Source organism: Lycium barbarum, chromosome 9 (genome assembly GCF_019175385.1).
Source record: "Lycium barbarum isolate Lr01 chromosome 9, ASM1917538v2, whole genome shotgun sequence".
Classification (NCBI taxonomy): Eukaryota; Viridiplantae; Streptophyta; class Magnoliopsida; order Solanales; family Solanaceae; genus Lycium; species Lycium barbarum.
In genome coordinates this window covers 108545938-108618026 of record NC_083345.1, presented here as the reverse complement: position 1 = coordinate 108618026, position 72089 = coordinate 108545938, and the positions used below count along the sequence as shown (strand labels likewise).

Here is a 72089-nt window from a genome sequence, read left to right as displayed (position 1 = left end):
ATATATTTGTGTTACACGTGCAGGAAAAACAGGAAGACTCCGTAAGGAAACTTGCTAGTTGGACGAAAAGAAATAAATGAGTATATTCAAATAACTCATTTATGGGGAGACATTAAATAACACAAAATGGTAGCAAACGATCAACAAAGGAATAAGCATACAAGATGGAAAGAATATCAATAAACTGCAGAAGAAATATTTCAAATCCCATCAAGGATTCTTGCGAGAAGTAATTAACGGAAGAATTCTCAGCATTTACTGAGAGTAATCTCTTTGGGACCAGCGAAGATTTGAGCGCACAAGTAAAGAAGATTTGAAGACTCCTCAAAAGAAAACATGTACCAAGGATTATCAATCTGTGAAACACTAGAAGGAAACGATGTTTTGAAGACTGCCATAAAATCTACAATTGAAGAACTCCCAACGGCATCTTGGAGCTCTAACTTTATTCTTGGAAATAGAATCAATCAATTCCTTTTTTCAAGGATTAATTCTTGTGGGTTGTCATCTCCATGAGCCAAACAACTAGTTTTGAAGACTATACGAAGAGGCTTTGCGAAAAAGGCAAATATATTATCGTCTCAACCTTACCAAGTTCTTTGACTATTTTTAACAAGTATTGTATTTCAATAGTCGTCTACTGTGTATTCAAAAAAGAGAGAAAAATATTGTTGGTGAGGCATTGCATCAAAAGTGTAGATGTAGGGAGATGCACTTCATCACAACTGTACAAGAACAAAATCACCAAGAGCTTGTTATCAACCTGTATTCAAAAATATACTTAAACAAAAAGTAAAACAATTTTTCAGAAATGAAAAAAACAGTAGAACAGTATCTAGAAAAATCTGTAGGAATTAAATCGAGCCCACTAAATGCACAGTGTGTCCTTAAGGAAATTATTCCCCTCAATGTACCCGAGGTTGTGGAATATATCCTCCCAGGATAGAACGATTTACTCACCGTTGTAGCGGTACAACAAACTTCGCTGACGGCGAACCACTTGACGACAATATATCACACGAGAATATTTATTTCAGTGCAAGAAAGAAGAGAGAAGATCAAAATTTTCGTAAGGAAAAAACTGAGGACTGGCCAGATTTATATAACCATCGATCAGGTTTAGTGAAAAGGTGCAACTCAAAAGTTGCAAACTTTCAGAAATGGAGGATTAATTAATTCCGCGAAAAATTAAACATTTTAATAATTCTGCGAAAATTAAAAGGAAAAACGGTCAGATTTTGGAAACTTATTAATGATTATAATTAAACATTAAATAAATTTGGTCCAAAAAGATTATCAATCAATCAGATCATTTGACCGAACCCGAAGTCGAGCTGAGCGACGACGACGGTGCGAGGGGAGGTCCTTTTCTCAACTCTTTATGAGCTAGAATATGTGCTTCTCTATATAAGCACAAGAACTTTCCTTTCTACTACCAATGTGGTAGAAATGCTTCATCCAAAAAGCAATAAAGGAAGAATTCAAAATTTTCATTTTCCCTCCATATTTTCTTCCCTCCATTTCCCATTCATCTACACTTAAAACCCAACAATCCCGCACATGAATGGAGAATGTCTATAAGATAAGGAATGCACGGACAAGTGTGTGATATACAAGTAAATATTAATTGCATCTGGATAAGTAGGTTTCCCTTTGAACTTTCCGTAGTGAACTTATATCGGCTATACTCGATTAATCGGTAGATGTGATATCCTTGAATCGTCGAACTTTGTTGTATACCTAGACAACATAAGTCACACAATTAACCCCCCAGCCGTATATGGTTCTCACGGTTGTGTTCGTTTCAGCCATAAACATTGTCTGGTTTCATGAGTGCATAGAGAATGGGCCTTTACTCTCATTCTCCTTGAAGCGGCTTACACTTCACACTCACATAGGTGATTTCTAAACGAGTAATCCTATAGATACACTATTTGGTCATATCTTTCCAAACTTAGAAACCATTAAAAAATTTTAATGCTTTATTAACTTATTAAAAAGCCTTAACGTTTTATCCTTATTTTCGAACATTGTCTTCATCACGAGAATGAGTTGAGTTATTTGACAATGTTGAACCGTCATTCATAACTTTTTTTGATATCTTTGAACTTAGCTCTTGGGATCTTCAGTCTACTAGGTAGAGTCACCGCCATGATGACTTGTCCTAGGCCTTAACCCCATTCCCTTCGATGATATTTCAACTGCCATTCTAGATAGGCCTTTTGTAAGTGGATCAGACACGTTATCTCTCGACTCTACATAGTCAATAGTGATAACACCACTAGAGAGTAGTTGCCTAACGGTATTGTGTCTCTGTCATATGTGACGAGATTTTCCGTTATACATAATGCTCCCTGTCCTACCTATTGCCGCTTGGCTATCACAATGTATACATATTGGTGCCAAAGGTTTGGGCCAAAATGGAATATCTTCCAAAAATTTCCGGAGCCATTCAGCTTCTTCACTGGCCTTGTCTAAAGCTATAAATTCAGATTCCATTGTAGAACGGGCGATGCATGTCTGTTTGGATGATTTCCAAGACACTGCTCCTCCATCAATGGTGAAAATATATACACTTGTGGATTTAACTTCAGATGATCCGGTGATCCAATTTGCATCACTATATCTCTCAATTACAGCGGGATATTTATTATAGTGCAAGGCATAGTTTTGGGTGTGTTTTAAATATCCCAGAAATCATTTCATTGCCATCTAATGAGTTTGATTGGGATTGCTTATAAACCAACTCAACTTACTAATAGCACATGCAATATCTGGTCATGTACAATTCATGATATACATCAAACTCCCAAAACTCGTGCATAGTCCAATTGCGAATCACTTTCACCTTCATTCTTTTGAAGTGCAAAGCTTGCATCAATTGGAGTCTTTGCAACATTGAAATTCAAATACTTGAACTTGTCAAGTACCTTTTTAATATAATGAGACTGTGATAATGCTAGACCTTGTGGAGTTTTATAAATCCTAATTCCTAAGATCAAATCAGCAACTCCTAAGTCTTTCATGTCAAATTTGCTAGCAAGCATACGCTTAGTCGCATTTACGTCGGCAATATCTATACTCATTATCAACATGTCATCGACATATAAACAAACAATGACTTCATGATTTGGAGTGTTTTTAATGTAAACAGATTTGTCGCACTCATTGATCTTAAATCCATTTGCCACATTGTTTGGTCAAACTTTGCATGCCATTGTTTGGGTGCTTGTTTTAGTCCGTAAAGCGACTTAACAAGTTTGCACACTTTTCTCTCTTTACCAGGAACTAAAAAAAACCTTCAGGTTGTTCCATGTAAATTTTTTCCTCCAAGTCTCCATTTAAGAACGCTGTCTTAACATCCATTTGATGGATTTGAAGACCATATACTGCCGCTAGTGCTATTAACACCCGAATGGATGTTATCCTTGTCACCGGTGAGTATCTGTCAAAATGATCAAGACCTTCTTTTTGTCTATAGCCTTTAACAATAAGTCTTGCCTTATATTTGTCAATAGTGCCAACAACTTTCATTTTCCTTTTAAATATCCATTTCGAAACTAAGGGGTTTTTTCCGGGGAGGAAGATCAACCAATTCCCATGTATGATTGTTCAAGATTGATTCAATCTCACTATTGACTGCTCTTTCCAAAATGGTGAATTTGAAGAAGTCATGGCTTCTTTAAATGTTTGAGGCTCATTTTCTAGCAAAAACGTCATAAAATCCAATCCAAAGGAAGTAGATGTCCTTTGGCATTTGCTATGCCTTGGATCTTCTTTACTTGGTGTATTTTCCTTTCGTTCTTCCTGTGGTCATTTAGATCTTTCGCTGGATGACTCACATTCCTGTTTATACAGGTAAATGTTTTCAAAGAATTCAGCATTATCTAATTCAATTATCGTATGAACAAAAAATTGACATGCTTTGTTGTTGGTAGCATATCCAATGAAAATACCATCCAAGTTTTTGGTCCTATTTTGACCCTTTTGGGTATAGGAACTTGAACTTTAGCTAAGCACCCCCACACTTTGAAATATTTCAAGTTAGGTTTTCTTCCTTTCCATTTTTCATATGGAATAGATTGTGTTTTGTTGTGGGGCACTCTATTGAGTATTCGGTTAGCTGTAAGGATAGCTTCCCCCCACAAGTTCTACGGCAAACCGGAACTTATTACTAAAGCATTCATCATTTCCTTTAATGTTCGGTTTTCCTTTCCGCAATTCTATTGGATTGTGGTGAGTAAGGGGCAGTAGTTTGATGGATAATTCATATTCTAAGCATATCTCTGCAAAAGGATATTTACACTCTCTACCCCTATCACTTCTTATCATTTTTATCTTTTTATTCAATTGATTTTCAACTTCACTTTTGTATTGCTTAAATGTTTCAATTGCTTCGTCCTTACTATTAAGCAAATAAACATAGCAATATCGAGTGCAATCATCAATAAAAGTTATGAAATGTTTTTTTCCCACCGCGAGATGGTATTGACTTCATATCACAAATGTCTGTATGAATTAAGTCTAAAGGATTGAAATTCCTCTAAATAGACTTATAAGGATGTTTAACAAACTTAGATTCAACATATATTTGACATTTTAATTTATTACACTCGAATTTAGGCAATACTTCTAAATTAATCAATTTCCGCAAGGTTTTGTGGTTGACATGTCCTAAACGAACATGCCAAAAAATTATTTGAATCCAATAAATAAGACGAAGCTGGAACTTTATTAATACTGTCAACAACCATTACATTGAGTTTGAAAAGGACCTCTGTGAGGTAGACCTTTCCAACATACATATCATTTTTGCTTACAACAACCTTGTCCAAAACAAAAACTCATTTAAAACCATTCATAACTAATAGTGAAGTTGAAACTAAATTCTTCCTAATTGTAGGAACATGTAGAACATTGTTAAGCGTCAACACCTTGCCGGAAGTCATCTTTAGGAATATCTTCCCATATCCTTCAACTTTGACTGTTGCAGTATTTCCCATGGAAAGCTCTTCTTCGGGTCCCACTGGAGTATATGTAGCAAATGCTTCTTTGACAGCACAAACATATCGAGTGGTGCCAGAGTCAATCCACCACTCTTTTGGGTTTCCAACTATATTGCATTTCGTGAGCATTGCACATAGATCATCAATGTCATCATATTTTCCCACCATGTTTGCCTGATCTTTTTTCTTATTCTTCTTAGGGGCCTAACAATCTGGAGCCTTATGTCCAGCTTTCCCACAATTATAACAGTGCCTTTAAACTTTTCTTGTTCTGTTCCTTCCTCTGTCTCGAAGGCTTCTTCCTTTTCTTGTTATTTAGAGAAGCTTCCTCAATGATGTTCGCTCCCATATTCGTTGAATTTCCACGTGACTTCCTTTTGGCCGCTTTATTATCCTTCTCGATCTTCAAGCGAATGACCAAATCTTCCAGCGACATTTCCTTGCGCTTGTGTTTGACATAGTTTTTGAAGTTTCTCCACCAAGAAGCAACTTCTCAATTATAGCAGCCACTTGAAATGCCTCATTGTGAATGACCAGATCTTCCAGTGACATTTCCTTGCGCTTGTGTTTGAGATAGTTTTTGAAGTCTCTCTACCAAGAAGGCAACTTCTCAATTATAGCAGCCACTTGAAATGCCTCATTAACTACCATACCTTCAGTAATAAGGTCATGGATAAGGACTTGGAGTTCTTGAACTTGGGTTCCAACAGTCTTACTCTCCACCATTTTATAGTCTAGAAACTTGGCAACCACAAATTTTTTCAAGCATGCATCTTCGATTTTATACTTCTTTTCAAGTGCAATCCACAATTTCTTTAAACTCTTAGCAGAACTGTAGACGTTGTACAAATTGTTCTCTAAAGCACTGAGGATGTAACCTTTGCACAAGAAATCCGATGCTTCCAAGCCTCAACAACCATGAAACACTAATTTTTAGGAATTCCTTCTTCAGGAACAGGAGGGTCTTCGTTTGTGAACTTCTGCATACCAAGGGTGGTCAACCAGAAGAACATTCTTTGCTACCAAACTTTGAAGTTAATTCCAGAATATTTTCCTAATTTTTCTGCCAATGCCATGGCATGTGCAGTAGTTGAACGGCTTGACGAAGCAACATTCGTCGACACTACAGTTGCTGCCGCGACAGTCGCCGCTGCATCAGTCTCCATTGGAGTAGAGGCATTGACATCCTATTCTATTGCCAATTTTTCCTTATCTCTGTCAATAATTGACAAACAATTTAATTAATGGCAAACAAAATAGAACAGTAAACAGTGAAGATATATATGTTCAAACTAAATGATGAAGTTTTTATGTTCTTCAAATCGTTTCACAGTTACGAACTTTAATAATCCAACGCAGATTTTATGTTCTTCAAGTTGGACTAGAAAAATTCCAACGGAGGAGAAAACCAGAAGGTTTTAGTCTCCAGAAACAGAATACAGATTAATATTATATATATATATATATATAATTTCCTTAAGATTGTTATCAACTTGTATTCAAAATATACTTAAACAGAAAGTAAAACAATTTTTCAGAAAAAAAAAAAAAGTAGAACAGTATTTGGAAAAATCTGTAGGAATTAAATCGAGTCCACTGAATGCACAGTTTGTCCTTAAGGAAATTATTGCCCTCAATGTACCCGAGGTTGTGGAATATATCCTTCCCGAATAGAACGATTTACTCACCATTGTTGCGATACAACAAACTCCGATGATGGCGAACAACTCGACGACAATATATCACACGAGAATATTTATTTCAGTGCAAGAAAGAATAGAGAAGATAAGAATTTTTGTAAGAAAAAAATTGAGGACTGGCCAGATTATATAGCCATTGACCAGGTTTAGTGAAAAGTTGCAACTCAAAAGTTGCAACCTTTCAAAAATGGAGGATTAATTAATTCCGCGAAAATTAAAAGGAAAAACAGTCAGATTTTGGAAACTTATTAATGATTATAAATTTGGTCCAAAAGGATTATCAATCAATCAAATCACTTGACCGAAGCCGAAGCCGAGCCGAGCGGCGATGGCGGCGCTAGGGGAGGTCCTCTTCTTAACACTTTATGAGCTAGAAGATGAGCTTCCCTATATCAGCACAAGAACTTTCCTTTCCACTACCAATGTGGTAGAATGCTTCATCCAAAAAGCAATAAAGGAACAATTCAAAATTTTCATTTTCCCTCCATATTTTCTTCCCTCCATTTCCCATTCATCCACACTTAAAACCCAACAGAGCTTATAGAGAACACCCTTACAAACCAAGGAGACGGGACTAAGATCCACTTTGGATCTCAACCAGTATAAGAACATCTGGTGTCACTTTACTTTCAGCATTCACTTTCTGTATTACTTAAGTTTTCTCTATTGCTCATATTAATAGTCGACTACTCTTGCTCTTTCACAATTCTCCAGTAACAATCAAACAACACCGGTACCGCATATCGTTGACATCCAATTTATTATGATCAAGCTAAGCACATTGAAGCATACTGTCACTTTGTACATGAACACTTACTTAGGTGACATCCTCACATCCTACATTCCTACACACAGGACCGACTCAAGGCCAAAGCCACTAAGGCAATGGCTTTGGGCCTCCAAATTTTTAGGGCCTCATTTTTTATTAAACTTTATGGCTAATTTATTTTAAAAATTATTATGATTTATAGTACTTTTATATAGTTTTTAAATATGTACATTATTTTTCAATAAACTTAAAGATTGTATTTCCAAATTCACGATAAAATTATGAAAGTTTGACTCTCAAAATTCAAATTGTGTCACATAAACCGAGACAAAGGGAGAACACAATTTTTATTTTTTATTTTTTTAAAAAGAGAGAAGATATTTTTTTAATCATGTGATTGATTAAGTATATTGTCAATTGAATTTTAGAATAGATTGATTTGAAAAAATTGTTAACAACTTTGCATTGTTCTTGACGATTAAAAAACAATAATTAATAACGTCACCTTTAAAAAGGCTAAAAAAGTAGACTATAATTAAAAATATAGGGATAAGGCGTTGTTATCCCCCCGAACTTTGGTCAAAGTTGCTACGATACACCTTACCTTTTCAGGGGTCATTTTACCCCCCCCCCCCTCCCCTCCCGAACTTCTTTAAAACAGAATAATTACCACCCTAAGTGGTGACGTGGAAAAGAGAGTATATTTCACTCTCTTTGGGAGAGTGAGAAGCATAAAATCTAACACGAGTCATTTTTTAATTGGGTACTTCACATTTAATTACGCCTAATTAATTATCATTAAAGCTTAAAGTTTTTCCTAAATTGATCTTTTTTTTCTATATATGAAAAAAATCTAGTTTTCCAGATTTAGTTTTAAAAAAACGGGTTTTCCACATTTTAAAAATAATAATTAGTTTTTCAATTTTTTCACATTTTTACAAGAAACAACACTTTTTCTAGATTTTTTTGAAAAATAATCCAAATTTTATTTGAAAAATGAAAGTGTTCTAAAAAAAATCAAATTTTCAGAAGTTTTTTTAAAGAAAATTCAGTTTTTCAAACTTTTTAAAAAATTGTCACGTAAGTGAAAATAATTAAAAAAAAAATAGAAAACAAATAAATAGACATTTGGCAAGGAGGGTGTATTTCACTCTCCCATAAGAGAGTAGGTATCTAGTTTTAGGGTGGTAACTATTCCATTTTTGAAAAGTTCAGGGGAGTAATAGAAACCTGAAAAGGTAAGGTGTGTCGTAGCAACTGCGACCAAAGTTCAGGGGGGTAATAGTGCCTTATCCCAAAAATATATTATCATGATCGTTTTGTGTTTTTTTAAAAAAATAAAAAATTAGGGCCTATTTTTAAAATTTGGCTTTAGGCCCCAATCTTAATGAAACGGCCCTGCCTGCACCACTCCAATTAGCAGACATTTTAACAATTTTTTTTTTTGAAATGGCAGGTCTTTCCACAAACTGTTGATAAGCTGGGCATGTGTAATCGACATTCTCCACTTGAGGGGAGTTGTTACATCTCAAAAAGTTTGGGTCATTCGCATCGTAAGTAAACTAACGCAAGCTCGGAGAGGTCATGGAACCCTTATAAGGTTAAGAAATACTTTTAATAAGTGCTAAGCAAGTGTCTAAAGGTTTTGGGATAAAGTGAAATGAAGGAATTAAGTTTGTCAAAATTTTGGGAAAACTTGGCAGAATTCCGGACATAATTTTTTGTCCAACTTTAGGGAGGTGTATCTCCTAGAATATGAGGAGTTATGGAATGCATAACCAATGTAAATTGAAGTTCATTGAGTCTAGTTTCCAATGCAACAAACCGTTCGTCAATATCACATCGGAGTAGAAAGTTATGGGCGTTTTAAGATGGGCTGGCAAAGGCTCTTCGCGAACGCGAAGGACAAATTTGGGGTCAATGGAACCGACTTTAAAGGGATATAAATATCCCCATCAACCCCATTTCATCATTATTAAACACTTCCAAGAGCTCTAGAAACCTCCAAACACATCCCCTAAGCACTTATAGCCCTATTGATCAAGAATTCAACAAGACTACGCTAAACTAGTTCGTGAAAAGCGATTGTTCTTGCTTCTATGTGATGTTGTGGTGAGTTTGGTCTTGAGGAAAGTTGTGTGAGTTGAAGTTCTTCAAGTATAAGGTATGTTCTTCATCATGTCTCTTATGTTGAGCTGATTTGAAGGTTTAACAAGTCTTAAAATTGAAAATAGTAATGGAGAAAAGGTCATAAAAGGTTGTGTTGTAGTTGTTGAGTCCATGGACTGTTTTGAGCATGTTGTGGCTATGTTGTTGAGCCAATTTCCATGTATATGGATAATATCTCATGTTGTTGATGTTGACGAGATTATGCTCCTTAATTTCGAAGAAAGGAAGTGTATATTGTTATTGTATATTGGTATACTTTGGGTTGTTTGATGTATATTCTTTGTATGGGTAGTGAAAGGAGTATTTAAAGACTTTTGTAAACCTACTATTGTTATTGTGGGTTGTTGTATATGTTGAGGTGATTGGAGAGTAAGGGGAAATGCTGCCCAAATTTCGTTAGCTTACTTAATAGCTTGGTTTGACCTCATAAGCATTTCACTGAATTAACCTTAATGCAAATTATCTTGAATATAGATTTGAAAATTCGGGAGGATAAGCGCTAAGTAGTTAAGGAGATGGCAAGGTATGCTAAGGCTGTCCCTTTCTTTCTTAAGGCATGATTCCATTGTTTTGAGCTTACACAAAGGATGTCCATAATGATTCCTATCTTAGAAATATTAGAAGCATATGTTCTTGATGTTCTTATGCTATTGTTGATTCTTATCTCCTGATTATTATGGTTATTAATCTTATTATTGATATTAATCTCATCTTATGATTACTGTTCCTCCAAGGTTAGATATGTTCACGATGATAGTTCCATAATGATAATCGGAGGTTACAGACCTTACGTTACTCCGATAGAGTTATAATGTTTATTTGGACTCTCATGCATGCTTTATATATATGTATGTATTTTCTCACACCGAGCTGCGCTATAGTCGGCTCGATACGACACCTATTGTGCACACCACTGTAGTGGGCAAGTTATGATGATACCCCGGACGCGGGATGCCCTGGATGCGGGATGATATGATATATGGATTGGGCTGCACGTTCCGCAACACTAACATTTATAGATCGGGCTGCACATTTGGCAGCACTAACACTTATATTATATATGTATGAAAATGTTTTTTTTTTCCAAAAAGCTAAGCATGCATGACATCCGCCTTGAGAGGCATTCAGAGGTACAGATTGATCTTTTTTATCTTATGTTATCTCCATATTTTCGTTATGTTGTTATCCATGCCTTACATACTCAGTACATTATTCGTACTAACATCCTTTTGTTTGGGGACGCTGCATTCATGCCCGCAGGTAGACGGTTCAGAATCATAGGCTGTCTTCTCAGCGGATGTACTGAGGCACTCCACTTGTTCTAGAGTTGCAGTCCAGTTAGTATGATCCTTTGTGTACAGATGGGTACGGCGGATCCTGTCCCGTCCTTATTATGTTATGTACTCCAGTAGAGGCTCGCAGACAGATATGCACAGTTAGATGTCCTATGGTCATTTCGATTTATATCTCTGTTGTATCATTACTAGGGATAGGCTTGCCACCATATGTACTTGGGATTAGCTTGATGACATTTATGTATATCTTTTGGGGTGGTGTCCCTTACTGCTGACGATATTTATGAGTTAGTAAGATGGCCCACTCAGGCATGATTATATGATGAGATGCATGTATATTTTGTGGTGCTCGGTATGCTAGTTCCGAGCGCCCGTCATGGCCCTTTGGTTGGGTCGTGACAGGACTAATATAAGAAGAAAAAAATTGGTAGGACTCTAGAAGTTGTGTACTAAAAAAAATCGACCCACGTTTTTTAAAGTTACCTGTAGTGGTAATTTATTCATAGACAACTTCTAATTCTTATCTTAATAATCGGGTCGGGTCAGTTGAGAGGCTGATCGAGAATTTTTATTACATGGGTGCATCACTGGTGGGAATTGATCCTTATTCCTCAGGATAAATAACTTAACATTTAATCAGGTGCACCATTTAACTTTTTTGGAACATATATAGGTGCCATCAGGTAATATTGGATCAATTGTAAAAAATATGTATAAAAAATATCTAATTTGAAGGATAGATCATGGTCCACAAGCACCATAATGTAAGTCTATGGGTCAATCCATATAGACAACCCACAACCCTTACCCAGATATCCAACAACTGCAACATATTGTCACTTTGTACATGCGCACCTATTCTGGTGATATACTCACATCCTACATGCCTACATAAGTACACAACTCCAATTGGCGGATATATTCACAAAATCTTGGGAAAGCAGGTCTTTCACGAAATGGTAGCAAAACTTTAATGTGTAATTCACATTCTTCATCTTGAGGGGGGAGTATTACAAGAAGAAGAAAAATTGGAATTGGATTCTACCTAGTAGTATTTGATATTTTTGCATGTAATCTTATCTAATTTAGTTAAGATTAATGTTGTGTCCAAATGAATACGCAAGTGTACGTGGTCGTACAAGTAATATAGTGATTATATAAAATCGGATGTCGAACCCACATAGACTTATGACCAATACTTTCACGAAAATAAACTATTACTACTAATTATGCAAGTAAAGAATAAAATGGTTTTTTTGTAAACTAAATGCTATAATGTAAATAACTACTAATGTAACCACAATTTATGCTAACAACGTATTTGAGTAATGCTTTTATCAAGATTTTAGAAGTATTCCAGGGTCGTGGTTTGTTCGCCAATCCTATTGAGTCGTTCAAGTATCACACCTTAGCAACTTTGTTTAAAATTGTCAATTAACCGGATTATTAATCTCGTAGTATTCTCCCGAACCACTACTCGCCGATTCAAGATAACTCGCCTCCTATATTTCTAAGGTATTGACCTATCAAGAATGCAATAAGAGCACGACATGGAATTGACTGCGGTAACTAAGTATATTCCTATCCTAGTCACAAATTCTAGCCCAACTATAGGGATATTCAGATCACAATCTCGTTACTTCTTCTCCAAATTAACAACGTCTTTCCCAAGCACGTGTATCAATTAGTAAATAGAACTCAACTGTTGCGCAAACAATCAAGCAATTAAGCACCAAAGTAAAGAAGCGCAATTGCATACGAACAAGCTACTAAGATTGAAATACTTGTCAAGCGTCAATATTCATGGCTAAGCCACAACCCTAGAATTACGGTGTTAAGTTACACATGATTCGAGAATGGGAGCAAGAATTCATGATTAACATAGGGTTTCAATGTAAAGAAAAATAATAGAAGAGGAACAAAACCTAGAAAGAGTTTCACAAGTCTCAAAATTCGTCCAAGCCGCCTTTCTAGTGTTAAAAACGACTATTTATACGCTAGGGTAACTATAAGATAAGTTAGCCCAATCTCGATCCAAGTAGGACAACTGACGCCGCTTGTGCGCTGGCTATGCGTCGCATGGACAACACATGATCTCCTCTGTGTGTTGCTTGTGCGGCGTATGGCCAATGCATGGCCTGTCTCAGATTTAGAGATGGGGTTTTTGTGCGCTGGCTGTGCGACGCATGACCAGCGCATAAGATCCTTCAGTGGTCGGATTCTGCCTTCAAGTGCTGGAACTCCTTCCCAACATTCAATCAACATGCAAAGCCTCGGAATCAATCAAAAACTGCTCGGAATACCCGCCATTGGTCTTTGTTGTACCTATTCATACAAGCATACCAACATAAGCTCATATATAACAATTTGCATTCAAAAATGCGATTAAAGTGCTAAGAAGTGAAGTGCAAATGACACTAAATCTAGTTATTTGTGTCAAATATCAACACCCCCCACTTAGACTTTGATCGCCCTCGAGCAACCACTTTTCATACATTCCCTAGTACTTTACTTAGCCATGCTATTCAAACAGGTCTACATCAGGATTCGGTGGATATGAAAGTTTCGTAATTGCATTAAAACATACACATTGTGCCATTTCTCTCAAAAGTCATGCCAGCTGCTTCAAAACAACATTTTCTTACGCTTCCAAATATTAGCAACCAAACCTCTCAAGAAACGATATGTTCAAAAACATGCATATGACTCCAGACACCGCTCAAAACACAAAGAGTCTGCTACTTGACTGAGTGGGTGTACTTCACCCATCTTCTATCAATTATGTGGCCTCACCCAAAAGAGAGTTGTCCACATTTCACACAAAGTTGACGACATATTTCAATGGACACAAGTTGCACACAAGATCGCTCACTCTCACAAATAATATCCACTGCTCAAACATGACGAACCATAAGCTTGCCCGTTGTGTAACCGTTCCACAATTTAGAGCGAGATGAGTTTAGGATCACTTAGGACTTGTATGGTTGTAACGTAAGCTAAGGGACGGGTAGGATATATTTTGGAAATAGTGACTAATCTCCCTAAGCACTTTCAATACCTCACAACATAGTTTATTTAGCACCCTCCTTCATCAACCATGAATTTCAACCACGCGCTACCCATTCTATCCAGTCAATCAATCATTTATTTTCTCAACTTTAAGCGTCATCCCATTTTTGACTAGCTAGTGGGACACAATATTAAGAAAACAAATTACTAACTGGATAGTTTCTATTTTCTGTTTTCGATTCTTTTTTTTTTTTTTTTTTTTTGCACTCATACTTCCCACTACTAGCATTCAAAACACTCTAGCGCACCAAGTAGCCTTCCTTTCAACTTCATTCAATGAACCCTCCCTTAGTTTTGCATCCCAACTCCAATTCCACAATTCGCTATTAAAAGTGCCTAAGGAGTAAACAAGGATAAAAAATTGATCAATAAGAACAACGGGAGTAGGATAATTGGCTGTTGTCAAAAGAAAGTCTAAACGCTCAACGGGGTTGACTAGGGATATATATATATATATATATATATATATATATACACACACACACACACACACAAAAGGTAGGCAAGTGACGTTTCGAAATTTGGCTAACAAAGAAATGCCTAGACCACTTCCTAAACTTCTCACTCAATTTCACTTCACGAACACACCGGGCAAGTTCTAGTCATCACTGTCAAGCATGGATCATACAAGAGTTTCCTCACATTAAATACAATACATAATCAATACAAAACACATTCATACAACTCTCCAACCAAGAAACTATCACAAATCATGCCAAGTGGGTCATACATGAGTCAATGCAATTCACTACAAAAGTGTTTCAAGAGAGGTTTCTTCTTTTCATGCATGCTTTTTAAAAAGTCATCAAGAACAGCTCATAGTTTCACATTCCACCTCACCTGAGCACCTAGCATTCAAGTGGCCTAACAGGTTTGACTCCTACGACTCTATTTACCAAAACTAAAAAAAATCTAACCTGGTTCAAAGGTCCTCCCTTAGGAAAGAACCGAGGCCATAAGAAAACATAAGAGGATGGATGGTGTGTGCCACTAATGAGGGACTCAAGAAGCTACAGAGAAAATCTAAAATGACCAAACTAATTTTTTTTTTGACTCTAAGACTGACAAAAAAAAAACTACTAAAAAGAAACCTATGGCACTTAATCACCATCCTCAACCTCAAAAATTGTTAATACAAGGGACGTATTTCCCACCCCGCACTTAAATCATGCTTTTCCCTCGAAGCATATAGATGAACAAATTTAAAAATAAAGCAAGACAAGAAATGCTCCCTGAGGCCCACTAGGGCCTAGTCATCCTCCTCATCATCCTCAGCCTCGCCATCAGACGGCTCGGTCTCTTCTTCCTTATCATCCTCAGCATCCTGTGTGTGGGATTCTTCTTCACTCCCTTCCTCCATCTCGGCTGCTAGGATATTTGCGGAGCACAAGTCCTCATCAACTGGCAGCTTGCCCTCCTCCCCAACGAGAACTCATGAGTAAGTGGTGTGAGGGCACTGTGCAAACACACTAGAGAGGTCTAACTACAATTGCTCACTCGTGATCATCACAATCTTGTAGATTTATGCCAACACAGTAGACTGAGCCGATCTTTCTTAGGCTGGAGTCAAATTGAGTTTAGTGCACTGTTCGGGGGAATTGACATTAGAGATGTCGATCATATTATCTGGGCACTCAAGCACCCTATCATGCGAACTCTCCAAGTGAGGTGCCAACTTCCTTAAGTAGGCAGTAAGGGTATTCCCAAAGCTCAGCCTGAGGGACTTGCCTTCTCTAATGTGCTGCATCTCCCTTAGCATCCAATAGCCAATGTTGATAGGTTGCCCCGTCAAGAAGAAGTATACAATGGCTACTCTCTCCTTCAGTACAGTAGTGAAATGATCAAGTGGCATGATACAGTAGTTAAGCAGCCTGAGCTACACTCGAGCCTCCTTCAGAAAATCACCCATCAGCATTGTCTTGTGCAACCTGGGGTCCTCTCTATATCTGGCTCGCTTGGCCTTGGAATCATGCCCACATAAAGTCTCCCGAATGGCCTTGTAGTCATGCCTTTTGATAAATTCAAGCAGTGGTCCAATGGGATAATCAGGGACCCCTAAATGTGCACACAAGGTGGAGGCTGTTAGCGGTACATACTCACCCCTTACGTTTACCGATGGCTGCATCTCATTGCCCTCTGTTTTGGCCAACTCTAGATTGGCATACACCTCCAACACCATGTCAATGTTCACGGGCCCCGGATTCTCAAAGACACCATGCCAACCCATTTCCATTATTTGATTGTAGATCCCTCGAAATTTTTTCGTCAAGGCCACTTTGTTAACGGGCCTTTCATGAATGTACCCATCCTTCAACGGGAACTCTTTGTACTATTTTTCCGCACACCCAATCATTATAAGATAGGGACGAGGCCTCAGAGGAGAAGCCCGAGGAATGGGGACTACCAGTTGCTTGCTACTGCGGACTGTTGCCCCTTTCTTGGTGGCAATGGCCTTGCCCCATCTGGATCTCTTTAATCCTTGCGAGGGACCCGCCTCATCAACTTTCCCTTTTCCTTTGGTCACTATTGTACTTGTAGAGATTCACAACGCAACCATCCAACTTCGTTAGCAAATTTAACCCAAGTGGGGTCGTTTCTATTGCACACTAACACTTCACTTTATCTCCCGCAATTTAAGCCTAAGCGGGGTATTAAACAACCCCATACTTACTTCAGACTATGGTACAAAAATTGAAACAAAGAAGTTACCTAACTTAAACAAAAAAAAAAACGAAAATTAAAGGAAAAATAAAAGAAAAACAAAACTACACTACAAAACAAGGGAAATCATGTTGTTTTCGACTTATGGGCGTTAATGGTGATGCCTCAAGGTTTCAACTGCTGTTTCAAGTTCAATTGCTACTAACGACTTCACAAAAATCACAAGAAACTTGTTTTAGTAATTTTTCAAACACCTTGTGGGAATAGACATATCCATTTGAGTTTTGCAACAATGGAGGGTGGAAGAACCCTCCCTTTTGTTTAGGATTCATTATTTTCTCATCAAACAACAATATCAAACACAGCAATACCAAATCCCCATCCCAATTCGCCTGATCCCATAACCCTAGTTCATCATTCTCAACATCAACAAAAAAGGGGAAAAGGGAGTGGGATTTCATGGAAAAACTATGAAGATTGATTACCTCTATTGAGATGTGAGATAATGCACGTGAATTTCGTGAGGATGGAGAAGATTTTGGGAGGGTTTTTAGGGGTTAGGGAGGTTAGGGACGAGTTTAGAGAGAGAGAGAGAGAGAGAGAGAGAGAGAGTTTGTGAGAAGTGGGAGGAATTGGGGGGTCGGTCTATGTTTTAAGTCTTTAAAAGAATTCGAACTGGGTAGACCTGTGTGCTGGTCATGCGTCGCATGATTAGCGCACAATACCCCCAACTCTGAAGTTTGTACTTAGAAAAAAAAAACCTTTGATTTCCATCATGCGCTGATCATGCGTCGCATGTCCAGAGCACAAAGAACCCCTTCCTGAACTTTTTACTCAGCCAAATTTTTGGCTCTGAGTGCAGATCATGCGCTGATCATGCTACGCACGACCAGCGCACAAAACACCCCTTTTTGAATCTTTTACTTAGCCAAATATTTGGCCTGCTTACCTGTTGTGCGATAATTATGCGACGCACAGATAAAGCACATTAACAAACCTGCACTCGATTCTTACTGTTTTGCATTCGTTTCGAGTTCCTGTTCCTTCCTTAGCTTTGCAACATGAACAAACATGACATATATGCTACAGAAGTTTGGTTGTCTCCCAACCAGCACCTTAGCTAAGGTAGTGGCACGACACTTTTTGTACTTTTCTTTTATTTCGAATTGTTACATTACAAACTCGGGTTGCCTCCCAAGAAGCGCTTGAGTTAACGTCGCGGCACGACGCAGATCCTTCCCTATTCATTATCAAGGAGCACTTGCTCCTTCTCCTTGTCAAAAACACCACCCCAATATCGCTTTAGACGCTGCCCATTTACGAAGAACTTGCGCACCCCATCCATAGTTTGTATTTCCACAACAGCATGGGGTGTGATTCTCGTCACTACAAATAGTTCAGACCATCGGGATTTGAGCTTTCCCGAAAACAACCGCAGCCTAGAGTTAAAGAGTAGTACCTGCTGCCCTGGCGTGAATTCACAGTGGTGAATATGCCTGTCGTTCCATCTCTTAGTCTTCTCCTTGTACAACTTTGCATTCTTATACGCTCGCAGTCTGAATTCATCAAGCTCGTGAAATTAGAGCAACCTCTTCTCTCCCGCTAGATTCATATCAATATTGAGCTTTTTGATTGCCCAATATGCTTTATGCTCTAATTCAACTGGAAAATGGCACGCTTTCCCATAAACTAACCTATAAGGAGACGCTCCGATAGGGGTTTTATAAGCTGTGCGATACACCCACAAGGCATCATCCAACTTCATCGTCCAGTCCTTCCTCTGAGCATTCACAGTTTTCTCCAAGATCTACTTCACTTCTCTATTCGAGACCTCTACCTGTCTGTATGCTTGTGGGTGGTAAGTTGTAGAAACTTTATGCTTACCCCATATTTTTCCAGAAGGTTCTTCAACAAACTGTTACAGAAGTGAGCACCCCCATCACTAATCATCGCCTGTGGGGTTCCAAACCTTGCGAATATGTTCTTTCGCGCAAAATTCACCACCACCTTCGTATCATTAGTTGGAAGAGGGAATACCTCTACCCATTTTGAAACATCATCGACAGCAAGCACAATGTACTTGTTACCGAGGGATGGTGGGAAGGGAACCATAAAATCAATGCCCCAAACGTCAAATATCTTTACCTCCAATATGTTTGTCAAAGGCATCTCGTGCCTCTTAGAGATGTTTCCCGTTCGTTGACATCTGTCGCAACTTCTAGCAAATGCATGAGCATTTTTTAAAAGAGTGGGCCAATGGAAGCCAGATTGTAACATCTTAGCCATAGTACAGTCACTTTGAAAGTGCCCCCCGTATGAGGAAGAATGACAGCTCTCCAGCACTTGACTCACCTCGGTCTGTGGAATACATCTCCGCACTAACTGATCAGTCCCTTGCTTAAATAAATACGGCTCATCCCATATATAAAATCGAGAGTCATGATACAACTTCTTTCTCTGTTGTGAGGTGGCTTCTGGAGGGTACACCCCACTTACTATCAAGTTCACAATATCAGCATACCATGGGACTTCGGCAGCAGGAATAGTAAGTAGCTGCTCATCAGGAAACGACTCTCGAATTTGGACATCCTCCACAAAATGATTATGGTTGTCCAATCCAGACAAGTGGTCTGCGATTTGGTTCTCAGCTCCCTTACGATCTTTAATCTCAATATCAAATTCTTACAAAAGGAGAATCCACCGAATCAACCTGGGTTTAGCATCCTTCTTGCTGAACAAGTAGCGAATGGTTGTATGGTCTTTATAGACAATAACATATGTCCCAACAAGATAGGACCGAAACTTATCAGACGCATAAACCACAGCTAGCAGCTCCTTCTCTGTTACAGTGTAATTCATTTCGGCAGCGTCTAACATCTTGCTAGCAAAGTAGATAGAATGAAAAACTTTATCTCGTCTCTGTCCCAACACAGCCCCCACAGCATTGTCGCTTTCATCACACATCAATTCGAATGGCAAGTTCCAGTCGGGTGCAATGATTATTGATGCAGTTACTAATCTCTTCTTTAGACCTTCAAAGGCCTTGATACACGCATCATCAAATAGGAACTTCACCTCATTTTTAAGTAACCTGCACATCGGACTCGAGATCTTCTAAAAATCCTTTATGAAGCGTCTGTAGAATCCTGCATGCCCAAGAAAACTGCGCACACCCTTAACTGACACGGGGGGTGGCAGCTTCTCAATGACTTCCACTTTAGCACGATCAACTTCCAGCCTTCCTTTTGAAACCTTGTGCCCAAGGACGATGCCTTCTCGGACCATAAAGCGACATTTTTCCCAATTTAAGACCAGGTTAATCTCTTCACATCTTGCAAGTACTCGGTCTAGATTCTTCAAGAACACCTCAAAAGAGTTCCCGAATACCGAAAAATCATCTGTGAACACTTCTACGAAGTCCTCAACCATCTCTGAAAAGATAGCCATCATACACCTTTGGAAAGTCGCGGGTGCATTACACAACCCAAATGGCATGCGTTTGAAAGCATATGTACCATATGAGCATGTAAACGTGGTCTTCTCCTAATCCTCCGGAGCAATAACTAGCTGATTGCAGTCAGAATAACCATCTAGAAATAATAAAACTCTTGCCCGGCTAACCTGTCTAGCATTTGATCAATGAAGGGAATGGGATAGTGATCCTTTCTGGTTGCCTCGTTCAACTTGCGATAATCCATGCAAGTTCTCCATCCAGTGATTGATCTAATAGGAATGAGCTCTTTTTTGTCATTTGTCACAACCGTCATCCCTCCTTTCTTCGGGACACACTGCACCGGGCTCACCAACTTGATATCTGAAATAGGAAAAATAATGTCGGAATCTAACCACTTGATTACCTCTTTCTTGACAACCTCCTTTACCACAGGATTCAGTCTCCGTTGATGCTGTGCGCTGGGCTTATAATCATCCTCCATGAGTATCTTGTGCATGCATAACGCGGGGCTAATTCCCTGAATATCAGATATCTGCTACCCCAATGCCCTTTTGTAAGACTTCAATACTTCCAGACAAATACTAACCTCTTCGGCGGTCAACTCTGCTGCTAATATCATTGGCAAGGTATCACCCTCGCCTAAGAATGCATATTTAAGATGTGCGGACAATGGCTTCAATTCCAAATTTGGAGGCTCTTCAATTGACAACTTCGGAGTTATTCTCACATTTCTATCTAAAGGCTCAAACTCGCCTGCACAAATATAAATACTCGCCATATCCAGAATCTGCACCATCTCAAATGTCGCCGAGTCACCAAAAATATCATCACCCATTAAGTCTCTCTCCAATGGATCATGAGAAGTGATGAGTGGTCGTCCTGTATCATCATTCAGAATAGTAACGATGGACAACTCATAGATTGCAGGCATCTTTAGAGCGTGGTATACATTGAAGACTTCAACTTTATCATGTACTCTCATGGTGAGCTGACCAACAGCTACATCAATAAGTGCTCTCCCTGTGGCCAAGAATGGACGCCCCAAAATAAATGGGACTTCCGGGTCTGGATCGAAGTCCAAAATCATGAAGTTAGCAGGAATTATCAACGACCCCACTTGCACCAATACATCTTCAATAATGCCTTCTAGTCTTGCTAACGATCTGTCTGCCAGTTGAAGAACTATAGTGGTTGGACTGGGTACTCCCAAACCTAGCTTCCTGAAGATAGATGAAGGCATCAAATTTATACTTGCACCGAGATCACATAGTGCTCGAGCAACAACCAGCTTCCCAATAGAAATCTCAATCGTGAAACTTCCGGGATCCTTCAATTTAGTGGGTAACCTATTTTAAATCCGAGAAGTGCACTCCTTAGTAAGTGCAACAGTGGTATACTCTGTGAATCGGCTCTTGTTTGCAACAATATCATTGATGTGCTTAGCATACTTTGGGATACCCTGCAGTATATCAACCAACGGGACATTCACGTGTACCTGCTTAAGCAAATCAAGAAACTTCTTGTAAGTAGCCTCTTCTTTCTATCTTGCCAAACGTTGAGGGAATGGAGGTGGTGGCTTTACAACCACGGGTTGTGGCTGCTTTGCCACTGGTGTCTTTGCAACCACGGGCTGTGGCTGCTTTGCCACTGGTGTCTTGACTACCCTCTCTTCTTTAATCATTTCCTCAGTAATATTTTCTTTTTCAGCTTCTACTCGACTGGTTTTTTTCGGAGCCACTTCCTCTAGTTCTCTCCCATTTCGAAGAGTCACAGCATTACAAGGCTTGGGATTCACATCCGTATCACTTGGAAGTCCACCAGGTGGTCTAGTATTTTGTGCACTAACTATCTATTCCATCTATCTTTTTAAATTTCACACAGCCAAATCGCAATTCTGATTATCTGCTATCAACTTCTGCTGGTCTATCATCATCTTCTGCATATCACCCATCATTTTTTTCATCATGTCTTCCATACTGTTCGTGGGTGATTGAGGAGCAGGTGCTGGCTGATAGTTCTGCTTTTTATTACCTGGGTTGTCACTCCACCTGAAATCAGGTGATTTCTCCAATTTGGGTTATAGGAATTCCCGTATTGATTTTTGTTTCCTTGTCCATTGCCTGCATTACCCATAAAGTATATGGATGCGGGATTTGTAGGGCATTCATCACCGTTGTGACCTTCTCCATAAACGTCACAAAAAACGATGGCTTGTTGCACTACATGCATATGTGGTGGAGCTTGCGCAACAGCTAACTTCTTGATTTCAGTGTGCATGGCATCAATCTGTGCTGATAGTGTTGTAAAATTATCCACTTCAAAAACACCCAGTGCCTCTCTAACTGAACTGCTAGCTGCATCATCCTGCCAGTCTGGAGTGCTCTGAGTAAACCTATTCAATAGTGTGAATAGTTCTTCATAGCTTAGATCAAGAGCCTACCCTCCTGCACCAGTGTCTAATGATGACTTATGTTGGGCGTCCAGACTCTCAATGAATGTGTGTGCCAGAACTTTATTCGTCTGATGGTGGTGAAGGCAATCTCTGAGAAGACCTTTGAACCTCTCCCACGCTTGATACAAATTTTCCCCACTTTTCTGCCTGAATGACATGATCTCTCTTTGGAGTCGAGCTGTCTTTGCTGGTGGAAAGAACCTTGTCAAGAATTTCGTCGCCAAATCATCCCATGAAGTGATAAAATTTGCGGGCTCTGCTAATAACCAGTTACTTGCATTCCCCAATAGAGAAAAGGGGAACATTGTCAGCTGCACATATTCTTTGGTGACCCTCCCAATAGAGAAAGTATCCACAATCTGCAGAAAAGTATGGATGTGACGCTGAGGATCCTCATGGGACATTCCCGTGAATTGCCCACTAGAGTGAAGTAGCTGAATCATGGGATGTTTCAGCTCAAAGTGCCCTTCGATGGTGGGCTTGACAATGCTCGAAGTTACATCTGCCACACGAGGCACTGCAACCTCTCTCACTTTCGCTGGTGGATTATTAGCCATGACCACAGGTAACTCTGCTAAAGCCTGCGGGTTCTGCAATAAATTCAAATCTCTCCTGCTAAAGCCTGCGGGTTCTGCCAAATGCATACGCAAGTGTACGTGGTCGTACAAGTAATATAGTGATTATATAAAATCGGATGTCGAACCCACAGAGACTTATGACCAATACTTTCACGAAAATAAACTATTACTACTAATTATGCAAGTAAAGAATAAAATGGTTGTTTTGTAAACTAAATGCTATAATGTAGATAACTAATAATGTAACCACAATTTATGTTAACAACGTATTTGAGTACTGCTTTTATCAAGATTTTAGAAGTATTCCAGGGTCGTGGTTTGTTCGCCAATCCTATTGAGTCGTTCAAGTATCACACCTTAGCAACTTTGTTCAAAATTGTCAATTAACCAGATTATTAATCTCGTAGTATTCTCCCGAACCACTACTCGCCGATTCAAGATAACTCGCCTCCTATATTCCTATGGTATTGACCTATCAAGAATGCAATAAGAGCACGACATGAAATTGACTGCGGTAACTAAGTATATTCCTATCCTGGTCACAAATCCTAGCCCAACTATAGGGATATTCATATCACAATCTCGTTACTTCTTCTCCAAATTAACGTCTTTCCCAAGCACGTGTATCAATTAGTAAATAGAACTCAACTGTTGCGCAGATAATCAAGCAATTAAGCACAAAAGTAAAGAAGCAATTGCATACGAACAAGCTACTAAGATTGAAATACTTGTCAAACGTCAATATTCATGGCTAAGCCACAACCCCAGAATTACGGTGTTAAGTTACACATGATTCGAGAATGGGAGCAAGAATTCATGATTAACATAGGGTTTCAATGTAAAGAAAAATAATAGAAGAGCAATAAAACCTAGAAAGAGTTTCACAAGTCTCAAAATTCGTCCAAGCCGCCTTTCTAGTGTTAAAAACGACTATTTATACGCTAGGGTAACTACAAGATAAGTTGGCCCAATCCCGATCCAAGTAGGACAACTGACGCCGCTTGTGCGATGGCTATGCATCGCATGGCCAACGCATGATCTCCTCTGTGTGTTGCTTGTGCGGCGCATGACCAATGCATGACCTGTCTGAGATTCAGAGATGGGGCTTTTGTGCGCTGGCTGTGCGACGCATGGCCAGCGCATGAGACCCTTCAATGGTCGGATTCTGCCTTCAAGTGCTGGAACTCCTTCCCAACATTCAATCAACGTGCAAAGCCTCGAAATCAATCAAAAACTGCTCGGAATACTCTCCATTGGTCCTTGTTGTACCTATTTATACAAGCATACCAACATAAGCTCATATACAAAAATTTACATTCAAAACTGTGATTAAAGTGTTAAGAAGTGAAGTGCAAATGACATTAAATCTAGATATTTGTGCCAGATATCAATTATCTTAAAGGTGATTTGTATAGCTTATCTTATACTTCAAACTTCTCCCTGATGTATTTGAGCGGTACATAGTAATACCACCTGTACTTTGCAATAAGTTTCATTTTCGAGAAACAATTCTCAAATTTTTCCAGTTTCGTTAAATTATCCAACTTCACGAACTCTTAATTTTTCAAGAATTATATTGGATTGAATAGCGAATTAATACCTTAATAGTTGTTACATCAGTAGGGTTAGTAATTTTTAGGCTTTGAAGTGTGAAGAATATTATCTTTAAGGTATTAATTGCCCCCACTATGAATAATTGTTATTCGGATTGACAATAAATGATACACGATACTAAAGAACCTTCAAAATCTTCAAGCAACAATTCATGAAGATTTTCCTGTAGTACTTCTCTTAAGAATTAAAAAGAATTTGTTGAAAAAATTGTCCAAAAAAGTTAAAAGGAGGAGACATAGATTATTCGAAAATCTATGAACAAACACATATTTAAAATGCCAAAGAGGGTGAAGTTATGATTGAATAGCACGTATTCACACAAATAACGTTGCCTGTATTTTTTAATGGAACCTTTTTCTGACAAATTATGTTGGTTAAAAAATACGTATTCGCTGACCAAATATCACAAATAAAATTCGAAATAAAAGAAATAAGCAAATGCGTCATGAAATTCAAATAAAAGATATAGATAAATTAACCGCTAAAATTGCAATATATTATTTTTAACAACTTTTAACTTTCTTAAAAAACTAACTTTTATCAGCTGGCCTAATATCTACTGGTATTCTATCAATTCCACCTATGCAATATTTTCCTTCTCTACAATGGTAATAATATTTCTTAAAAAATTAAGCCCAAAATCTTTTCTCATAGAGAAATTTTACAATAAAAACAGAGAAATCAATTTTGAGAGAAATTCAATTAGCTAGCAGGTGCCCAGTGCCCATATTATTCCTATTAAGTAGAGTATAATGTTCCTCGAGATAATCGTCAGAAACACAACTGTAGTATCATTTTTTCTGCGAGTTTCACATCCAAACTATCAATTGTTCCCTTTTTCCTACTATTACCTCTATGTATCCAAGTACATTTAGGTGATAGTTTAGGTAGGAATGGAACAATTGATAGTTGACCTAATCAGCTTTGAAATGTGTTTTGATATATAAATAGTGATAGTTTATACACGAAAAGGGACAACTAATAGTTGGGGATTGTTTGGTACGCGGTATAAGGGGTTGAATGGATTTGGTCTTATACATACGCGAGCAAGGTAATCAAAAAAGAAAGAAAATGAGTTCGTCTTTATATTATCACTTAATTAAGAGCCATGTGAGATGAAAATCTCATGCACGATTTTGAATGAGAGAAAGAAGTGAGAAATCCTTTTTTCAACTCTAACTCTTCTACTCCCAGTCGTTGCTTTTCTTTCTGTTACTTCCAAAGTAGGTACTTCAACATCAGCCATAAAATAAAGACCAAATTTAATTTCTGAATATTTCACCTTATCCCTTTTAACTTAAAATTATTTTATTCCACCTCCCAAATGAGATAAATTCCAGAATTATAATTCCTCGATAATTTAGTCCGCATACCAAACGAAACTTAGGTATGAAACTTGTGAAAGTAATGACAGTATGTTTCAAACTATTTAAGTCAGTTTTTGTTTAATTATTTCTCACACTTCCCTCATCGTCCCTATACAGTTTCAGACTATTTAAGTCATTTGTTGATTAATTATTTTTGATAGATAGTGTTTCTTTTCCTTCTTTTCCGCTGCCCTAATTCTCCGACGTCCTATACCCACTTTTCCGACGTCTTCTTCTTCTTCTTCTTCTTCTTCTTCTTCTTCTTCTTCTTCTTCTTCTTCTTCTTCGATTTTCGTCCATTTTTCTTGCCTTCCATCAATGGCAGACACCAAGTTCCATCATGCTTTGGCTGTCTCCAACATCAAGAATCACATCCCAATCATTCTTGAGATGGAAACGGATCATTATTCGGCTTGGGCCGAATTATTCAAACTTCATGCCCGGTCTCACCGTGTCTTTTCCCACATTCAGCCAACCGGAAAGGAGAAGGCTCCTACCACCGACGACGAAAAGGAGTTGCGGTCCACTTTGGATGCCACGGTACTTCAATGGGTATATGCAACCATCTCCACGAACTTATTGCATACAATCATCGAAGAAGACCTATCGGCAAAGGAGGCCTGGGATCGCCTCCGTAATTTTTTTCAAGACAACAAAAACTCCCGGGCCGTTGCTTTGGAACATGATTTCTCTCATGTCAAGATGCGGGATTTTCAAAACGCTTCGGCGTATTGCCAACGTCTCAAGACCTTGGCCGATCAACTTAAGAGTGTGGGGGCTTCGGTGACCGACAACCGCCTCGTTCTCCAACTGGTGGCTGGACTCCCAGAGGCATACAAGAATTTGGGTACCTACATCCGCCAAAGTAAGCCTCTTCCACCATTCTCCGAAGCTCGGTCAAGTTTGTGCCTTGAGGAAAAGGCGTTGGCTGAAATGCACGATGACTCGCCTGCGGCTATGGTGGCTAATTCCAAACGTGATTTTGATGACTCTTCTCATCTGGAAAATTCTGGTCATTCTCACCATCATCGGGGCAAAAATAACAACAAAAACCGCGGCTCTAGCGGCGGATAACGGTGGTGGCCGTGGTTCGGGCGGCGGCAGTGGCAGCCGACGCCGTGGAGGACGCCCCTCAGGTGACCAGCAACAGTGGCAATAGCCCTCCTCACCGTGGCAGTGGGGTTGGATGCCTCAGTGGGCTCCCCCTTGCCTGTATCCTACCACGCAGTGGGCTCGGCCACAGCAGCAGTGGCAGCCGCCATCTTCTTCGTCTGGCCCGAGATCGCTGGCCCAGCCTGGCATTTTGGGCTCGCGACCACAGCAGCAGGCATATGCAGCCGCAGGCTCCCCGACGCAATGGACTCCGACGGATATTGAATCGGCCATGCACACGATGACGTTGAACCAACCCGATTCGAATTGGTATATGGATACCGGCGCCACGTCCCATATGACATCCACAAAAGGTACTCTCTCGTCTTATTTTAATTTGAGCAATCGTAATACTGGCATTGTTGTTGGTAATGGTAATTCAATTCCAATTCGAGGTTGTGGTCATGCTAAATTGCCTCCCCCGAACCCTCCTTTATTGTTAAACAATGTCCTTCATGCGCCAAAACTCATAAAGAATTTGATATCGGTTCGTAAATTTACTACTGATAACTATGTGAGTGTTGAATTTGATCCTTATGGGTTTTCTGTGAAGGATTTCCGGACGGGGATGGCTCTCATGAGATGTAATAGTAGGGGTGCTCTCTATCCATTGTCCACCTTCAAATTTTCCACCAATTCACCGTCGACTTTTGCTGCCTTGTCTTCTACCCGTTGGCATGATCGTTTGTGTCACGACCCAGCCCCGTGGGCCGCGACTGGTGCCCTACTTGGGCACCCAAACAGACATACAAACTAAATCATCATTTTTAAACAGAGTTTAGAACGAATATTATCTTGCGCGATTGCGCGTACAAAACATTATATCAGAATCAGAAGAGGCAGCGGAATATACACCGCCGAACATATGCACATATATCAAAAAACCGGCAAGGCTATCAAATATGTCAAAAGCCGACAAGGCTGTCAAATGGCACAACGGCCCAAAACGCATATACAAATGCACGCCGACAAGGCTGCCACAAACATATACAAAATGCACGCCGACGAGGCTGCCATAACGAATAGAGTCATGCAAACACATTCATACAGAAGTAGGCACACACACCCACAAATACGTCTACAGACTTCTAAACAGACAAACCGAATCATATGGCGGGACAGGGCCCCGCCGTGCCCCTGAACAAATACATATATACATAGCGAACGAATATATACCAAAATGTGTGCTCTGAAATGAGAAGAGCACTCCAAACAGCAGAAGAGGGTGTCCTAAATGGGTAGATCACCAAACTGTGCATCTGTACCTGCGGGCATGAAACGCAGCCCCCGAAGAAAGGGGGTCAGTACGAAATATGTACTGAGTATGCAAAGCAGATTATACAGAAAGCAAATCTGAGACATAAACGAAATGGAAGTACCAAACATAAGTGCAAATCCAACATATCAAAATTTGCTTACTTTAAAAAATATGTAAGTAATGCATAGGGTACAGAAGAATATGGTCGCCCACCCGTCGATGGCGCCATAACACAGCATAACACCAGAAAGTTTCAAATCTCCGTATCCCCGTCACATATCACATCACAACATAACGCCATACACAGCATAACACCAAATATAGGTGGAACCCGAGCCTCTTTTGCGAGTAGCTCGGTGAACCATAAACACAACATAACTCCGGAGTATATCAAAATGCGCACGACAACAGAACCGGCCCGGGACTCGGCGAAAGGAATAACAGAATGCACGAGTAGAGTCGTGAGTAGTCATATGCATAAAATCATTATCATAAATTCAAACATAAGTAAAATGATCATATTTGAAATCGGAATAATAATCATACCAAATTCTTTCAAAGATTCTCTGAATTATATAAAGGAAAGTCGCGGGACCCACGGACGGGTATTTACCCAAGTCGGGCCCGCCTATGGAAAACATACGTATTATACATAATGCAAACTTTTATAAAAATATTGGAGCAATCCGAGCATTTATGTGAAATGTATGGCATTCAGAAATTTCGAAGTTCTTTAAAGTGAAACCTTTTTGCGCAAAGTTCGAAAAGCGATTATTTCAAATACATAAAGGTTCATATTTCATCAAATCATACATAAGAGTGCCAAGGAACATATATAGATCATATCATGCTCGGATTTCGGATTTGGAATTTCCTTAAGGCTCTAATCTAGCCTATGTAAAACTAAGACATGCCAAAAAGAAGGGAGGTTGCTTTACATACCTCGTACGCACTCCAAGATGGCCAATCTAAAGTAAATTCCAATCTACGCCTCGGGCTCCCCAAGGTCTACAAATATGCCAACGAATATCCAATATTAAACATAGGCACTTAAGCCATTTATTCCAACTAACATTAAATTCTACAGAAAATTCGGCAGCATTTCCCCTGTAAATAGGCCATCCCGAGAATTTAACTCGCTCAAAATCAACAACAACAACCACAATAACCAACCTAGCAACATCGATAATCAATTCGAAAGGCAAAATAATAATAGTAGCTCTCTTTTACACCATTCGACAACTTTCCAATTATTCAATTCAATGGCTTACTTTCAAGCCACAATATCGTTCGTACATTCGATTATTAACCCAAACTCATACTAACAACATTCGAGAACATTCTAAACAATTCACATAATTTTTCCAACAATCCACAATTTCTCCAAATTTTTGGCCGAAAACAGCCCCTACCCGTGAGCAGCCCACTGGGCACACTTCCGACTTTCAATTCATGTTTTGTATCACAATTCACAATATAACGATACCATTTTCATAAAATATACAAATTACATCAACGCACAATAACCCTCAAATCAGCCCGTACAATCTCAACATCAATCTTAAGTCATTAAATGCTCAATTCCAAACTAGAATTCGTAACGACGACACGAAAGCGCTTAAGCGATAATAATGCGATATTCGGCATAATCTATGACTCACATTCGTTCACACTACACATATTCATATGTTAATGGTTCTCATATATAAGGATTGCATTAAATGCACAAAGTTCTCCAAATCAGTCCGCAACGCTTACTATATCAATTCGGGACATTTAACTCTCATTTCCAACATACAAATCATCACAACAACCATTACGACGCTAAGCGATATTAATTCATTCTTTGCTACCATTTGGAGGCTATATACACGGCTACACTACACATATACATGTATCTATGATTTTTATTCTCTTCTCCACTCTACGACAATCAATATGCTACAAGCAATTAATTCATCAACCCAATACCACACCACACACATATACTTCCCACGGTCAACACACCCAACACAAGCCCCAACTTCAACATTTCATATTTCATGATTTTTATCCATTTTAGCATACTACAATATGCATACAACATTTATAACTCCAAAAACAAGATTAGAACTCACCTTTATTCTCCAATCCACCAATAGGCTAGGGTTTGCAAATGGGCAAAATGAGTGGTTGAATGACCCAAACAATACTTCCACGCTACTTAGGGACCTCCAAATAGTGGGTTTATACCAAAGAAATAATTTTAGAGAGGCAAAAATGGGACTTGATTTTTCTTGGTTGTGGCCGAGAATCATGGGGGAGTGGAGGCTCTCCAAGTCTTGTTATTTTTCTTTAAGTGTAGAAGTGGGAAATGAGAAAGATGACTTAGTCTTCTTTTTTTTAAGTATCCACAAATATCTCCCTTTGTTTATGGCCCACACATGTGTTGGACCAATTAAAATTGGCCACACAATGTGTGGGACCATTTCAAGTCCACACGGCCACCATGGCTTTTGGTACAAGATTTTTAAATTCCAATTTTATGAATTGTGGTCCCAATTTTTGCTAAGTGTCCAATGCCCTCAATTTCATATTCAACTTATGTCTCAAAATAAAATCAAATGGTCAAAAGTCCCGACTTCAAATCCCGGAATAGTCTTGGCCCTTAATTGTCATAGTTAATCCGGGTTGTCCCAATGTATAAAAATACGGGACGTAACAGTTTGGGCCACCCGGGAGATTCTATTTTGGATTTTCTTAGGCTTAATAAAAGCATTGAATGTAATAGTTCTAGTTCATCTAGTATTTGTCATTCTTGCGTTCTTGGTAAACATGTTAAGTTGACATTTGCTAGTTCTATTTCCGAAACTTTGTTTTCATTTGACATTATTCATAGTGATTTGTGGACTTCTCCAATTTTGAGTTCTATGGGCCATCGTTATTATGTTCTGTTTTTGGATGATTTTACCAACTATTTGTGGACTTTCCCTTTGGCTAGAAAATCTGATGTTTACTCAAAATTCATGGATTTTAAGACCCATATTCTTACTCAATTTGAACGTCCTATCAAGAATGTCCAATGTGATAATGGGAGGGAATATACTAATAGTCAATTCGGAAAATTTTGTGCATCCAATGGGATATCTTTCCGTCTTTCGTGTCCTCATACATCCTCTCAAAATGGGAAAGCAGAAAGAAAAATTCGTTCACTAAATAATGTCATCCGGACTCTTCTTGCTCATGCCTCCATTCCTCCGTCTTTTTGGCATCATGCATTGCAAATGGCGACATATCTCATTAATATTTTACCAAGTAAGCTATTGGGTCACAAATCACCTTTAGAGGTCCTTTACCAACGGAAACCATCTTATTCTCATCTCCGAGTCTTTGGGTGTTTATGTTATCCCCTTTTTCCGTCTACTACTATTCACAAGTTGCACCCTCGGTCAACTCCATGTGTCTTTTTGGGATATCCACCAAACCATCGTGGCTACAAATGTTTTGATTTATCCTCAAATAAAATCATTATTTGTCGTCATGTTTTATTTGATGAGACTCAATTTCCGTTTTCCAAAATCCATACTCCGGCTCCCACCTCTTATGACTTCCTTGATGATGGCCTCTCTCCTTACTTGATCCATCATATAGCCGCCAGCCCTCCACCGCTGCCCTGTCCCCCTTCGTCGCTGCCTGTGACTCAGGACCACGCCGACCCCTCCCCACCTGGGCAGCATCCTCCATCGTCCTCTACGCAGGACCAGTCCGCCCCTCTCCCCCACCAGCTTCCCACCACCCCGCAAAACTCGACCATTTCTCCACCTGTCCAGCCCAATACCCACACACGCATGGTCACTCGTAGTCAGCGCGGGATTTTCAAACCTAAGCACCCATTTAATCTACATGCGGCGGTTACCAAGTCCCCCATACCTCGTAAACCGTTGGATGCGCTACGTGACCCGAATTGGAAATTGGCCATGGATGATGAATATGATGCTCTTATTAAAAATAAGACGTGGGATTTGGTACCCCATCCACCTAATGTAATGTTATTCGGTCTATGTGGATTTTTACTCATAAAGAAAAGTCTAATGGTGATTTTGAGAGGCATAAAGCCCGTCTTGTAGGTGATGGCAAAACACAGCAGGTTGGCATTGATTGTGGTGAGACTTTTAGTCCGGTCGTGAAGCCAGCAAGGATCCGCACTGTCTTAAGTCTAGCTCTATCTAAACATTGGCCCATTCATCAGTTGGATGTCAAAAATGCATTTCTTCATGGCGAGCTCAAGGATACAGTTTATATGCATCAGCCTATGGGTTTTAGAGACCCATCTCGTCCCGATTATGTGTGTTTGTTGCGCAAGTCCTTATATGGGCTTAAACAGGCACCGAGAGCTTGGTATAAAATATTTGCTAACTTTGTTTCTTCCATTGGTTTTGCTAATAGTAGGTCTGACCACTCCTTGTTCATCTATCGCAAAGGGCACCACTTGGCTTACATTTTACTATATGTGGATGATATTATTCTTACTGCTTCTTCAGATGCTCTCCGTTGTTCTATTATGGGCCTTCTTGGCTCAGAATTTGCTATGAAAGACTTAGGTCCTTTGAACTATTTTCTTGGCATTGCGGTGACCCGTCACAAGGGTGGTATGTTTCTATCACAACGAAGTTATGCTACGGACATTATTGAACGTGCAGGAATGTCCTCGTGTAAGCCTTCTTCCACTCCGGTTGACACTAAACCGAAGGTCAGTGCCTCTTCTGGCGATCTGTGTGACGATCCCACTCATTTCCGGAGCCTTGCAAGTGCTCTTCAGTATCTTACCTTCACCAGACCGGATATTTCTTATGTTGTACAACAGATTTGTCTTCATATGCATGCTCCACGAGATACGCATATGCTTGCTCTTAAGCGGATTATTCGGTATATTCAGGGTACTCTTGATCATGGTTTGCATCTCTACTCATCTTCAGTTACTGATTTGGTTTCATACACTGATGCTGATTGGGGGGGATGTCCAGACACCAGACGCCCGACGTCGGGTTATTGCGTGTTTTTGGGAGATAATTTGATATCCTGGTCATCTAAGCGCCAACCTACTCTTTCCCGCTCTAGTGCGGAAGCAGAATATAGGGGGGTTGCTAATGTTGTCTCTGAATCATGCTGGATACGTAACCTCCTCTTGGAACTACATTGTCCGATCCCTAAGGCTACTTTAGTTTATTGTGATAATGTCAGTGCCATTTACCTGTCAGGAAATTCAGTCCAACATCAGCGCACCAAGCACATTGAGATGGATATACATTTTGTTCGTGAAAAGGTGGCGCGCGGCCACGTCCGTGTCCTTCATGTTCCGTCCCGATATCAGCTCACCGATATTTTCACTAAAGGACTGCCACAGGTCTTATTTGAAGATTTTCGGGACAGTCTCAGCGTTCGTAAACCTCCCGTTTCGACTGCGGGGGTGTGATAAATAGTGTAAATATGTAGTAAAAGAATATTTTGTAAATCTTCTATTTCAGGTTAGTATAGTTTGTATCCTAATAGGACATTGTAACTATGGTATATTTACCAACTCAATCAATGAGAATAATCACGGAATTAATCTCTTTCAATTTTTCACACTTCCCTTCTCGTCACTACACACACAGTCTCTCTCTAAATATGTATCGTCTCCATTTCTCTCTTGCCATCTGAAAAGTTGCTTGATTCCCCTTGTTAATTCGTTCTTGTTTAAGCTGTAAAATTTACCTTTTGTTTAAGCTGTTTTTCTCTTCTTCTTTTTTTTCTCCATTTAAAACATGGTCATCTTCTAAAATGATCGTTAACGTTTTGGCGTGTGTAAAATTTCACAAAGAAACGAGTTAAATGGTCAAAATCACACCTAAATGATCACTTTTTCACGAGTCAACATCTAAGTGTTAAACACACCTTTAAGCTGATTCTTATCGACTAGGTGTGTTTTAATACATTGATGGTGATAATTCAGGTAGAAAAGGGGGAACAACTGATAGTTGGGGTGTGAAACTCGCGAAAAAATGATAGTTTAGGTGTGTTTTTGACGAATATGTCTAAAGAAAAACATTGGATATATTGCATTCTAGGGCGTATTCTTGCTGTTCTGTTTTTGAACTCTTGCTGAATAACATTTCTACTTGTTAAAATCCAATCTTTATTTCACATTTTCCATTTCCAGGGTGCATTTTACAGAGGAGAATGATTCTTGAAAAGCTTGTTGATTTTGTGTTGTGAGTTGTTATTTTCAACTTGAGAGTTCTTGCCTTTAGAAGGAAACAAGTCATCACTTTCCGGTTTTGGGTTCTGTTAAGCTTTTTATATTCAGATTGCTAGTGCTTGAAGACAATTAAGCTTGTGGAAAACTTGAAACATGGATATTAGCCAAGCGCTCGATACTCCTGATGCTTCAGAGATTCTTATGCTTCCTAATGATATAAGTTTCGATAGTGATCGTGGTATTGTTAGTGGACTGGACGGACCATCTCTGTCGGATGAGACTGAGGAGGATTTCGTCTCTATGTATCTTGACTTGGATAAGTTTAACTCTTCATTCCAAGTCCGTGAGTCATCTCTAGGGGCCGCTTTAAACCTTCGAGGACTGACAATGCCTGTGAGATGCTTACGGCGGAGAAGAGCCTTCTGCAGCTGAGATTAAGAAAGCCAAGTCAGCAGCAAAGCTAGCTGAGCTCGCTCTTAAAGATCCGAGACGTGCTAAGAAGTAAGTCTCTAAATGAAACTTTTGTGGCTCCTCATCATTTGCTGCCTTCGATATTATTCTCTATTTAATCAGTATCATAGCTTGACCGACCATTGGATTTGCTTCTATATTAGTTATCCTGCATGAGATAAAATGAGTTTTGGGAACTGAAAATGGAAGAGGAGGGTAGCTAAATCTATGAACATCCTAATATGATAAAGATGTTATGCTGCAATGTTGTTTGTTAAATGAAAACTTTCTGTGTTTGTTGGAATTAATTAGTGTTTGATTGGTGGTGAGTTCATTTAATGATGTTTTCTTTCCATCTGGCTGTTACCAATAACTTTGCTCCCCGAACTTTTCTTATTTTAGTTTCTTGAAGCGTTTGCCCATCACACTTCTAAAGTCTGCCCCAGCCCTCTTATGTCAACTTTCCGCTTTAACGGCTGAAGGAGCATTGAATTGGCGATTTAAACAGAAAAAAAAAAAAAAAACACGCTGTCAGCTGTCCTCATAGTGCCACCTCAAGCCTCTTTCTTCTTCTAGTTCTCCTTTAAGAACTAAAAAGTAGAAAAACAGCTGTTTGGAGCCCTTGATATTAGCTTATCTTGGCCTTCATTGATGGAAGGACGTCTAACTACCACTGTCAGCTAGAAGCTGGGTGCAGGGAGGGAAAGGAGTCCTGTAGCTGCTCAAATATAAAGAGAGAAGATACAAAAAACCTTGATAACAAAAAGGGAGAAGATATAAAAACAAAACCGTAGTTTCAGATGTTTTCTTGGGTTTGGGGGTGGGGGTTGCAGATGAGAAATACTAGTGTTATTCTGTGGAGAGAGGTGAATAAATAGTGGCGCACTAAGTAAGATAGGTGAATATTACCTGTCTTTATAAGGCAACTAGTATATCTACTCGCGCTTCGCGCGGTTGTAAAACAAAATTTAAAGTTCGTTTAAAAAAGAATACCTCTTTCCTTTTTTGACAATTTTATAATTCCAACTTTCCACATGACATGTTTAAGACCACGAGATTAAAAAGCATTTTGGTACATTCTACGTATCTTTAATTTAAAATCACAAGATTAAAAAATTTCTTTATTTTCTTAAACTCCGTGCCAAGTTAAAACCAGACGAACAAACTGAAATGGACGGATATATTTATATTTCATTATGTTGTTCTGTCATGGCCCAATTTTGTAGTACCGAAATACAGTACCTAGTGGGCTAATTCAACCGATGAATTATGTATCCCATATAACGAGTGTGAATATCCAATTGACCTTATGCTCTTCAATTGATCTGTCAGGAACACTCCTCAACATGAAGAAAACGGGGAGAATACCAACACTAAACTTATTCAATAAATTGATAGTGAACTCCATGGTGGTATAATTAATCTGGAAGCACAACCCCATGGTGGATATTTCTAATAATCTACAATTAACGAGCTTAATTCCAATATGATCATCTCTAGAATGATAATAGCAGCGATAATTGACAAGAAAAATGAAAAGTTTCAGAGCGTTTCTCCCTTTTGCTTCACTATCTAGCTTCCATTTCTCCAAAACCTTATTCGTTCGTCTATGTTTTAGGACTTCTTCACCCTGTTCTCACAAATTTCAATTAACCAAGAAAGGTGAAAAGAGGAAATGGAAGACGAAAGGTAAGCAATGTGCCGTGAATATAGACTAAAAAGATAAATAGGATATATAAAAGGAAAGGTAATAACAAATAAAGGCTATAACTAGGTTACATACATCTGAACGGGGCAGTTCTTTTTCTAGTTGTTTACTTCTTGTCTTCGCTAAGGGTGAAGTTACATTCTGAAGCTTGGCAAAAGCTGATTGTTTTGTGTTAGGACAAATATTTCGTACATATTTTCTCTCTTATTCTAACCAAGCCCTTTTGTCAATTTCATCATATAATCTGTATTAAGATTCATATTCTATATGATGAATTACCACAACCTTTTTTATGGAGAAGGGTAGAGGGATGGGCCCATTATTCACCGAGTTTAGAACCATGCGCCAAACGGCCTCGAAGATTTCTTGGTTATAAAAAAGATTACCGCAGCATTTCTGTCTGATGAATGAACTAATCAAATGCAACTTTTATTCACTGGTTTGTGAATTGTGTTATAGGGTATTTTTTGTTTGATCCTTTTTCTTAAAGAACTTAATCAAAAGTAATTGAAAGCCCTCTTTTTCCTTGGGAGAAAACTGGAGGCAGGAGAGGAATTAATGCTAAAATATTGTCCTTAATTAGTTTTAAGAGAATTTCCCAGAACACCTCACTTTCCATGTGACATTATTTTGAATGCATATACAAAATACCACCTGTTTCTGCTGCCATCATCTATTTGTCAGAAGCAACGACACTTGTTTGCATACCGCCCTTAGGCGATCAAAACAATGTGCTCTCTTCTTTCTTGGGCGATGAAAGCAATGTGTTTCATGATGCGCCCTTAGAATACTCACTCAATTTATAAGCCTCTTCCTTAGCAGTAAGCGAGAACTTGTGTTGTAGGGTTCACAACATTTGATCTATATTGAGACTGATCTCATTGATTCTAAGGTAAATCTATTTATTTATGTGGCTGCATCAATTCTTTTCCTTTCTTGTTATTTAGATCATAGTTCGGTGTAAGATCTTTTATTCTCAATTGTGTTGCATGTCTTTCTGCCTCAGTTTCATCCTTTCTCTTTGCCGAATCTAGTAGAATAAACTTGGTATCTTTTGTGTGTGTCTCTCAATTGAATGAGTAAAATCATACTCGGATGAGATAGTTCTGATTTTCCTTTGCATAATCGGATTACTCATCCGTTTTCACCCCCGTTTGCTTTTTTTCATCTTAATTCAAAATTGTTCAACTTGGTTGATGGAAATCTATGTTTTCCATTGTTCATGAATGATGTTAAATTTACTGAAGAAAGGGAAGACTGAGTTAATTCTGTTTAATCAATTCGTTGGAAATGAGTTTATACTAAAGAGGTAGATCTGATTTCGCGCGAGTCAATTGCTGGATTGAGTTGTCAAAAACATTTTGCTGAACTGAGTTGTCAAAAAGAATTGCTGAACTGAGTTCACTCATTGGTGGATAAAATATAGCTTCTTTGGTAATACTTATTTCAAGAATTTCAATGGTTACAAGAGGTAATAATGATGTTGTTCTTAGTTCTATGTTGAAGATGTATTTATATTCATTCCCTCAATTAGAAAAAGGGGGAAAATATAAGATGGCCAACAGTGTTCGGGCAGGAAGAAAAATGGAGGAGAGGTGGAAGAAGATTTCTTAGGTAGGAATCAGGAATGAATAAAAGTAAAAAGGGTTATTTTTTTTGTTTTTTTGTTTTGTTTTGTTTTTTTTTTTTTTTTTTTTTATGTACATAAATTGATGTGGCGTATTTTCATCTGATGTGGATTCTGACATCAGAAAAATTGAGAGACGCAAGATCATAAGGGTTTAGAATATCAATATTGGACAGATTTAGGTGTTTAGATGAAACTTGGTACAACAAAAGGGGCGGGATATCAAAACGGAACAAGTAGAAGTGTCTGTTAGGCTATTCGGCCTAAAATTAACATATACAACTTCAGTATTAAGTCAAACCGTTAATACACCCAACTAGCAAGTTCATGCAACATGACCCTAGATCTCAGACAACTGGTTCAACTGGAAAGTCTGGATAGCCCAAAAAGCCATTCCAAGGAGAAGTGGGACTCATCAACTCTACAAGTACGGGCAACTACTGTTCCGGTGAATGATAGCGATCCATAAGACCATAACTGTTGGGGCAAGATACAGGGATGATTATGTCTAAAGAGTCTGAGACAATAAGCACCGAGAAAGATTTTTTCTGGCAGTCCGATCCCAACCCAATTGGGTAGGTATCCATGAGCCTCGTATGCACATCACGAGTGTCTGACACCATTTCCATCAGCTAGGGGTGTTGGCACAATCTTGCTATTGTGTATAAGTGACATAATATGATATTGGGCAACTATGGTTCATTAGAAAGTTCTATTAGGTTTTCTGAAATCCTTTTTCATATGACGACATCCTATTTTCTTAATATTAGTTCTGTAGGCAGGGTACGCTCTGGTGCTCGGTTTGTAAGTTGCATTGTGGGTTGTTACTCTAAAGCTAATTGTTCTAGGATAGCTTAGAATTATGAACAGTTCTTGTGTGGTATCTGTTTACTGCATGTTGTATATATTGCTATTTATTCTGGGTTTCTTAACTTTCTCTGCCATCTGTCTGGTGCTCTTAAAGCAGACTATTAACTCAAAACATCTGTATTCAACGTCTTAATTCTCTTTAGTTCAACCGGAGAATTTTCTGTTTGCTTGCTGAAGTATCTTCTTATGCTTGAAGCTAGGTATAGAAACCCCTTTTGCCTCGATAACAAGCTTAATGTCTTAAAAATTGCTATGCTACAGGATTATGGCAAACAGGCAGGCAGCTGTGAGATCAAAGGAAAAGAAAATGAGATACATAACAGAGCTCGAGAGGAAAGTGCAAGCTCTGCAAACTGAAGCAACTCCTATGTTTTCTCAATTGACATTGTTGCGGGTATATATCAGAGCTTTCACAGCTATTCTTTTAATTTTTAAAGGAACGGGTGTTTGTTACCATCTAAAACAGAGGGTTTGTAAGGAATAGGGTTGAGCGTGATTAGTCTGGCAAAATGGTTAACTATTCAATCTGACCCATTAGATATGGATTGGATAACCGGCTTTTTAAAAGTAGATCAAATATGGATATTATCTACTACAAAATGGATATCCAAATTATCTATATTATCAAAAGTCATTTGTCTGCTTGTTATTTTTAATGAGTTCTTATTTTCTGGGAGTCTAAGATTGTTTTGTCTTTTAACTTATGTTATTAACTAACTATTCCTGAAGGCATGGATAATATGAATATTCATATTATCCGTCTTTTAACCCATTTTTTGTCCCTGTTTAAGTGTTGGGGGGGGGGGGGGGGTTAGATATTTTATCCTTTTTTGTTTAACCCGTTTTCGACCGCTCATATCCGTCCGATCCACCCGTTGGCCACTCCTAAGTGAGATTGAAGAGATGGAGAGAAGTAAATCTTTGTTTGCTTGGTCTTGTATGTGCAACGTCTGCATATGAATGTACATACATAAATATGTATTCAACTTATTCTGTTTCTCTTATGTCTAATACATGCATATAAAAGCTGGATTTTGAAATATCTGCATTTGTTTTCCATATGGAACAGAGTGATACAAATGGTCTGGCTGCCAAAAACAGTGAACTTAAACTGCAGTTGCAAACAATCGAACAACAGGTGCACTTGCAAATTGGTAAGAAACTAAACATGCCATCATCTTCCCACCCATTAGCTGACTAGTTTTTTTCTTCTCTTGCTCTTGCTTTGGATGTTGAATCGTTCTTCCCCTCTCTCTCCAACTCGTGATTTTTCTGGAAAATGTTTCCGTTCTATCAACGTCCTCTTCAAATCTATAAGTTTAAATAATTCATTCTAATTCAAATAGGGTTACTATTTAGATTGCGTGCAAATTTTTGGGTGGTGATTATCAAGTCTATTTATAGCATGTTTGGTCTCGCTTCTCCAAGGCCAAAACTGGTGCTTTTTTCTTTTGTCAAAGTTGAGGTCTTTGGCCAAGTTTTTAAGAGAACAAAAAGTGATTTTAAGTAGAGGCAGAAGCTGTTTTTGAGCAGCTGAAAAGGTAGTCAAACACTAATTGTTGTTCAAAAGTACTTTTCAAATTAATTAGCCAAATACAAATTGATTCTCATAAAAAGTACTTTTTTGAAAAACACTTGAAAAAAATATTTTTCAAAATAAACTGTGTTAGAAGCTAAGCCCAATACACTATTTATTTATGGAGAAAGTTGAGCGAAATCAAAGTTGAAGTACCTCTTCAGCTTCACAGTGAATGTCAGATTGACTTCTATGGTTAAACTAATGCAGTATTTCCATAGTTTTCTACTTATGCTCATAAGCACATAAATTAAGGCAACTCCAAAATCGGTTGACCTTAGAAAGCCAAACTTATATTAGAACTAGTTGACTCAAGAATTAAGCAATCTTTTGCAATTAAAATATTACATGCATTGCAATAACTCGAAGTAAAGTCTACGAATTGAAATATTTATTTTGATAAGGTAAATTTTATTAAAGGGAAAAGGGTCAAAAATGCCTCTCTACTTTGGGAAAAGAGCTAAAAATATCATCCGTTACAAATTTGGATCAAAATACCCCTCCCGTTATTAAAGTTTTTAAATATACCTCTGTCTTGAAGAAAATTCTTAAAATAACCCCATTTCATTTTTAAACCAGACCCAATTACATAAAAAAACTCATATGCAGCCAACATGTTCTCAAGTCCTACAGGAGCCACTAGGCACAGGAGCGGGTAGCCCAATGAATTTTTTATTTAGTTGGGTCGGATTTAAACGGAGCAGGTTTAAAAATGAAAGCGGATTATTTTGGAGATTTCAGTTAAAATAGGGATACATTTAAAAATTTTATTGACCAGAGGGGTATTTTTTTACTCAAATTTATAATAAAAGATATTTTTAGCCTTTTGATAAAATAAAAGCATATTTTTGACCCTTTATGCTTTATTAAAAGGTACCAAAGATGGTACAGAATTTCAACGAGAACAGCCCCTGCCATGCCAGGGAAAGTACAAACCCCCTATCTCCTCTAGGAAATTCATATATTGCTCCATATTTTCCATAACTTGTCTTTACACCAAAAATACAAATTTATTAAGCAACTATTCTTAATCCTAGATACGTGCTGCCTTTTCCTTTCAAAGCAAATCCTGTTCCTTCCAGCCATATTGTCCAGAACACACACAGCAGAATTGTTCTCCAAACTAGTTTTTGAGCTTTACCCATCCCTTGGTGTTGCCATGAATCCAACAGGCTCTTCACACTAGAAGGTAGCGGTGTCAAATTTGACCCAAAAGGTGATGGCTTGCCGAATTCGTCCAAAAATTTTATGGGTTGACTCAAGATAATTTTATATTTGGCTGATTTTAGCCCAACCCAATATAACCCATTTTAAAGTGATATGCAACTTAGCCCAATTCTAGCCCATTTTTAAGATTTACTTAAAAATTCGCAGAATTGCCCTTCTTTTGGGGTGGTCTTTAAATTTTGCCCCTCATATTTGCGGTCTTTAAATTTTGCCCCTCATATTTGTGGTCTTTAAGTTTTACCCTTAGCTTGGATACCTGAGGTTCTGGGTTCGAACCCCCGCTCATGCATAAAATTAAAAAAAAAATCGCAAGTATGCCGGATCCGGCATGAAGTCCTTAAGGAAAAACTAAAGTTATGCCGGAGGGGGCATAACTATTCCTCAAGGCATAGTTTAGTTATACCTTATGGGGCAAAACTTTTCCTTAAGAAACTATGCCTTATGAGACAGACTTTTAATTAAGGCATAACCAAAAGTATGCCTCATAAGGCAGAACTTTTCCTTAAGGCAAACTTTTAGTTATGCCTTAAGGAAACGTTCCGCCTTATGGGGCATACTTTTAGTTATATTTTATGGGGCACACTTTTAGTTAAGGCATAACTAAAAGTATGCCCCATAAGGCGGAACTTTTCCTTAAGGCATAATTGAAAGTTTGCCTTGAAAAGTAAAAAAAAAAATATATGTCTCAAGGCAAAGTCTACCCCCTCCGGCATAATTTTAGTTTTTCCTTAAGGATTGTATGTCGGATTCGGCATAAAGTCCTTAAGGAAAAACTAAAGTTATGCCGGAGGAGGCATAACTTTTCCTCAAGGCATAGTTTAGTTATGCCTTATGGGGCAAAACTTTTCCTTAAGGAACTATGTCTTATGTGCAGACTTTTAATTAAGGCATAACCAAAAGTATGCCTCATAAGGCAGGACTTTTCCTTAAGGCAAACTTTTAGTTATGCCTTAAGGAAAAGTTCCGCCTTATGGGACATACTTTTAGTTATATTTTATGGGGCACACTTTTAGTTAAGGCATAACTAAAAGTATGTCCCATAAGGCGGAACTTTTCCTTAAGACATAATTAAAAGTTTGCCTTGAAAAGTAAAAAAAAAAAAAAAAAATATGTCTCAAGGCAAAATCTGCCCCTCCGGTATAACTTTAGTTTTTTCTTAAGGATTGTATGCCGGATCCGGCATACACTCCCCCCAGCCCTACCTTGCGAAATTATTTTTTTATTTTATGCCTGAGTGGGGGTTCGAACCCAGAACCTCAGGTATCCAAGCGAAGGACAAAACTTAAAGAACACAAATATGAGGGGCAAAATTTAAAGACCACTCTAAAAGAAGGGCAATCCGTGCAAAAAAATGAATTTGGGTTTATTACTTGAGATTTACTTTATTTTTTTTATGTATACACTTTTCTTGCATCATGTATCTTATAAGTTTGTGGTATGTGTTATAAAACTATATAATTGGAAATAAACAAGAGAAGCAAACTAATAACTTTGTAGAAAGAAGGGAGAGATTATATTTCACTTCTTGTTGATATCTCAAATTGAGAACTTAACCATCTATTTATAGAGATGGTAAATCTCTTGATGAAGTCATCAATGACAACACCAAGAATTAAAATCAAACTTGTGTTGCTTCATTTTCTTCATTTCATACATGCCACCAAATGTACATGTACCTTGCCACCAAATGTACATGTACCTATTCTTATTTAGGACATGTGAAAAACCTAGGCTATATGGACATTCATATATATTTTACAACAGTATGTTTAATATAAAGGGAAATATTTTTCACCAAAAATATGTTTAATATGAAGGGAAATATTTTTCACGAAAAATGTTTTTCTCGAAAATATTTACTATGGAAAATGTTTTCCGCAAAAATGTTTTTCACAAAAAATCCACAAAAATAATTTTTAAGAGAAAATAGACCCTTCAAAAAAATATTTTTTTGCGCGGATTGCCCTTCTTTTGGGGTGGTCTTTAAATTTTGCCCCTCATATTTGTGGTCTTTAAATTATTCCTCACATATTGCTGGTCTTTAATTTTTGCCCTTCACGTTGCAACCCTGAGCGTTAACGTAAAAATCATGAGGTTCTGGGTTCGAACCCCCGCTCAAGCATAAATTAAAAAAAAAATTGCAATGCAAGGTTTGGGTCGCGTGTATGCCGGACTCGGCATACACTTATTAAGGAATTACCAAAGTTATGCCGGACCCGGCATACTTATGGGCAGACTTGGCATAAGTATGCCGTGTCCGACATAACTTTGGTAAATCCTTATGTCACGCCCCGAACCATGGCCTGGACGTAACACGGCACTCGGTGCCTGACTGCATGTGACCGAGCGAACCACATGGCTTGCTGAATCATCATGATACATAACATAAGCGGAATATAACATGAATGCATGATGAACCTTTATAAAACGTAGTAAGTCATAATACTTAATAAAATACTTGTTTAAACATGAATGCGGAAATAACATGAATGAGCCAAAATGGCTATACGACTCCGAATGTCTGACATGACATAATTGACTTGTCTAGTCTATGAAACCTCTAGCATGAGTCTGAACATAAAACGTATTTGCTGGGACAAGGCCCCCAGCATACCCTAGATGCATAACTAATCATAAACAAAAGTTAACTAAACCCCGAATGAGATGGGGCTCACCAATAAGCTGGTACGTGCAGATCCTAATGAGCAGAGGCGTCGTCCTGTAAGTTAGTACCTGCATCGTGAAATGCAGGCCCCCGGGCAATAAAAAGGGGACGTCAGCACATTGAATGTACTGGTATGTAAAACAACTAAAAGAAATAACATGGGACATGGAATAACATGATAAGAACTGAAACTGAAAACCTGGACATGAACATGAGCATGAGTATATATATATATATATATATATCATCAGTAAAACATGATAAGTAGGGAGAGCAATAACTTATAACCGATCCATGGTCTGGTGCTTGCGTCCCGCCAGCAGAACACTCAGTCCTTGCCAGGGAACATGAGATTTGATAAAATATGAAAGGATCAGTCATTATGAGAGATCGTCCGGGACATGGGTGGAGCGATCCTCATCATACGGTGGCTACGTAGTTTCAGGCTATCTGAAGCCCTCCTCGGTAATTAATGCAACTCCCAAAACATGAACATGTAAAGTAGTAGCACTTGCTGCCCCTGGTATATCATGAATCATAACTTGTTTGTACATAGTGTTCATGAATCATAACTTGCTTGTATAGTTTCATAAGATAACTTGTCATAGTCTTGCAAAACATGTTTTTGGTTCATGAGTAATAACAATAGTTCGAAATCATATATATAAATACTTGACTTGAAAACATGCTTGTAACTTGCTGAATGAAATCATAAAGTTTCATATAAAATAATGAGAACACATGAGGAAGAATTCATGATTCATGGATTAAGCTAAGAGTCCTAATAACCATAATGGAAGATTATGAATACAATAACGAATATAGATACAAAATTCATGTACATAAATACGGGCTACCAATATGTTGGGTTTAATGCCCTAGGATTTGAACTTCATAGATTTTAAGAAACGGATCATGGGGAAGAACGTAGAGATTCTCACATGTGGATGAAAGTTCTACATACCTTAACTTCCGGCTTTTGAGTGTATCACAATGTCCTTCAATCCCTTCAACTTTAATCTATAGCAATACAAGTCATAGAGACTCTATATTAGCAACAATATCCATGCTTTGTTCATCTAAGCATTTTATCAAACACTTGGTGGGCATGAAGCTCCATAACCTTCATTAATGGTGTTTTCTTCACCCAATCCCCATTCTATTACTTCTAGCTGATTCTACAATCTCAATTAGATGTAAGTAACATCATTCTTCATCACTCACATGAATACAACAATCCCAAGTCAACAATCCCAAAACTCTAGCATAGTTCATATAATTCTCTTTATCAAACCCATTTATTATTCTCCCAAGAATTCATCAATTCACAACTATAAATGATTACAGAGTAGAAACATTACCTTTTATGAGTAGTGTCACGACCCAACCCCGTAGGCCGTGACTAGTGCCCGAATTGGGCACCCGAACATACTTATCCAACCCGAATCACATACAGATAGCATATACTGACACAATTGTCACACGCTGCCTTAAATTATATCAAACTGTTTCAGACACATTTCAACACAACCATATGCATACGTATATATCAAAAGCCGACAAGGCTATCAAATGGCACAACGGCCCCAAAACATATACAAAATGCATGCCGACAAGGCTGCCATAGCGAATAGGATCATACGAACACATCTGAACAGAAGTAGGCACACACACCCACAAATACGTCTACAGACCTCTAAACAGACCAACCGAAACATATGACGGGACAGGGCCCCGCCGTACCCCTGAACAAATATATACATACACAGCGAACGAATATATACCAAAATATATGCTCTGAAATGAGAAGAGCACTCCAAACGGCAGAAGAGGGTGTCCTAAACTGGTGGATCACCAAACTGTGCGTCTGTACCTGCGGGCATGAAACGCAGCCCCCCGAAGAAAGGGGGGTCAGTACGAAATATGTACTGAGTATGCAAAGCAGAAGATACAGAAACGAATCTGAGACATAAACGAAATAGAAGTACCGGACGTAAGTACAAATCCAACATATCAAAATGTTTAGTCTAAAAATATAAGTCATGCATAGGGTACAGAAGAATATGGTCGCCTGCCCGTCGATGGCGCCAATACACAGCATAACACCAGAAAGTTTCAAATCTCCGTATCCCCGTCACATATCATAACACCGCATAACGCCATACACAGCATAACACCATACATAGCATATCACCAAATATAAGTGGAACCCGACCCTCTTAGCGAGTAGCTCGGTGAACCATAAACACAACATAACTCCGGAGTATATCAAAGTGCGCACGACAACAGAACCGGCCCGGGACTCGGCGAAAGAGATAACAGAATGCACGAGTAGAGTCGTGAGTAGTCATATGCATAAAATCATTGTCATGAACTCAAACATAAGTAAAATGATCATACTTGAAAATCAAAATAATAGTCATAACAAATTCTTTCAAAAATTCTCCGAATTACATAAAGGAAGGTTGCGGGACCCACGGACGGGTATCGACCAGAGTCGGGCCCGCCTATGGAAAACGTACTCATTATATATCATGCCAACTTCTATAAAAATATTGGAACAATCCGAGCCTTTATGCGAAAGGTATGACATTCAAAAATTACGAAATTCTTTAAAGTGAAACCTTTCTATGCAAAGTTCGGAATGCGATTATTTCAAAGGCATAATGGGTCATATTTCATCAAATCATACATATGAGTGCCAAGGAATATATAAGGATCATAACATGCTCGGATTTCGAATCTTAGAATTTTCCTCAAGGCTTATAATCTAGCCTATTGAAAACTAAGGCATGCCAAAAGAAAGAAGGATTGGGCTTTACATACCTCGTACGCACTCCAAGCTAGCCAATCTAAAGCTAATCCCAATCTACGCCTCGGGCTCCCCAAGGTCTACAAGTACGCCAACGAATATCATACATTAGCCATGGGCACTTAAGCAATTTATTCCAAACTAACTCTAAATTCTACAGAAAATTCGGCAGCACTTTCCCTGTAAATAGGCCAACCCGAGAATTAACTCGTCCAAAATCAACAACAACAACCAACCTAGCAACATCGATAATCAATTCGAAAGGCAATATTACATTAATAACTTTCTTTCGCAACATTCAACAACATTCATAATATTCGTTTCAACGGCTTACATTCAAGCCACCACATAGCTCATACATTCAATTATCAACCCGAATTCTTACCAACAACATTCAAGAACTTTCTAAACAGTTTACATAATTTTTCCAACGATCCAATAATTTTCTCCAAATTGGGCCGAAAACAGTCCCAAAACCGTGAGCAGCCCCATTAGCACATTCCGCATTTTCAAGTCATGATTTGTATCACAATCCACAATGTAACGATATCATTCTCATAAAATATACCAATCACATCAACGCACAATAACCCTCAAATCAGCCCACACAATTTCAACATATTTCTTGAGTCATTAAACGTTTATTTCCAACTAGAATTTATAACGACGACAACTAAAACATTAAGCGATATTAATTCATCCTTTACCAAACATTTGAGGGCTATACACGGCCACATTATACATATACATATATTGATGGTTCTCATAAATAAAGATTGAATTAAGTGCACAAAATTCTCCAAATCAGTCCGCAACACTTGCCATATCAATTTGGGACATTAGACTCTCATTTCCAACATAAAAGTCGTCACAACAACCATTCAAATGCTAAGCGACATTTGTGTGTCCTTTGGCATATAGCATGACTCATGTTCATCTATCACTACTCATATATATATATATATATATATATATATATATATATATATATGATTCTTAGCCATCCTACACACTACAACAATTTAACATACTACATGAAATTAATTTATCAACTCAATCACACAACACCCATTACACAGCTAGAACACCAAACACACGGCCCAACTTCAACACACCATATTTCATGATTTTCATCCATATTAACATACTACAATATGCACAAAACATTCACAATACATAAACAAGACCAAAACTTACCTTTCTTCTTCACCCCACCAATAGGCTAGGGTTTGCAAATGGGCACAATGAATAATTGGATGACCCAAACAACACCTCCACGCTACTTAGGGACCTCAAAATAGTTGATTTGTGCCAAAGAAATAATTTTTGGAAGGCCAGAAATGATCTTGATTTTTCTTGCTCTTTGGCCGTGAGGTTGGAGGTTTTTCTCCTTCAACTTTTAGATATTTTCTAAGTGTGGGAAGTGAGAAAGAGGAATACATGGTCATCTTTTAATTCTATATGTATTGTACAAGTCTCCATGGCCCACACAATGTGTTGGACCATTTAAAATTGGCCACACAACGTGTGGGACCATTTAGTGGACCACACGACTACAAGGCCCCTTGTGGGCAAGATTTTTAATTCCAATTTTTATGAATTGTGGTCCCAATTTTTCCTAAGTGTTCAATGCCAACAAGTTCATATATAACTTATGTCTCAAAATAAAATCACAAGTCAAAAGACCCGACTTCAAATCCCGGAATAGTCTTGGCCCTAACTTATCATAGTTAATCCGGGTTGCCCCAAAGTATAAAAATACGGGATATAACAAGTAGTCACCACGAAATAAACATCCCCAAGTTCAATATTTAGCTTAGAATGACGACAACAACTTGTACTACACTTTATCCTTCACGAGCCTTGGGATTCGGGGTCTTCAACTTGATTGATTCTCTACTTTCTCCCTCTAACTCTCGTCTCTCTCCCTCTATCTCTCTAAAATCTGAAAATATGAGAAAATGGGGCTGCTAGGGTTGAGCATTTCCCTTAAATACCAAGGGGAAATGGGTTTGACCTGACTTGAAATCGGGTTGGGACCTTTCTGTATTAAAACGTCCATATCTCCCTATTTCGATGTCACATGTAGGCCCACGACCTATGGTTGGAAAGGCATTTAAGTTATCTACAACTTTCATTCTTTGAGTTTTCCCAAATTCCCAATTTATGATAGGGTTATGGCCTCTCGAAGTCAGGTGACCCGAAAAGTACTTATGGACCAAAAGACGCCCCATGTTACGACCCCGTATCACGTAGGACGGACCGTAACTTGGGACCGTACCTTAGTGAAAATTTCCAGTGAGGTTTTGGAAATTTTTGGGACGTTACGGCTCACTGTTACGGTCCCGTAACACGTGTTACGGCCCGTAACGTCCACCGTAACACAGGCAGAATTTCCAGCGAAGACAGACTTTAGTAAAATGGGCATAACGCTTTGCACAGATGTCCGTTTGACCCCCATAATATATCGTTGGAAATCTATTTCAAAGGGATACAACTTTCATCAAGGAAGTTTCCTCCAATTACCAACGGATATTCACGAAAATATACTGGAAGGCAGACGTATCGAAAACTTAGCCGATTCTATAGGATTTCAAGTGCCTTACTATTAGCCATATTGAGACGATCATATCTCCTTGCTGCGATCTCTGATTGGCTTGGTCCTTATATCGTTAGAAAGGTATTTCTACATACTACAACTTTCATTGAGGGTACTTTCCCAAATTCCAAACCGATCAAGGAGTTATCGCTGCCCGAAGTAGGCCTATCAACCATTTTCGTAAAACGTTCAAACCTTCAGTGTTTCCACTAGAACTCTAATGATATGAGCTTAAACTCAGTTCCAAGATGCGGGGTGTTACACCTTAACAAGTTTATGCCGGATCCGACATATTTATGGGCAAATGTTTAATGGACAAACTTTTAGTTAAGCCTTAACTAAAAGTCTTTTCCTAGTTATGCCTTATAGGGCAGACTTTAGTTAAGGCACAACTAAAAGTATGCCCCATAAGGCATAACTAAAAGTATGCCTCATAAGGCGAAACTTTTCCTTAAGGCATAACTAAAAATTTGCCTTGTAAAACAAAGTCTATGTCTTAAGGAAAAATTATGCCTTATGGGGCATACTTTTAGTTATGACTTAACTAAAAGTCTGCCCCATAAGGCATAACTAGGAAAAGACTTTTAGTTAAGGCTTAACTAAAAGTTTTTCCATAAGTATGCCGGACCCGGCATAAACTTGTGAAGGAATTACCAAAGTTATGCCGGACGCGGCATACTTATGCCAAGTCTGCCCATAAGGCATAAGTATGCCGGGTTCGGCATAACTTTGGTAATTTCTTAACAAGTGTATACCGGTGGGGGCATAGCGAAATTTAAACTCTGTCTTGCGATTTTTTTTAAATTGTTTTTGACTGAGTAAGGGTTCGAACCTGGAACCCATGAGTTTTAGCCGAAGGGCAAAATTTAAAGATTTTAAATATGAGGGGCAAAATTTAAAGACCATCCCAAAAGAAGGGCAATTCTGCAAAAAAACTGGGTCAAGTTAGGCGGGTCATGACCCAGCTCATTTTTAGCCCATTTCAGGCCGATCCATTTCAACCCAAGTAACTTTTAGGTCAATGTCAGCCCAATCCATTTATTACCTCAGTCCATTTTAATTGGGTCAATTTTAGCCCAATTCGCCCATTTGACACCCTACTAGAAGGCATTGCCCACTTTACACCATGGAAATTCAGAACAAACTCCCAGCACCGTCTTGCCACTTTGCAATAAATTAATAGATGATTGACTGTTTCTGCCTCTTCTTCACACATGTAGCGCCTATTACAAAGAGTGATTCCTTTCTTCTGCAAGTTCTTCTGAGTTAAACAAGCTTCCTTTGTTGCAATCCAACCAAAAAAAAAAAAAAGCTACTTTAACAGTGATTTCCATATCGCTTTCCATGGCCAATCTGGTTGATCACCCCCTTGTTGATTTTGTAGTAGCTAACAACTATTAACAGTGAAGATACCATCATTGTTTACTGTCCAGATTAAAGAGTCTCTCTTGTTATCTTCCAAACTAACAGTGTCCACCAATTGCATCAACTACGCAAAATCATCAACTTCCCAATCATTGAGACCCCTCCTTAAAATCAACTGCCAACCAGTGCCTGAGTAGAATTCTGATACACTTCCACTCTTGTTTGTGCATACTTCCACTCTTGTTTGTGCAGCAATTATACAGAGAAGGAAATTTTGATTGAAAACTTTCACTTCCCAACCATATATCTGACCAAAATTTAATATGATTACCATTCCTCAATTTTAATTTCACGAATTGACTGTATTCACTCCATAACTTGCTTATTGTGCTCCACACTCCCCCCTTTGAAGAAGACTGAACCACGCGAGGAGCCCATATGTCCTTCTTACCATACTTGGCATCAATCAATTGTTTCCACAATCTTTTATTGTTATCATTTTATCTCCAGAGCCATTTAAACAGTAGGCTTTTGTTATGCAACTTAAGATTCCTCACTCCTAGTCCCCCTCCTTTCTTTCCTTTGATTACCTCCTGCCATCTGACCAAATGGAATTTTTTGTTATCCGCATTGCCTTCCCACAGGTATTTATGTCTCATAGTATTCAACTTTTTCTCTATTGTTGTTGGCATTTTAAAGAGTGATATCACATAATTTGGAATACCATCCAACACACTATTGATCAATGTAAGTCTACCCCCAAAAGATAAATATTGTCTCTTCCATGCTACCAATTTACTACTACACCTATCCAGGACCCCCTGCCACAAGCTTGATTCATTCTTATTTGCTCCAAGTGATAGTCCTAAATAAGTGGTTGCAATGATTAGAAGCACTTCTTTTTACACTATTTCGGAAAGCAAAAAGGAGGGATGTCTTTTTTTTTTTCCTCCTTTTTTTCTTTTTTTCTTTTTATTCTTTCTTATTTCATTGGTTCATAAAAGTAAACACCAAATAAATCAAAGATACCGAGAACACCAAATTAATCAAAGATACCAAGAACAAAGATGTCGTTGTGGTCGGATTCTATTATGGATTTCTGACCACATTCTCCATAGGGTCCTCTTATCTGGTAATGTTGCACAATGCCCAATACAATGTTCAGTGTTAAAGTGAATTCTTTTGGTTATAATGTTTTGGTTCTGGAGGTTTGGTTTGTTCAAAACTTCAACTGTTTGAACTTTAAAAGCCTTTGTTTGTGTAACCTAGCGATTCCATTCTAGGATTGATTATTCAGAAAATTCATATTATATTGTCTTGATAGGCACCAGTATGTTAGGTGCTATTTTGCTTAAGTGGTATTAGTTTCCTAAAAAGTTTGAATAGGCATGTATTTCTACAAACATAATATCCTCGAGAAGTGATTTTAAGTTGGACTAACCCTTTCCTATTCTAAGAAAACATTCCCAAAATCACCTCAGGAAGAAGAGTTTATCACATTCAAAGGTAATCTGGGGTTTGCGATAGATTAAAATTCCAACATTAAGAAAGAGAAGATTCAACAAAGTAATGATTTTGTTGAGTGATACTAACACAATAATCGGTATAGAAAACTGAAAACGTTATTAATATTCCGACAAGTTAACTCAGGAAAACCAACGTGAATCCAGTGTTATCAAAACACAAAAGCGCAAAATGCTCTAAGGTCCTTTGGGCTTTAAGCGCAAAGCGCAAACAAAACGTAAGCTTCATTGAAAAGGTGCAAATGGAGAAAAAGATACAAAATGTGTAGTCCAAGATTAATAATAATAAGCATAAATAACATATATATGGACAAAGAAATTGAAAAAAAATTACAATAAAGTGAAAATCAATTGATTAGTGTCGCATCTTCAAGATTACGCTCATTGGCAATAAAAATATGCCATAGAGCCTTGATGACAACATTGAAGCACCCATAAAGCGAGGCGAAGTGTTGAACATGTTTGCGCCTTGCTTCAGGGCTTAAGCGCGTCTTTAACAACACTGCATGAATCCTTATTCAACCCAACAATCCCACTGTGTAAGGCCGTCTTATCTTTCCATTAACGTACTGTTGTCAAAATTAAAGAGACAATGCCATTCCAAAATACGTAGCAATCCTGACTCAACCAGGACCTTGGTTTGTTGCTAATAATAAAAGAAAGTATGTTAAAATGGCCTGAAGAACTTTTGTTTCAGAGGATAGTTGAGTGGTTAAGGCATAGGAGTAACAATGTGAACGTTCCAAGTTTGACTTTCAGCTAACAACACTAAGTGTGAGCCCTTGCTCCAGCCTTATCGGGTAGAATTACCCAATACCTATGCTTTTGGGGAAAGCTGATTGCTAAATTAGTTCAAGTGCGTGTGCATCTTGACTCAGACACCACCGTCATTAAAAATACTAAAAGTTCTTTCAAAATGCTAGTTAGTTCAACTTGGAGCTTAATTTCTTGTTCTCAATCTGAACTACTTGTGTATCTGATAAAATACTTCATAGTGTCTGCAAAATTTCATTTTATGTGAACTCTTGAGTAACTTATTCATCACTCGATTTAGCGGGAAAGGGAAGTCTTATTATATGAGAATTGGGTTGTGAATATATGGAAGTTTTTCCTTTTTCTTTCTCTATTCGAACAAGGATACGTCAGCCTTTCAGCCTTTCTCTGCTGCCTTTCCTTCTGCCTAGCAACATGGCAATGGCTTCGACAAATCTATTGCAATATAACTCCATTCCATTGTCATGGATACTTAAGTTTTTTCTTATATCTACACAAGTTAACTACCTACTAGCCCGAGAAATGTGAAGAATAGGTGTCATCACCTTCTTTTTGTCCATTTAACCATTAGGAGAGTAAGTATTCCCGCACTACGTACATCCTGGAAGTTAATGTAAATCGTTCTCTATTTTTGAGTGGATGCGACTAGAGTCGAATGACTTCATTCAGTTTGAAATATTCATAGCTAGTTGGGTTGATTCTTGCCTCTCATCTGCTTCTAAATTTAAATGAATAATTTTGGGTGTCTTTTTGCAGTGCAAAAACATAAGAAATTTAACCTCATTTCTCGGTCAAATCATTATGTTGTCTTGGCAACTTATAGCATATGTGATCTGAATTATTTTCCATTGGATTAAGCACATTAATTAAGAGAAAGTTTTAAAGATCAGTGTTAAGGAAAGTAAGCCTGAAGATAAAGCTGTTCGTGTGATTTTGCAATCTCTTCTCAGTCAATTAAAGTCCAGCAGTTTGACTGAGCTTTAACAATGTCGACTGTCACTGAATAAATGCCAAATTAGTCTAAGTAGTGCACGAAAAAAAAATGGGCTGAACTTCTAAACCGCCCTCCTGCGCCAAGGGAGAAAAAATATGACTATTTCTATTGTGCATTGATTGCTCAACATGTTTCTTTAGCTATTTTTTATTCTCAAACTGCATCTTAGTCTTGTAAATATTCACACATAGGGGAACCCTGAAGGAATAGAGGTGGATGTGTTGAGCACCTCGTTAATACAAATAATTAGGAGCTTCCACTTGACTATATTAGTGATTAGGGGGTCATTTGGTTATTGGTTAGAGTTACGGGTGTACAAAGCAAACCGACAAACTGCACCAACCCGATAATCCGAACCAAACCGAGAAAAAAACCCGACTAGTGGTTTGGTTTGACTTGGTTTGGTTTTAAAAACAAAAACCCGAACACTATTGGTTTGGTTTGGTTTGGTTTTAACTAAAAAAAGTCAAACCGAATCAAACCAACCCGACATTACATTTATAAAATTTCAAACACATTTTATACATAGAAATATTTATTTGTAATGTAATTTATAAATGTTTCTTTAACTTTTTCATAAATTTTTGTCTTTTAACATATTATTTCAAGCTTGGAATTAGACTTTTGAATGGTTTAATAAGTTTTATAGCCCAATGATATTAGTAACTCAAATAAAACTCAACAAAAATCAAATCAATACTAATGCTAACAAAAGATATTCATATCTAACACTGGAATGACAATAATTTTGATATCTATTCTTTAGTTTTATATTAGTTTAGAAAGTGAAAATGCATAACTTAATTTTATTTTTTCTTTAATATTTAGTCATGTAATTAATACTTAGTAGCCGTACTTATTTTAGCATGACTTAGTACTTTTAGATTATGATCATTTTTTACATGCCTTATAAATTAGTTGTATTTATTGTAGCATGACTTAGTACTTTTAGATTATGATCATTTTATTTTATGCAATTTCATTAATTTTTTTCGTTGAATATTTTAGTACAATGTCATCTCTCATCACGTTTTGTGTTATTTTCTTAATAAATATCTTAATTAGATCGTTGTATCTTACTAGGACTAAAGAAATATTTGAAGTATAAGTTATATGTTTTGTATGAAGACTTTACCGGAAAAAACCCAAGCAACCCGAAAAAACCGAGAAAATCCAAGGTTGAAAAACCCGACTGTTGTTGGTTTGGTTTATAGATTTAAAAACCCGATGCAATTGGTTTGGTTTGGTCTTTAAAAAACCCGAACCAACCCGGTCCATGTACACCCCTAGTTAAAGTTATGGAGGTATTACTAATGCAAGGATTAATTATGCAGGTTTTTTTTTTCTCTAACTAACATTGAATTTACCAAGTGAGAAATGTACAGCTCAGAAAAATAAAATACATAAAATAATACATAAATTTGCTCATAACTTACACATGTATTAGGTATGCGGGATTCTAAATTGCTAATCAAACACAATATTGGGGGTCTTCCATTTTATAATTAGCAAAAGAATGCTCCAAACATGATACCAAATATGCAGGATTTAATACATGAATAAATCACCTCCTAACCGTATGGTGTTCCCTGCTCTCTGACTTTGCAGTAGTGCTTTTTTTGGGTTCTCAAATGCATGACATAAATTTGATATTGTCCTAATGTTCTTTTTCTTTTCCGGTCTATGTAGCATTGTATGATGCGCTAGCGGAGGACATGCAACATCTCAGAGTGCTAACAGGCCAAGACATAGCAAATGCTGGATCAATGATGAACTTTCCAGCATCCATAGGAAGCAATCAGCAAGTTTACTCTAACAACCATGCAATGCATGCGTTATCGACTGTACAACACCTTCAACAGCTCCAGATACATTCTCACCAGCAGCAAGTTTAGGTTCATCTGCTAAAGATGACCATTCTTCTGAGATCAGAAGGGATTGAAATCTGCAGGCAATGAAGAGTTAAGTGTACGCTCGTGTCCTGATGATGTCATATAGCTCATCGTTGATTGTCTTTCATCAGCTGCTCCTGCATTTTAGTGCTTCCTAGCGTCTTAGTGATGTTGCAGTTGAAATCTTCTAGCCGCACTTGTTTTGCATATTGTCGTATTCAACAAGGACTGCTTCATATGACTAGTGTCTTTAGTATTAGTTCGTTTTGTATCTAAAACACTAAGCAACTGCCGTTTCTTTCAGTGTTTATCATCTGTTCGTCTTACACCTGGTTGTCAAAGCTCAACAATGGACCCAATGTTTCCTTGGTACTATTGCAAAAGCTTTCCCCGGAACCATGAGGCTCAACTCGTAGGAGTCGTTTGGTTCGCGGACAAAGTTATTTCGGGATATAGTCCCGCGATTATAATGCTTGGACTAATTTATCCCACCTCTCAAGTGGCATAAAATGACATCAAGTTTGAGGTATAAATTTATCTTGAGAATTGTTATACCTTCAACCAAACAAAATATAAATTTAATCTCAAACTCAATCTTGGATGTCTACCTTATCCCATGAACCAAATGAATCCAAAATATTATTTGTGCAACACCTTATTCCTGTTGTCTATTTTTTTTTTTTTCCTTTTCTGCTTTCGAGCACTTTTTCTTTTCTGAATTCAATTGCCAAATTACGATATTATATATTTCTTGGACAGCAGATGTCATTCAGTTTTAACAGAGACTCTATAAGGTACCAACATAAATAAATAATTTACAAGTCTATAATAATCAGTTAAATAATTTTCCTTTATAGATAAAAACTTGATAACAGTCGATTATATATGCTGATGGAGTTTCTGATAATGAAAAATAGATATAAAAGTATTGCAATGAATTGAACAGTGTTAATATCGTTAAACTAATTTCTCTACCTGTATACTTTTAATTTTCATTTAATAGCTCAAAATGTTTTTAATATACATATGTGATTAGTAATAAATGAGTTTACATACAAAGTTTGTAATTGGATTTGGATTACCTAGCCACATACTAACCTTTAGATACTTTTGTACCCTTTCCCAAGCTTAAAGTTTAATCATTCTTAATAAACTGAGAATTAGGATTTTTGGCCAAATATGAATATGCCACTGACTTTCCTAGAATATTGACGACTATTATACCATCTGAAAACTAATTCAAACTATATTTCACGTTGGATAAATTTTAAAATAAACTAATATTTAGGATTTACCACTTTCTGTTTCCGGAAAGCTTTTACCTTCTCAACAACTAAAGAAATTTTTTATTTCCTTGTAGAAACATATCCTCCGTTCTAATTTATGTGACACAATTCGGACTTCGAGAGTCAAATCTTTTTATTTTAGCAGTGAATTTGGACATGAAATCTATAAGGTTTTTGACATAAATTTTACGTATTTAGAAACTACATAAAAAGTACTACAGGTTACAATAATTGACGATTCAAAATATTTTTTTTTTAAAAAAAAACATGTGAAAAAAGTACGATCAAAGAAAAGGTAGTTTGAAGCTCGAAATCCAAAGGTGCCACATAAAGTGGGACGGAAGGAATAGTATGTATGACTTTGAAGTCAAAAATAAATCTAGACCACCAAAGAATGTGGTGCAGTGGATGACGCAGCTCTTTCCTTAATCAGATGTCTCTGTTTCGAGCCTTGAGTATGAAAACAATCCTTGGTTGGGAGCGCTTCTCCCCGATTGGACCCTAAGCAACACTAATCCGAATTAGTAGAGCTCCAATGCGGGTACCATATACGAAATGAAAAACTCAAAACAAAAAAAAAAACAATTTATTTGAATTTAAGAACAATACAATATTTTTAATCCAACGAAGACTTCTAACTTTTGTTGTTGTTAATAACTCCTTTAGTTGTGTGATTACATACGCCACTTCGACATGATTTCTCACATGGACAGTCGTTTGTATTACATTTCAAACGGGATATATCAACATTAAAAATGATAAAATTTTGATCATGATCACGCGAGTAATCAAAGTGACAAAAGAGAACATAGATCAAGAATACCATTTATAAAAAGATATTAGGCGTAATGAGTTATAACATTTCATAGTTTTGATAATCGACATATACACCAAGGATCAGGTCCCCTGGGCACTGTACAAACGTGACAGCTATAAATCTGTGGCATTGTTTCCACAGGCAGAGCCACAACGGAACAGTAGATGCATGTCGGCTAAAATACAAGGATCATTGTAATGTTTCTATCTATATCACATGCCACTTACATGACCTTTACGTGCTCTCATTGGTTCCCTATATAAACAACATGTTGGCATTTGTTTAACCTAGCAGTTCAAATCATATTATTCTCATTGTTGAAAAGAGCAGCCGCCACGGTTTTCTCGGAGCTTTTAAGATCTAGACTAAATAATTTCAAGGACCAGATCCCAAGACTGAAAATGTCTTAAGTTCTAGGTTGTTTAGTCTTTGTCTTCTTGGTCTTGATATTGTGAACCTACACTTCTTTTAAGAAGGGTTCTGTAGGTATTTGGTTTTTAAAGCTTTTTGTGTAAACGCCTGACTATAGCTAGTTATGGTGAGTTAAGGTTCAACTAGAGTTAGTTAAATCAGTTGGTTCTTAGGTAGAGTTAGTTAAGGGCTTTTTTTTGCAATAGAGTTATTGTAAGGGGCAGTGTTGTCAAAAGCGAAAAGCGCTGTTGGAGCTTTAAGCGCAAATTGCACTTAAAGCACGGGCTTCACTGGAAAAAAAAAAGCGCACTATGAAGATTTATATATATATATATATATATATATATATATATATATATATATATATATATATATATATAGAGAGAGAGAGAGAGAGAGAGAGAGAGAGAGAGAGAGGGAGATAACATAATAGACATATATGATAAATATATATATTGCTTATAATTAAGTCTAAGTTCATCAAATCATCAACTTAAGTCTTAATATGGAAAGATAAACCCAATCTTGATTCTACTTCTAATCAATATATATATATATATATATATATATATATATATATATATATATATATATATATAATATTTAGAGAATATAATAGACATATATGATAAATATATATTGCTTATAATTAAGTCTAAGTTCATCAACTTAATCTTAATATGGAAGGATAAACTCAATCTTGATTCTACTTCTAATCACTAAAATAATATTCCTCCATATAATCTTCCTCAATTGCTCATAATTAAGTCTAAGTTCATCAAATCATCAACTTAAGTCTTAATATGGAAAGATAAACCCAATATTGATTCTACTTCAAGTCACTAAAATAATATTCCTCCATATAATCTTCCTCAATAGGGTGATCCTCATAGGTATCACCAAAACTGTAGCCTCCAATCTCTTCTTCCCCTGACTCATTAGAAATAATCTCATCTTCTATGTCAGGAGACTTAACACGTGGAGATTGGGAGCTTGAGGCATTAGTTATCGTAACTCATAACTATCTCTTTTGTCGCCTTGTGTATGTCAAGATGTCCTCACTACCCGACGCTCTTGCAACATCACCCCAAGTCAAGCTATCATCACCAAACACCAACTCATGATCTTCTGCTTCAACATTAACGCACATCTTCCCAACCAACCACTCATTACTATGGTCAATGTTATCCAAAGAGATTGGATCAATAACACTCCGCAAGTCATAACGGGCTTTTAAAGCTCGATTGTACTTGACATACACTAGATCATTCAATCTTTGATGCTCCAGTCTGTTCCTTTTTTTGGTATGGATCTGTTGCATGAATTATTTTAATGTTAGTAATTTAGTCTAATTGATTAACTATGCAAAGAAAATGAATAAATAAGAAGTATACCACTACGAGTACTGTTACACCTCTCGCTTTCATGGTGGGAAGAACTTACGGTTTCCTAGTCAAGTATGCCTTGAAATGGAAATTTATACCCGAGTATTGAGATGCTAAGCATCCTACCCCATGAATGGAGGTACTAGCGGGTATTCCAGGTATATCGCAAGATTAGAAGTTGAACGGATTGAACTGACGCTGGCTGAGCAGACTCAGGAAAAATCTGCAGGCACCAGACATTTTCGACGGACCGTCGATCATGTCGACGGGCCGTCGACATGAGCCGTCGTTATGCTCTGAGAATTCTGATCCGCAGAAACTGATTGACGAGATACTTCGACGGACCGTCGACACGTCGACGGGCCGTCGATCGACGACATCGATACGGTTTTGTAGCTACTGATCTGCAGAAGCAAGTCGACGGATCATCGACACGTCGACGTGACCGTCGACCCGCTCGTCGAACTGCTCATCTGGAATATTCCAGTTCCAGCTACAAATAGACGAGTCACACCCTAAAATTTTAGATTTCATTCTCTCTCTAAGTGTTGAAGGTTCTAGAAAAATTCTTTCATTATATTATCACATATCCAAGGGAAATTAAGGAGTAAATAACAAGAAATTGTGGAATCAAGGGTGAGGGTACTCTCTAGGGTTTGTGCAAGTCAAGAAATCTCCTTGGATTAAAGCTAGGGTTTTGCTCAAGTGAAGTATTTCCACTTAAATCTCATTCCCACACTATTAAAGAATTGTGAGTCCGGAGGGAGAGCTATTAGTCGACATCGTTAAGGAGATATAAAGGTATGTAAGGCTTGTCCCCTTCTTTCAAGGCATGACTCTTGTATTATAATCTTTTGTCTGCATTCCCATGACCTTCTTACATCCCCAAAAGATGAAAGTTAAAGGTTATTAAAAACTCCTCATGAGATATGTTTTATGCTAGTAAAGAGGATGATGTTTCCATGATGTTGATACTTCTACGCTTATGATTCCATTGATGTTATTCTTTGTGATGTCTCACCTCATGCTATTAATTCCTTCAAGGTGAGACATAGCGATGAGGATAACGCCATAATAAAATCGGAGGTTCACGACCTTACGTCACTCCGATTAAGTGTAGCTTTTGTTTGGGCTCTCATGCATGCTACCTATGATGTATACAAATATATATATATATATATATATTATTAAAAACTCCTCATGAGATATGTTTTATGCTAGTAAAGAGGATGATGTTTCCATGATGTTGATACTTCTACGCTTATGATTCCATTGATGTTATTGTTTGTGATGTCTCACCTCATGCTATTAATTCCTTCAAGGTGAGACATAGCGATGAGGATAACGCCATAATGAAATCGGAGGTTCACGACCTAACGTCACTCCGATTAAGTGTAGCTTTAGGTAGCATGCATGAGAGCCCAAACAAAAGCTACACTTAATCGGAGTGACGTAAGGTCGTGAACCTCCGATTTCATTATGGCGTTATCCTCATTGATATGTCTCACCTTGAAGGAATTAATAGCATGAGGTGAGACATCACAAAGAATAACATCAATGGAATCATAAGCGTAGAAGTATCAACATCCTGGAAACACACACACACACACACACACACACACACACACACATATATAGATATATAGATATATAGATATATTTATGTATGTTACACCTCGACAACTTCATGTCGTTGCGTCGCGAATAGACTAACGTTAGTTAAGTCGGATACGAGACCTTCACGACTACCAGAGGGTGATTGGCAGCCTTAATGTATATACGATAAGACTTTTTTTAGTCATAGGACTTGGTGAAACTAGGTTCGTCAAAGGAAGTGGAGTGTAAGTGATGTTTGGGGAGAATTTCATGGGTGTAGAACTAACGAATATTTATTAAGGTCTTCAGGACGAGTTATAATGTCTGTTAGATCGTTAAGGATGCATTGTACAAGTACCAAGAAGGTTCCACAAGAATTTGAGGTCAAACGAAGCAATGAGAGCGAATTCGGCAAAGTATGGATTATACGGCCATACATATGGACCGTATGATTTGTACGGCCGTATGTCTGCCCGTAGAACCCCTCCATAAAGGGGTAAGTTTCTGGAAGAAACATACGGTCCAATATACCGACCGTATAAATTATACGGTTCGTATAGTGGACCGCATATTTCGGGTCGGGTCTGAATTTTATTTTTATATATGTATGATTCCTCTTTTGTTTTCTCATTTCTCATCTCTCCAACACCCCCTAAACCTCTATAACTTTCTCCATATCACACTAACACATAGTTAAGAGAGAAATCAAGGATCAAACATCAAAAGTTGGTAGAATCAAGGGTGCGAATGCTTCCTAAGGGTTGATAGAAGTTGAGAATCTCTTTGGTATTGAGGTGGAGTTCTTCTCAAGTGGAGTATTCTCATCCAAAGATAATCTCTACATAACCAAAGGTGAGTTTTACGATTATTTCATGTTAATGATGTTGAGGAAGTAATATGTGAATAATGAGCAGGATGTTGTATTATAGTTGTGGTTATGGAGAATCTTGGGGGTGAATTTGGAAATTGAATAACATCTAGCCAAGGGAATTTATGTGTTGTGATATTATGGGCGTTACTATGATGTTTGGGAGTTGTTTTATTATTTGAGGGAAAGTTGTTGAAACAAACAGTATGCTGCCCAATTTTCGTTAGCCTTATTCGCTTTAGTTCAGGCTTAAGTATACCTTCAACAATCTAACCTTCGTGCGAACCCTTTTGTTTGTAGAATTGTAAGCCGGAAGGAGAGCTCTTAGTCGACATCGTTAAGAAGATACAAAGGTATGTAAGGCTATCCCTTTTTCTTCAAAGGCATGACTCTTCTTCCATAATTTCTTCCTTATACTTCCATGACCTTCTTACATCCCTAAAGATGAAGTTTGAAGAACGTTGAGAACTTCTTACGAGATACGTTCCATAACGATAAAGATGACTTTATGATGCAGATATTTCTATGCTTATGGTTTCATTGATTCTATTTTTCCTTGTTGCCTCACCTCAAAATACTAGTTCCTTCAAGGTGAGACGTAACGGTGAGGATGACACCATAATGTAATCGGAGGTTCACGACCTTACGTCACTCCGATAAAGTGAATTTTTCTTTGGGCTCTCATGCATGCTACGTATATTATATGTGTATATGATATGTATATGTATATAGGGGACATGGGGGAAAAGGTGAGGCGCTATAGACGCATAGCCACCTGATCAGCTGGTACCTTATGATATCATCCCGGACGCGGGATATATGGGTAATGGGTCGGGCTGTTCATTCCACGGCAATATATTGATATATGATGGTATATGGATCGGGCTGCACGTTCCGCAGCAATATATGATATGGCGATATTTTTATGAGTATGCATACATGACTCCGCCTTAAGAGGCACGCAGTCACCAGTTATTTTCTTATCTTTATTTTATCTTCTTGTTCCTTTGTTATTTTATGATGCATGCCTTACATACTCAGTATATTTCTCGTACTGACGCCCCTTTCCTTCTTGGATGCTGTGTTCATGCCCATAGGTAAACAGGGGGACGACCCAGCTTCCTAGGAGCCAGACCAGCTTGTACAAGAGCACTTCCATACTCCAGAGGTGCAGTTTTTGATATATCCTTTTGTGTTCATACTTGGATATGGTGGGGTCCTGTCCTGTCTTCATGACTTTAGAGTTTCAGTTAGAGGATCGCAGATACTCATGTGTGGGTAGTGGATGTTATGTGACACTCATTGTATATTCTGTATATTATTCTTCTGCTGCCGCGCGGGCTTATGTATACATATATATGTGTACATGTTTTATGGAGTCTATATGGGTACAAGTTAAGATGATAGTAGTATGATGCGTGGTGCTCGGTAGTCAGCTCCGGGTGCCCGTCATGGCCCACTAGACGGGTCGTGATATAAATGGTATCAAAGCGGTTTCGTCCTAGGGTGTATCTACGAGCCGTGTCCAGTAGAGTCTTGTTTATGGGTGTGAAGCGCGCCACTCTTATAAACAAGAGGCTGCGAGGCATTTAGGAATAATGACCGTCTTTCTTTCCATAGATCGTGCGATAGAGCCATAATATAAGGTTTCCTTTATTCTAATTGTGCGTTATGATTTCAGCGATGCCACTAAGAAAGAAGTAAATCCGCACAATATTAAATGCCGCCGGGGAAGGCACCAGCCGAGGACCTCCAATTGAGTTGGGACATAGCGAGGCTCAGTGTGCTACTCCCACTCCTATCCCTCCAGCATCAGAGGAGTATGAGAGGGCCCCAGCTCCTCCCCCTATTGCTCCAAATCAGGACTTACGAGATGCCGTTCAGTTGCTAACTCAGTTAGTTGCCGCGCAGGCTCAGCGGCAGGGTGCAGGTCCAAGTGATAGGGCGACTAGTGCCCGAGCCCGTGATTTCATGAGCTTAAATCCTCCAGAATTTTTTGGATCGAAACCGGATGAAGACCCACAGGGCTTTATTGATGAGGTATTGAGGATGTTGAGAATCATTCATGCTTCTGATACTGAGTCCGTGGAGTTGGCTTAGTACAGACTCCAAGACATAGTTGTTTTATGGTATAACAATTGGATTTCTTCAAGAGGGGAAAATGCACCTCCCCTAAAATGACAAGAGTTTATGGATGCTTTTATTCTGCATTATTTTCCACCCGAGGTTTGTCAGGCTCGCGCCGATAAATTCCTGAATCTTAAGCAAGGGAATATGAGTGCCCGGGAATATAGTCTCGGGTTTAATTCATTGGCTAGGTATGCTTTGGCTATGGTAGCAGACATGGGAGACCGGGTACATCGATTTGTGAGGGGCTTAGGGCCACACCTATTTAAAGACTGTTTAACAGCTTCGCTACTGGAAGGGATGGACATCTCGCGTATTCAAGCGCATGCCCAGAACCTAGAGGAGCAACAACAACCGCATAGGGGAGAGCGAGATATGGATAGGGGATACGGTAAAAGGACTAGATCAGCGGGTACTAGTAGTGAGTACAGAGGAGGCCAGGGGCAGCAATATTCCAGATATTCAGGCCAGTCTGCATCCAGTGCACCTCCTCGGTTTGCGGGCCAAAAGTTTGACCGCCCTATTTATTTTGGGCCGAGTCAGGGTTCGGGAGCTTCAGGTTCCCATTATCGTGGTGATTCTAACTAGAGGAGACCGCCGGTACCACGGTGCAGTCAATGCGGTAAGTTACATTCGGGTCAGTGTCGCCGAGGCTCGGATGCTTGTTATGCCTGTGGTCGAGTTGGCCACATGATGCGTGATTTTCCATTGAGGAGCGGCCGAGATAAGGCCCAGCCTACAGGTTCAGTAGCAGGTTCTTCGTCATCCGTGCACCCCGTAGGGCAGGCTTTCCAGGTTCCAGCGGGCCATGGCAGAGGCAGAGGAGGAGCCTCTAGTTCGAGCGGTCCCCAGAACCGTATCTATGCATTGACCAGACGACAGGAACTGGAGACCTCTCCCGATGTTGTAACAGGTATATTGACAGTATCTTCTTATGATGTTTATGTATTAATTGATCTGGGCTCTACCTTGTCATATATTACTCCTTACATCGTTGGTCGTATCGGGATAAAACCCGAGCCAATCAAACCTTTTGAAGTGTCCACTCCAGTTGGTGATCCAGTATTAGCTAGACAAGTGTATAGAGACTGCGCAATTGTAGTGTGTGGCCGACACACTGTGGCTGATTTAATTGAATTGAAAATGCTGGATTTCGATGTCATTATGGGCATGAATTGGTTAGCTTCCTGTTATGCAAATATAGATTGTAGGGCTAAGGTGGTTCGGTTCCAATTCCCGGGAGAACTAGTTTTAGAGTGGAAGGGTAACACTGCATCTCCAAGAGGCAGGTTTATTTCCTACCTCAAGGCAAGGAAGATGATTGCCAAGGGCTATATTTATCATTTAGTTCGAGTTCATGACACGAAAGCAAAACCGTCGACTCTTCAATCTGTTCCGGTAGTAAACGAGTTTCCAGATGTATTTCCGGACGAGCTTCCAGGTCTTCCACCAGAACGGGAGATTGAATTCACTATCGATGTATTGCCGGATACTGAGCCAATATCTATCTCTCCCTACAGAATGGCTCTTGCAGAATTGAAAGAATTAAAAGCACAGTTGAAGGATTTACTCGAGAAGGGATTTATTAGGCCCAGTTCATCGTCATGGGGAGCACCTGTCTTATTCGTAAGGAAGAAAGATGGATCTCTACGAATGTTTATCGATTATAGGCAGCTGAACAGGGTGACAATAAAGAATAAATATCCACTTCCGAGGATTGATGATTTATTCGATCAATTACAAGGAGCTAAGTGGTTTTCCAAGATAGATTTGAGGTGAGGATACCATCAAGTGAGGGTCAAAGAAGAAGATATTCCGAAGACGGCTTTTAGAACTAGATATGGCCATTATGAATTTCGAGTGATGTCGTTTGGCTTGACCAACGCTCCAGCAGTGTTTATGAACCTGATGAATGATGTGTTCAGGCCATTCTTGGACTTATTTATAATTTTATTCATTGATGATATCCTGGTATACTCTAAATTAGAGGGAGAGCATGCGGAACATTTGCGTACTGCCCTTGGAATTATTCGAGCTCGCAAATTATATGCTAAATTTTCAAAATGTGAATTCTGGTTGAACTCTGTAACCTTTCTAGGCCACATCATCTCAGCCGATGGTATTCGGGTTGACACCTAAAAGATCGAGGTTGTGAAAACTTGGCCAAGGCCTACAACGCCTACAGAAATCCGTAGCTTTCTGGGATTGGCAGGGTATTACAGGAGATTCGTGGAAGGTTTTTCCTCTATTTCAGCACCGTTGACGAAGCTAACACAGAAAGCTGCTAAATTTCAGTGGACAGATGCTTGTGAGTGGAGCTTTCAGGAACTGAAAGACAGGTTGACTTCAGCCCCAGTTATGACACTTCCAGAAGGGTCGGAAGGTTATGTGGTGTATTGTGATGCCTCTGGTGTCGGGTTAGGCTGTGTATTGATGCAGCACGGCAAGGTCATTGCCTATACTTCTAGGCAACTGTGAAAACATGAGAAGAATTATCCGACTCACGACCTTGAATTAGCTGCGGTCATTTACGCTCTAAAGATATGAAGGCACTATTTGTACGATGTCCATGTGGACATTTACATGGATCATAAAATTCTTCAATATATTTTCAAGAAAAAAGAATTGAACCTGCGTCAGAGGCGATGGTTAGAGTTATTGAAGGACTTTGACGTAAGTATTCTATACCACCCTGGTAAAGCAAATGTGGTGGCTGATGCTCTCAACCATAAGTCCATTGGTAGTCGAGGTGATGTTCCATCAGAAAGGAAGGAATTAGCTCGTGAGCTCCACCAACTAGCTAGCCTAGGAGTTTTCTTAATGGATTCAGGCAACACAAGAGTTAAGGTGCTTAACCCAGCTACTTCGTCCCTAGACACAGAAGTGAAAAGACGTCAATACGAGGATCCCAAATTTAGGTATTATAGAGATGCACGTTCCCAAAAAGAGAAGTCACCATTTGAGATCTCTGCAGATGGGATTCTCAGGTACCGAAACAGGTTATGTGTTCCGGATGTAGCGGGACTACATCGTCAGATTCTGGAAGAAGCTCATTGCTCTCGTTATTCTGTTCATCCGGGAGCGACAAAGATGTACCATGATCTCAAACTAATGTATTGGTGGGAAGGACTGAAGAGAGATATAGCTGAGTTTATGACTCAATGTCCGAACTGTCAACAGGTAAAAATTGAGCACCAGAAACCAGCAGGGCTCTTGCAAGAAATGGAAATTCCAACCTGGAAATGGGAGGCGATCAATATGGATTTTATTGTTGGATTACCTCGTTCTCGGCATAAATACGACTCCATTTGGATGATTGTGGACAGGCTCACAAAATCAGCACATTTTCTACCGGTCAGATCTACATATTCAGCAGAAGACTATGCTAGATTGTATCTCAAAGAGATAGTGCGGCTTCATGGCATTCCTATATCTATTATTACTGATAGAGGATCACAATTCACAGCTAAATTCTGGAAATCCTTTCATGAAGGATTGGGCACTCAAGTGAAGTTTAGCATTGCATTTCACCCACAGACTGATGGACAAGCTGAACGCACTATTCAAACCTTAGAAGACATGTTGCGGGCTTGTGCATTGGACTTTGGTGGTAATTGGGAGGATCATCTGCCACTTATTGAATTTGCATATAACAATAGTTATCATGCTAATATTCAGATGGCCCCTTATGAAGCCTTATATGGGAGGAAGTGTAGGTCGCCTATCGGATGGTTTGAAGTGGGAGAAACATAATTAATAGGCCCAGAATTGATCCAACAAGCAGTCGAGAAGATTAAGTTTATCCGAGATCAGTTGGTGACAGCTCAAAGCTTCCAAAAGTCTTATGCGGACAATCGCAGTAGGAATTTAGAATTTCAGGTCAATGACTGGGTATTTCTGAAAGTATCGCCAATGAAGGGGATAATGAGATTTGGTAAGAAAGGTAAGCTCAGTCCTTGATACATTGGGCCCTACAAGATCGTACGCAGAGTGGGACAAGTAGCTTATGAGTTGGATTTACCCCCAGAGCTGAACTCAGTCCATCTAGTCTTCCATGTATCGATGCTTCGTAAATGTGTTGGAGATCCGACCAAAATAGTATCCGCAAGCGACATTCAAGTCACTGAAAAATTGGCTTATGAAGAAGTGTCAGTTGCCATACTAGATAGACAAGTGCGGAAGCTTAGAAACAAAGAGGGAGCCTCAATTAAAGTTTTATGAAGGAATGATAACAGAGAGGAGATGACTTGGGAAGCAGAAGAAGCTATGAAGTTTAAATATCCGCATCTATTTTCACCCCTAGAGGAGACTCAAGTCAAAAAATCAGTGCCCCTAGGTATGAAATGTTTTACTTTATTACTTCTAGGTCGTGTGTGGCCATATTTCTTATTGTTAATGTTATAGCCATGTGTGGTGATATTATTTTGGGTTGCTGTGACAGGATGGTGGTGCCAAATTAGAGGGGAAACTTTGGCAAAATTTCAGTAGAATTCCCGAGAATTTAACATTCGAGGACGAATGTTCTTAAGGGGGGGAGGATGTTACACCTCGGAAACTTCATGTCGTTGCGTCGCGAATAGACTAACATTAGTTAAGTCGGATACGAGATCTTCACGACTACCATAGGGTGATTGGCAGCCTTAATGTATATACGATAAGATGTTTTTTAGTTCTAGGACTTGGTGAAATCAGGTTCGTCAAAGGAAGTGGAATGTAAGTGATGTTTGGGGAGAATTTCATGGGTGTCGAACTAACGAATATTTATTAAGGTATTTAGGACGAGTTATAATGTTCGTTAGATCGTTAAGGATGCGTTGTACAAGTACCAAGAAGGTTCCATAAGGATTCGAGGTCAAACGAAGCGATGAGAGCGAATTCAGAAAAGTATGGATTATACGGCCATACATACGGACCGTATGATTTGTACGGCCGTATGTTTTCCCGTAGAACCCCTCCGAAAAGGGGTAAGTTTCTGGAAGAAACATACGGTCCAATATACGGACCGTATAAATTATACGGTCCGTATAGTGGACCGTTTATATCGGGTCGGGTCCGAATTTTATTTTTATATATGTATGATTCCTCTTTTGTTTTCTCATTTCTCATCGCTCCAACACCCCCTAAACCTCTAGAACTTTCTCCATATCACACTAACACATAGTCAAGAGAGAAATCAAGGATCAAACATCAAAAGTTGGTAGAATTAGGGGTGTGAATGCTTCCTAAGGGTTGATAGAAGTTGAGACTCTCTTTGGTATTGAAGTGGAGTTCTTCTCAAGTAGAGTATTCTCATCCAAAGATCATCTCTGTCATACCCCTTTTTAACCGGAGTCAAATTAGAAGTACAACATATTGGTGATTCCTGTTTTTTTTTTTTTTTGTTTATATTAAGGAGTCACCACCTAATTATTTATGGTGAATTAGGGCACCTAAAGTTACTTAAAGTATTTATCTAAAGTTGATTTTATTTTAAAGTCTACGAAACCAAATTATTCTAGGTACGGGTTCAACTAATCTAGAGGGAAGGTATTAGGCATCCTCTAAATTCCATTAATAATGGTTAATCCGACCGGACTTATGATTAGTTAGACTTAAGTGTAAATATAGTATTTTAAATATTTAAGAAAACATCCTGAAAGTATTGCTAAAGTTATAGATAGAAATAAAATGTTGTTTAAAGTAAAACTTGTAAAAAAGTAGTGATTGAATAAAAAAGAGTTTAGTTATATGTATTCGGAATATGAATTACGCCAACTAGCAAATTAAATGTATCTGTAAAGTTATTGCAAGATTAATATCAATGTTTTAACAAATATGTATCTCAAGTGTTCTAAGATAGAAAGAATAAAACTTGATTCTTTTAGCTCGATGTGGTCGTGCTACTTTGAAAAATCAATCATTCAAATAAATGTTATGGATACTGTAAATAGTTTGGAACATAAATAGAAGTGAATATAGTTTGTGGAATTAACTACCCTTTACTAAACTAAACCCCTTAATGACGCTAAGGTTCACCTAATCTAAGCAAATAAAACAAGTAAAATATTAGTCATGTGATTACAAATTAATTGCACGAAATAAAGTAGATGGACAAATATAATTGATGGGCTCAGCCCATTGTGAGGCTGCTGCTGTTTGCTGCCAATGTGATGGGCCTCGGCCCAGAATTCTTTATTTTTTTATTTTTTGCGGGTGGGATGACTCGAGGTAATACAATTGTTTGATCTTGCGACAAAGTCGAGTCTCATTCTCGCAATCCCGGATGTCATGCAAAAGAAGAGAGAAGAAATTAGTACGATGTATAATTTCTATAATATACAAAATCATCATCTATGGGAAACTTACAGATGATTAACATGTGCAAAAGACATATCCAGCCCAAAATATAAGAACTTGCAACCGAAACTAAGTGACGTGAAGAAATGGGCAATAAACAATACACAACGACCACTAGCGTAATTCCAAACGCAGCAATTAGCACAACTATAAGTAGCAGAAAAACATCAATTATTTTATCGAGTGTGACATCCACGTAACGCCCAAGTATAACCACTTTTTTTTCGACATAGGCACTAGATTACTACACAAAACGCAGTAGCTGTTTGTAGTATAGCAGCAGCCCAAGAGCGGCAACAACAGCTAGCTAAAAGTAGCGGCCAAAGTGTCGCTGTTTATCCCAAAGTTCAGTAGTAGCTATTTTATCAAATGTGGCTCACAAACCCAGCAATAAAGCAGCAGCCAAAGGGGACCGAGGGG

The 72089-nt window shown here is 38.4% G+C and overlaps 2 protein-coding genes, 1 non-coding gene and 1 pseudogene across 3 annotated transcripts in view; 2 read left to right on the top strand and 2 right to left on the bottom strand.

The window, feature by feature from the left end:
• Nucleotides 1-20658: 20658 nt before the first annotated feature.
• LOC132612136 (uncharacterized) lies at nucleotides 20659-23219 on the bottom strand. Its single transcript, XM_060326469.1, has 5 exons — nucleotides 22564-23219; nucleotides 22155-22515; nucleotides 21673-21972; nucleotides 21521-21582; nucleotides 20659-21469 (listed from the first exon to the last, which is right to left on the bottom strand). Exons 1-5 carry the CDS (start codon nucleotides 23217-23219, stop codon nucleotides 20659-20661), a joined length of 2190 nt encoding a protein of 729 aa, XP_060182452.1.
• On the top strand, nucleotides 22645-22751 carry LOC132612437 (small nucleolar RNA R71). The gene has a single exon (XR_009571797.1). It is a non-coding gene; the product is annotated as a small nucleolar RNA R71 (small nucleolar RNA).
• Nucleotides 23220-34914: 11695 nt separating the features above from the next.
• LOC132612135 (probable transcription factor PosF21) lies at nucleotides 34915-57169 on the top strand (annotated as a pseudogene).
• A 3017-nt stretch (nucleotides 57170-60186) lies between these two features.
• The window catches only part of LOC132612134 (uncharacterized), a 22908-nt gene continuing 11005 nt past the window's right edge, over nucleotides 60187-72089 (bottom strand). The window contains exons 3-4 of the mRNA XM_060326468.1: nucleotides 60423-60669; nucleotides 60187-60314 (exon numbers count right to left, since the gene is read on the bottom strand). Of these exons, the coding sequence (XP_060182451.1) occupies nucleotides 60187-60314; nucleotides 60423-60669 (375 nt within the window). The remainder of the gene's footprint in view (nucleotides 60315-60422; nucleotides 60670-72089) is intronic.

Coding starts and splice junctions, on each gene's coding strand:
- LOC132612136 (XM_060326469.1), bottom strand. CDS start 23,219: ATGCATTTGGCAGAACCCGCAGGCTTTAGCAGGAGAGATTTGAATTTA. Junction 21,973..22,154: donor CAGGTGGAGTGACAACCCAG/GTAATAAAAAGC, acceptor TAGATGGAATAG/ATAGTTAGTGCACAAAATAC. Junction 21,470..21,520: donor AACAAGAGCCGATTCACAGA/GTATACCACTGT, acceptor GATTTAAAATAG/GTTACCCACTAAATTGAAGG.